General features: G+C 48.7%; 3 protein-coding genes across 5 annotated transcripts in view; all 3 read left to right on the top strand.

The window, feature by feature from the left end:
- Positions 1-5977: 5977 nt before the first annotated feature.
- On the top strand, positions 5978-25076 carry D2hgdh (D-2-hydroxyglutarate dehydrogenase). Of its 3 annotated transcripts, none has more exons than XM_052192822.1 (10): positions 5978-6066; positions 7398-7736; positions 10359-10416; positions 10984-11123; positions 12955-13148; positions 15665-15833; positions 18019-18162; positions 19046-19188; positions 22798-22963; positions 24237-25076. In XM_052192822.1, the coding sequence occupies exons 2-10, from the start codon at positions 7403-7405 to the stop codon at positions 24494-24496; spliced, it is 1608 nt and encodes a 535-aa protein (XP_052048782.1). In that variant the 5' UTR covers positions 5978-6066; positions 7398-7402; the 3' UTR covers positions 24497-25076. The 3 variants fall into 3 exon arrangements, with proteins under 3 accessions (XP_052048782.1, XP_052048781.1, XP_052048780.1); XM_052192821.1 differs by having other exon boundaries at positions 7393-7736; XM_052192820.1 differs by lacking the exon at positions 5978-6066 and adding an exon at positions 6102-6334 and having other exon boundaries at positions 7393-7736.
- An 8406-nt stretch (positions 25077-33482) lies between these two features.
- Gal3st2 (galactose-3-O-sulfotransferase 2) lies at positions 33483-46280 on the top strand. Its single transcript, XM_052193389.1, has 4 exons — positions 33483-33511; positions 43367-43453; positions 44726-44984; positions 45462-46280. Exons 1-4 carry the CDS (start codon positions 33483-33485, stop codon positions 46278-46280), a joined length of 1194 nt encoding a protein of 397 aa, XP_052049349.1.
- Positions 46281-57977: 11697 nt separating this feature from the next.
- The window catches only part of Neu4 (neuraminidase 4), a 3843-nt gene continuing 872 nt past the window's right edge, over positions 57978-60948 (top strand). The window contains 5 exon segments of the mRNA XM_052193195.1: positions 57978-58014; positions 58420-58433; positions 58436-58654; positions 58761-59016; positions 60781-60948. The exon segment at positions 60781-60948 is cut by the window's right edge and continues 872 nt beyond it. Coding sequence (XP_052049155.1) covers positions 57978-58014; positions 58420-58433; positions 58436-58654; positions 58761-59016; positions 60781-60948 — 694 coding nt within the window.

Genomic DNA, 60948 nt, shown 5'->3' with positions numbered 1-60948 from the left:
AGCATGAAGGTCATGGGTCTGTGTGTCTGTGAAGTGAGTCTGTCTACTGTGAGCCGATTATAGAACTCTGCTGTGTTGCACCCGGCCAGGCCAGCAGCTTGCATTCAAGGGGACTGTGATTATGTGACATGATCTGTGATTTTGTGTGCCAATAGCAGTTCTGGAATGAAGGTAGGAAACTAGAAGTACTCTTTGTTTGACCACTGTCCACAAAACCAGTGTTGAACTGTCTTGAAATAGTTGGGGGAATGTATACACAGGGCCTGTTGAGATGCAGCTGTGGTGGTTCCTTAAGTGTGACAAGGTCCTGAGAGTTACCATTGACTTAAAATTCCTCTGGCATGTTCTTCCGCAACTCAGGCTCTCTGAGAAGAATTAAGAGAGTCCAACTGGTTCCTGGCCTCACCTCAGAAAAAGACCTGCAAGACAGAACTGGGTTATTCAATTTCTGATGTAAGGAGAGGCCAGCTTTTTATATAATGGCAGGCACATTGTTTTCTTATGATGGCCACAAAGCAGAAGGGTGTTGTCTCTGACCCATCCCGTGTCATCATGGTCATGCTCTACTGGACAGGATGTCTTGCATAGCCTGTCCTAGTGAAAGAGGGAGACAGGAGTGGCTTGTGTTTGTGCTACTGAATAAGTTGGTCTGTGTTGACCCTTCCTGGGCAGTGGGTACCAGGCAGGTTTGCTGCAGTTGATAGGTAACTGCACAAGCCTGTGTCTAGGCTAGGGAGAGCTTTGGGAATGGGGCTGGCCTTCTTGGGGACCCCTCTCAGGGTCAGATTAGATAGATAAAACTTAGTCTTTAAAAGTTATGAGGGACCCCCCTTCCCCCTTTAAAGACTAGATCTCATGTATCCTAGGCAGGCATTGAACTCAAAGCAGCTGAGAGTAACGTCGATCTTTTGACCTTCCTTCCCCTCCCAGATGCTGAGGTCAGAGCTGTGCACCGATAGGTATGGGTTTGCAATGTTAGGGACCAAACCCAGAACTTTTTTCAGTTTGGTTTTTCAAGACAGGGTTTCTCTGTGTAGCCCTGTCTGTCCTGGACCACCACTCTGCATACCAGGCTGCCCTCCAACTGAGAGATTCTCCTGCCTTTGCCTTCCAGGAGCTGGGACTAGAGGCATGCCCCACTGCTGCCAGCTCCAACCTAGAGCCTGCATCGGGCAAGCCTTCTGCAGATCGAGTCACAGCCCAGCCTTCTCTTTATTATTTTACCATTTGTTCTCTTTCTTCAGTGCTAGGGGTCAGGCGTCATGCTTCCTTTTAATCTTAAATTTTAGATTATTTATTTATTTATTGGGAGGCAGGGCTTTATTATGTAAAAGACTAGCTTTAAACCTACAGCCATCCTGCTGGAGCCAGGCAATGCTGGGATTACAGATGTGTGCCATCATATCTAGACAGCTTTCTACAATTTCTTTAAGTACAGGAAGCTTTTAATCAGACCTTGCCTGGTGATGCCTTAGAAGCTGGGTTAATCCTTGAGACTCAGCCTGAGGCAGCTGAGGGCTTTGACGATCAGGAAGAAGTGTTTACTGGTGGAGGTGTTAGAAGCTCGCTGAGCTCCAGCTTCTGCCTTCCTGAGGTCATGCTGGCTCTTCCCCCTGAGTCCTCCTACCTGGGGCCATCCTACATACTGGCTTCTGGCTTTTATTTTGTAAGTTTCTATGATCATCTGCTTTTTCTTTTTGACCGTTACAATGTCATGAAACTAAGATGCATATAGCTTGGCAAAACCCGAAATCTATGAGTTTGGGGATTTACCTCAGTGGTGGACAAACTCTCCTAACACATGTGAAGCATTGGCCGTATGTAGGTAAACAAAGCTGCCTTCCAAAAGCTATGCTCTAGATTTTACCCCGGCAACAAATCGGGGGGAAGCAGAAAGGAAAGTCTTTGTGTCATTGTCAGTACTTTGGTGGAAGGCTCGTTCCCACTGTTACTATGTGTGAGCATGGAGGAAACTCAAGGAAAGGTGTCCTGCACCAGCTCTGCCTCAGGTGCAGGGAAGCCACGTGCACACTCAGCCCTGTTCCAGAAGCCCTAGTGTCCCCATCATTGGACCAGACGCTCTTGCACGCTTGCCTCTTCAGACCTGGCTCTCGATCTCTCCCTGCTTCGTAAACAAAGTGGGTAGGGTGACCCCCACAGGTCACTATGGCTGCTGCTTTGCCTGAGCCGAGGCTGGATCCTCCCTGTGTAGTTCCATGTAAGTACATGAGTGTTTTGCTGAGAGGAGAGGAGAGGAGTCGAGTCATCTTTCTTGTTTTCTGTGCACATTATCAATAGTTTCTTATAGAAGAAGCATGATGAATTAATAAAAACTGAGCCCCCAGATCTGTGAACATGTTAGTGGTGTGATGGTCCAAGCAGCACTGACCGGTCACCTATCCAGCAGGTGGGGTCAGTAGGAGGCAGGCCACCGGCCGAGTCTTCCACTCTGCAGTGAGCCCTGCGGTGTGAGGTTTGGTGGACGGCTAGGAAAGTGGGCGCCCATTTGCTCCTATGTATACAGCATCTTGCCTTCTCTCCTTCACCTGTCCTCAGAAGACCTGGGCAGGGACACTTCAGGCAATAACACCGTCCAGACAGCAGTTCCTCCGTGTCATCATGGTGCCAAGGTTGGCCCTGGAAGGGGGCTGCAAGGTTAGGTAGGTGTTCAGGGTTTGAAATCAAACAGTGAAGAACATTTGTTTCAAGCTTTGAAACCCTGTTTTCTATGAACCGAGGTTGATTGGTCCTCACTGCCTCTGCTGAGAGAAGCTTTAAAGTGGGGGAGGGGGTCTAAGACGTGTCTTTCCCTCAGAATGTGCTGTGGTCACTGCTCTTCACACACTCCATCCATCGGGATGATCCAGCTTTAACATGAATGTCACGTTTTATTTTCAAGGAATTATTACCTATGTCCCCTTTGTAAAGGAGAGATACTATTGTAAATCTTTTTATTAAATAATGTAAAGATGTATATCTGTATTTTTGGATCATGGATTATGGATATATTGTTTAATAAATAAAGTATTTTTGGGAAGAAACATTTGAAAGTAGGTCATTTTGAAAACAGGCATGTAGATCCCTGTGCGTGTCAGAGGTGAGCATGTCTCATGCTCATTTACTCAGAGTCAAGGGCGCCACTGAGGGACTCTACACACTGAGGACCCTGAATTTGGTCTTGGTCGGGTATTCAGGGAGGTCAGTGACCAGTGCTGGGTTCCAAGGCTCCCAAGGAGGATGTACGGAGAATGGGAGTGTCAGGGGCTGCTTTGTAGAGTAGTACTGAGGGGCTGGGGATGTGTGTCCGTGGTAGAACACGTGCCTGGCATGTGCAAGGCCCTGGGTTCATCCCCTGGGTCCCCTGGCATGGGGACCTAGACCTGGGGGATTCTTGAGAATCTTAGCATCCCTTTGAGAGCATCCTAGTCTGGTGGGGCAGTTTCCACACACAAAAATGCCCCAAACTGTGTGCTTAGCAAAATTATTTCCCACAGGTATTCAGAAGTTTTGAAATCAAGGTGCAAGCAAGATTGATGCCTGCTAAGGGCTGTATGTAGGCTGCTGCCTTCTCACTGTGCACTGATGGTACTGATGGAGCTTGGTAGGAAGGGAATTCTCTAGTAGTGATTTTATTTTGTAGCCATGGCTATCCTGGAATTCTCTCTGAAGACCAAACTGGCCTGAAATTCCAGTACCTGGGGGGGGGGGGGTCAGACAAGTTGATCTCTGAGCTTTAGGCAGCTTAGTCTACATAGCTAGTTGCAAGCCAGGCTGCTTGGTGTCTGCAGTGAGATACAGGATTTGAGCATTCTAGGCAAGTACTCTACTGACTGAGTTAGATCCCTGTCCCCAGAGTTTCTTTAAAACAGATCCCGAAGGTCCCAGCCACAAGTTCCTGCTTACCGTTAATTATAGACGTGTAGGCTCTGTCCCCAAACAGGTTAGGGGTTAAGGTTTCCACATGTGAGCCTGGGCACATACATTACTGAGTCATCTTAGACATCTCCTTGGACAGTGCTGAGTTAACACAGTCAGCATGAGACCCAGCTTTTTATCCATCATGGGAAACACTTTGTCAGCGGCTATGGTTTTAGGGGCAGGGTCCTGTGGCCACATATTGGCTCTAAGTGTCTGTGTCTATCAGAACACAGGGTATCAGAAGTCACTTCCCAGGGTGACTGTTAAGATTAAGGGAAAGTCCAGTTCTTTGGGTAAGTGGATAGGTGAGAGACAGCTGATCTTGATGGGCTCTAAGTTGGTACTAATTCCAAGGGTCCAAGATGCTGGTGGCTTTGGTGATCAAGTGCTGGGTGTATAAAAGGACCAAACACCTTCTGGGTGTCTTTCCTGAACCTGTAACTGACTGTCTCAGGGTTACTATTGCTGGGATGAAACACCATGACCAGAAGCACCTTGGAGACACTTCCATATAACTATTCATCATCAAAGGAAGTTAGGATAGAAAGTCAAATAGGGCAGGATCCTGGAGTCGTGAGCTGAGGCAGAGGCCATGGAGGGATGTTTCTTCCTGGCTTGCTTCCATGGCTTGACTCAGTCTGCATTCTTATAGAATCCAGGACCACCAGCCCAGAGATGGCCCCACCCACAACAGGCCCTCTCCTATCACTAAGAAAATGTCTTTTTTTTTGTTGTTTGTTTTGGGTTTTGGTTTTGGTTTGTTGGATTTTGGTTTTTTCCAGACAGGGTTTCTCTGTGTAGCCCTGGCTGTCCTGGAACTCACTCTGTGTAGACCAGGCTGGCCTCGAACTCAGAAATCTGCCGGCTTCTACCTCCCAAGTGCTGGGATTACAGGAGTGCACCATCACGCCCGACTTGGTCCTGAGTTCAAATCCCAGCAACCACATGATGCCTCACAACCATCCGTGATGACATCTGACACCTTCTTCTGGTGTATCTGAAGACAGTTACAGTGTACTCATATACATAAATAAATCCTTAAAAAATTAGAAAAAATAATGTACTTCCAGGCTTGTTCCTGGATGGGAAATGGAAGTGGGTATAAGATAGAAAAAGTGACAGTTTCTGGAGCTGCCCCTGGGAGATGAACGCTGTTTCAGATACCAGGTCTGAGCCAGGCGGTGGCAGCGCACACCTGTAATCCCAGCACTTGGGAGGCAGAGGCAGGCAGATTTTTGAGTTCGAGGCCAGCCTGGTCTACAGAGTGAGTTCCAGGTCAGCCAGGGCTAGACAGAGAAACCCTGTCTGGAAAATACCAAATCCAAAAAACAAACAAACAAACAAACAAAAACCGATACCAGGTCTGTCCAGCCAGCAACATGGAAACCTCTGGGGTTATTTATTGCAGAATACAGTCGGGGGAGCTGAAGTAGCAATCATTGCAAGGTACAGCAACTACCTGTCACCTAGGGCTGGGAGTTGGAGGGAGACAGCACCCAGACTCAGCCCAGGAAACTTCTGCCGGGCTGCAGCTCTGTGCCTTGGAGTTGCTATAAGGTACTGAGAGCTGAGACAGACCTGCCTGAGGATTGGGTGGCTGGGGCAGGCCCAGGAGGTCAGGGATGCTCTGTTGAGCTGGGCCTGCCTTTGTGGTCCCTACAGTTAAGTTCCTGGGAGATGAACGCTGGCTTTTGTCGTTTCTTTTGAGGGTTGGGCAGTGTCATGTCTGATGATGGACCAGTGACAGACTCTAGGTGAGACGGAAGCCCAGGGGAGACAAAAATGCCTGGAGAAGAGAGGAGCCTCTAAGGGTCGGATGACAGTGGCCCGTGCGGAAAGAGCCACTTATCTTTTGGGGCTAGTCGGGAGGACCACGATGGGGCTAGTTGGGAAAAGTGTGTGGATTTTAGTCAAAGTAGGATACTTTCCACTTTGCGACCTAGGGGCACTCAGGTTGAGCCAGCAAAACAAGGCGGAAGGACTGGGAAGGGAGGAGCACAACCCAGCAGGGTGGAGCTAGGTAGGAAGGACGCTGACACACATGCGCAGTCTCTCGCTCCACCCCTCTAATCCAGGCCTGCTGTGGTGCTGGGGTGGGAACCAGGGTGCGGGTGCGGACTCGGTTTTTGCACTCGGACAGAAGCTAGGGTGCGTAGTGGGCTGGCTGTAGTTCCTGGGTGGAGGGCGCTGGTGTCGGGGTCTGTGCCGTCCGGGCTGTGGCCTGTCAAGTGATTGCACAGGTCAGGTGCGAGCCGGGATTGCCGGCAAGGCGAGCCTCCTTGCAGCGCCTCTCACCTCCTACGTAGCTCCACTGGCAGTGTCGGCTGGAAATGCAAATAGTTGGTCCTTCTTGACGTCACAGCACGTGGCGCATGCGCTTGCTTTGCACAAGTAGTGTTGTGGTTTTCCATCTCAGGTAAGGCGGAAGCAGCCGCCCGAATAGAGCGAGCCTTCAGGTGGAAGGCGGCCTCTCCTGAATAGCTACTGGTGTGAGGTGTCTTACCCGGCCGGTTCCCTTCCTTCCCCTCCCCTCCTTTAAGCCATTTTTGATTACCCAAGTTTTAGAAAACGTGTGGCAGAGTATTATGTAAAATGTAAAATTCGCCTTTCAGTTGTGTTTGGGTGCACAATTCCGGGATACCTTCCCTTTCCGTGCCTTGATACCTAAGTTTTGTTTGGAAGGAGAAGGGTTTGGAAAAGCAGTTGTTGTTTGCAAAAGTTAAAATACAATGCTCGGGAGAGCCAGCACCGCCCACAGGAATACACTCAGTGGAATTTTAGGATGAGACATTAAGAACCGAATCCTCCTAAGAATCCACTCCTCTGCATCCTGCAGCCCCAAGCCACCCTGTTCCTCCAGGCCAGTGACTGATTCTCAACATTCCTTAACGCTGGGGACCCTTTAATATAGTTCCTCATGTTGCCGTGAACCCTAACCATAAAACGTTTCAATGCTACTTCATAACTAATTTTGTTGTTCTTACGACAACAAAAGGCAAGGTAAATATCTGATGTGCAGGATATCTGACATGCAACCACGAGGGGTCGCGACCCCTATAGCTGAGAACCACCGCTATAGGCGCCTGCGTATAGGTGACACCAGATGTGGAGAGGCTATTGTGGGACTTCCTCACTGCTTTATTGATGAATCGCAAATTCTTTTTCTTTTCTTGCTTTCCTTTTTCTTTTTCTTTTCTTTTCTTTTCTTTTCTTTTCTTTTCTTTTCTTTTCTTTTCTTTTCTTTTCTTTCTTTCTTTCTTTCTTTCTTTCTTTTTTTTTTTTTTTTTTGATTTTTTTCGAGACAGGATTTCTTTGTCCTGGCTGTCCTGGAACTCACTCTGTAGACCAGGCTGGCCTGGAATTCAGAAATCCACCTGCCTCTGCCTCCCAAATGCTGGGATTAAAGGCATGCGCCACCACCGCCCCGCTGATGAGTCGCAAATTCAATCCCCCCTCCCCCCCTTCTCTTTCAAGGACAGGAGTAATGATGCTCCATTTGGTGCCCAGATGGTCTGCAAGGCTCTTCTGGGCGTCTCCAGGATGGAGGAGGACCTACACCCAGGGAGCTTCTTCGAGGTTGAAGGGGCTGGGTTGCCCTCGGGGTCTGTCCAGCCCCTTGGCTTGCAGAGCATACTCCGCAGTCGCTGGCAGCCCCGAGGTGATGCTGACCCCTGAGCGATACCCGGTGGAACGGCTGCCGTTTTCTACCGTGTCTGAGGAGGACCTGGCTGCATTTGAATGCATCATCCCTGGCAGAGTGATCACAGATCCCGAGCAACTGCAGACTTGCAATGTGGACTGGCTGAAGACTGTCCGGGGTGAGTCAGGGCCTGGGCGGTGGAGTAAGAGATCAAAGTGCAGGAAAACAGCGCAGGCAGGCGACGGGGACAAGATTCCTTGTCCGTTTGCTTCGCTTGCCTTCGATGACGACACCACCAAGGTCTTCAGAGAATAAAGTCGGCAGATTAAAAAGCGAAGCACTCGGCTGAAGTGAGCGCTTGTGAACACGCAGCCTGCATCCGCTCAGCGTCTTAGCAGGCCCTCACCAAAGGCATCCCTCCCAGTTCTAGAAGCCTAGAGTCTGGAAGCAGGTGTGCTCTCTGCAGGCTCTAGGAGAGGGTCCTTCCTGCCACTATGAACTTCCGGTGACCCCAGGTGTTCCTGGTGACCTCCCTCCAGCTTCTGCTTCTGTCTTTATTGTTGCCTCCTCTTTTTTGTTTGTTTGTTGTTGTTTTTATTTTTATTTATTTATTTTTTTGAGACAGGGTTTCTCTCTGTACCCTTGGCTGTCCTGCGACTCTCTCTGTAGACCAGGCAGACCTCAAACTCACAGAGATCCACCTGCCTCTGCCTCCCGAGTGCTGGGATGAGTGTTTGCCACCACCACCAAAGGGCATCTTCTTGTGTCTTTTAAAAAAGGCTTTAGTTTGTGTGTGTGTGTGTGTGTGTGTGAGAGAGAGAGAGAGAGAGAGAGAGAGAGCGAGCATGAGAGCGTAAATGCTCTTGGAAGCCAGAAGAGGGTATTGGACCTCCTGGAGTTACGGTCACAGGTAGTTGTGAGTCATCTTATGTGGGTGCTGAGAATCAAACTGGGGTTCTCTGTAAAAGCAGCAAGTGCTCTTAATCCTTGAGCCATCTTTCCAGCTCCCTCTTCTGTCTTATAGAAAATCTCATCGGTGTATTTAGGCTCCACTTTAGGATGATCTTAATTTGAGTTTTATTTTAAAGGGATGTGTGTGCCTATGTGTGAACATGGATTTGTGCACTTGGCTGCAGTACACAGGGGAAGCCAGAAGGTGGCGTCGGATCCCCTGGAGCTTCCAAGCGTGGCTTCTGGGCTCAAGCTCTAGGCCCCAGCATTGCCCTTGCCATCTCCAGCCCTTATCTTGTCAAGAGCCTATCTCTGTGTTGGGCACAGAGGGGCAGGGCAGGGGGTCCTGCCCCTGTGGGCAGCCTTTCTCTGGCTTCTCTGGGGCCTTTCCAGCTAGGCTGTCCTCTTGGTTTGGCATTTCTCTGTACTGTCTTGGTGGTTTTTTGTTGTTGTTGTTGTTGTTTTGTTTGTTTTGTTTTTTGGATTTTAAAAAAATTATTTATTTATTTATTTATTTATTTATTTATTTATTTTTTAGAGACAGGGTTTCTCTGTGTAGCCTGGCTGTCCTGGAACTCACTCTGTTGACCAGGCTGGCCTCGAACTCAGAAATCCGCAAGCCTCTGCCTCCCAAGTGCTGGGATTACAGGTATGCACCACTACGCCCGGCCCCCTTGTTCCTTTTTTGTTGTTGTTGAGTTCATTAGCCACTAGCTCCTTGTTCTATCAGTCTCTCTTTGGAAGGGTTGACACCTATCGCAGGAGTGGACTCCGTGTGTTGTTACGCTGTCTGCTATGAGCGGGCCCTTTGCTGGGCGGCCGAGTGTCTGTGGGGAAACCCACTGCGGGCTTCATTTCCTGCTCACCTTCATCGGCAGTGCTCTGAGCTCATTCGTGCAGGGCAGCTGGACACCCTGAACACAGCCCACAGAGATTCCACCGGCGACCAGGGTCCCCGAAGTCAGGACAGCCAGCCTACTCAGAAAAGGTGTTCTTCTGATGAGAAGCAGGGTGTCTTTCAGAATCACAGAGATAACAGCTGTGTAGAGCTTGAGTCTTAGGGTGGCCTGGGGAGAGGACAGAGCTGCTTCAGAATGTTTCAGCGAAAGGAGATTCAGTTTGGGGGACAGGCGTCAGTGCGTAGAACACTGCAGGAAGGGAATCCTGTCTCTGCTGGGACCTAAGATAAGGTGGACAGGTAGATCTGTGAGTCAGTTTTCCAGCCACTGTACTAGTTGGTTAAAGAAGGAGAGTGTGGGGCTGGGCACTGGTGGCACACACCTTTCATCCCAACACTTGGGAGGCAGAGGCAGGTGGATTTCTGAGTTCAAGGCCAGCCTGGTCTACAAAGTGAGTTCCAGGACAGCCATGGCTACACAGAGAAACCCTGTCTCGGAAAAACAACAACAACAAAAAACCAACTAAAAAGGAGAGTTTGTGATAAAATCAACACATAGTTTGAGGGACACCAGGATGTTTCCAGGTCTCAAGGGTTTCTCGAGTCCACAGAGAAGCCCAACAGAGCTCATTGCCCGTTGATGCTGACCACCTTCTTTCCCACAAGGCCAGGTGGGGAGGGGCTATGGGCTTTACCAGTTACTGAAGTGATCCAGCCATTGCATATTTCCTAGGTAGGCCCAGGACCCTCTGACATCTCCCTCTTGTACTCCAGTGGCTGTGGGTCTGGTGACCATGCTGGCCCCCTCACTGAGGAAGAGCAGATGCCACAGAGGACTTTTTTTGGATAAGCTACAGAGGAGTGGAGGGTGGTCATGGGGAGAGGAAGGATTGTGACTGAGCCACTCCCCCCTCCCCCACATCAGCTGACAAGTCTGTTCTCTTGTCACAGGCTGTAGTAAGGTGTTGCTGAGACCCCAGACCTCAGAGGAAGTCTCCCAGATTCTTAGGTAAGAGGAGGCCTCCTACATTCTTAGGTAAGGAGATGTCTGCAGACAGGGCGCCTTACAACACCATGGGCTGAATTCACACCTACCCATTAGAAGTCAGCTGTCAAGGGCATCGCTTTCTCTGGATCCACATCTGTAAGAACACCAGCTGTAGGATGCTTCATGGGCATAGGCCAAGGGCTGGTGGGTTGGGCTCAGAACTCAGCATGTGGAGGGAGTGAGGGCGTGGAGGGAGTGGTGGAGGTATAGGTGGGGTGCTGACTCTTACACACACTAAGGAGGGCTCTGAAGGTTCTAGAATTAGGCCACATGCACCGCTTTCACAAGACCCCCAAGATGATGTCTGCCTCCCTTCCCCTGTGTACAGCTTTGGGATAGACTCTCTCTTAGACTTCCTCACGGGGTACTAGGGAAGAACCCCTGCCAAGGCTGTAGCAGAAAGGCCTAGAAAGGAGATCTGGCTTGGGAAACAAGTATCAGCTTAGTAGCTGATCTGGTTTGGGGATAGTTGTATGTATATGTATAGGAATGCTGGCTTGCTACCCCCCCACACTGTGTTTGCCCCAGGCACTGCTATAAGAGGAACTTGGCTGTGAACCCGCAGGGCGGGAACACGGGAATGGTGGGCGGAAGTGTCCCTGTCTTTGACGAAGTCATCCTGTCCACTGCCCTCATGAATCAGGTCATCAGCTTTCAGGATGTATCTGGTAAGCTTGTGTGTCTGTGTGCTCTGAACTCCTCTGTCCGTCCTACCTCCAGAGGAGATTGTCTTTTGTTGGTAACACAGAGACTGTGGTTAGGCTAGAAATGCATTCAGACATTTGTGTGTGCCCACGTGTGTGAGGTCCTGGCTGGGACGTGCCGCTGACCTTCCCGGCATCTATAGGGTTTCCAGGTCTGGAGGGCAGTGATAGGGGTGTTGGCGGTTATGGTGGCAGAAGCTGTGATTTCTGGGGCAAAAAAAGCTGACTTTTGGTAATATTACCTTTCTTAAATACTTGGTTATTCTGGGATCAGAAGCCAATGGCTTAGGCAATTAATACCTGCTGCTTAACAACAGGGAATTAGGTAAAGGGTTTATTGCTAGTGCTCCTTTCTCTGGCAAGGGAGCTCTTAACTCTGTTTGAACCAGGGAGAAAAAGGAAAGAAAAGATGTCCCTCACACAGACACATACACACCAGGTGAAATGGAAAATGGCCACACCCGTACATTTGGATAGATGGATGGATATGGATGGGTCAGAGTTCCCCAAGCCACCAACTTTATTTCTTTTCTCTGACCTTTTTATACCTTCTTAGACAAAAGTTCTTTAGAAAATTACCTCATAGATAAACTGTTACATAAAAGGGGAGTTACCAAAGGATGTGGATATTAAGTTTAAAGCAATGTTTTACTCTGTAAGCTCATTATAAGTTCAAGGCAACTGTTTTCACATGGCCTTGCTTATCCAGGTGCACACTGCAGCTTCATCCTTGGACCTGACCTAGAATGCGTGCTTTTCCTTGATCACAAATTTGTCCCAAGCCTGTTTCTCCTTTTAGTGTAATTATGAAAGCTCATTGTGTTCCTTATTACGCAGCCTTTACTTAACTATTACGAGGAGTGCACACATGCTATTCTTGATTACAACTTTATTACATCTTTCTAGCAGACAACTAAAACTATCTCTTGAAACTCTCTTCCTAAGATTATTTGAATCAAATCAGGAATTCTATAAATTCATGAATTCATTTAAACAGCATTAAGCTATGAGAGCTCATCTTTATGTTGATCTGCAGGAAGTGTCTGCTCAATAGGGTGGGCTAATGCCCAGGAGTCCTTAGGCTACGAAAGAGTGACAGGAAAGGCACATCAGCTGCAAGAAGCCATCCTGAGATGAAGCCATCCTAGATGATGCATCTTAGGCCATGCAAAAAGGGTGGGCCACCTCCTGGAAGGTCACCTCCCGACCTTAGGGTGGCTCCTGTCAGGGACAGGACTGACAGCTGTGTCAGGGACATCCTCGGTGTGCTGTATGTCACTAGGTGACTCACACGGTGGGCATATCACACAAGTCCCATCTGCGTGCAGTCCTTGCCATGACAGCTCTTCCTGGACATGTATGACCATACAGTGGAACCCGGGGAAGGGGTTTCAAAGCTTTTCTTCCGCACTGAGGCTGGATAGCTGTGTGGGGGACTGCTGTCTGCAGTTGTTAGCAACATTCACCACCCAAAAGTATCTAAACATTGTAACTCAGCAGCCCAGTGAGCCCCAAGCTAAGGCACTACTTTGTAACAGACCTTTCTTGTCTTCAGTCCTCTTAACTGTACAAGATGCTTCTCTTCTCCATTTTTGCCCTTCTCACTTTTCTTGTTTTAGAATGTAATTACAAAGGACTGAGTGTTTTTGTTTTGTCTAGACGGAAGAGATGGCCTCAGATGAGATCATTCCGTCTGGGAGGTTTTTAACTATGAGGGAGCTTGGGGGTTCTCAGCAGTGAGAGTTTTCACACCCTGAGAGCCAGAGGTTGGTGGTAACTCAGTTGCCCTTTGTAGGAATCCTGGTTTGCCAGGCGGGCTGTGTGCTGGAGGAGCTGAGCAGGTACTTGCAGGAGAGGGACTTCATCATGCCACTGGACTTGGGAGCGAAGGGCAGCTGCCACATCGGGGGCAATGTGGCGACAAATGCCGGTGGCCTGCGATTCCTGCGATACGGCTCTCTTCGAGGGACTGTCCTGGGCCTGGAAGTGGTGAGCTGGATTCTAAAGGGGTGCACAGCCTGCCCCGGGAACGTCCTAGCTCCGGTCTGAGGCTGCTGTCTTGGCAGTGGTATACAATGTGAGGTTATATTGTTGCGTGTATATCTATTCCAGATTAGGGACCCTATTGTAATGGTTTCTGGCTTTAGGAGCTTCAGGGATTCATGAAGTTCACATAGGAGCCACCAGGGGACACTTTTCTCACGCAGTGACACTCTACTTGTACCCGACTTTCAGTAATTGGAGAATGACGGAGGTTAGCTAATGCCAACTTGCTGTGGAGTTACACCCCTGCCAAGTCACCTCCAGGACCCTTGAGTCCCCATTCCTGAACCCTGTTTCTCATTGATGTGATAAAATGACTGACAGAAGTAGCTTGAGGGAAGTAGGATTTACTATGGTTCACTGAGAGGATACAGTCTGTCAAGTCTGCGGAAGGAGGTCCCAGGAGTGTGCGGGACCTGGTTACATTGTGTCAGGAAGCAGAAGAGATCAGTTCTGGCTCAGGTCGTTCTAGTCAAGCTGCCGCTTGTTGCTGTCCACGTTTAAGGTAGGGTTTTCCACTTCAGTTAACTATGTCTGGAAACACCCACCCAGACACCACAGGCCTAGGGCTTCCATGGTCCTCTCCCCAACCTCTCTCTCCCTTCCCCCTCCTCCTTTCCTCCCTCTCCTCCTGCGTGCGCATGGTGTGTGTGTATGTTCGCGTGCGAGTGTGGTGCTGAGTGTCTTTTATCTTTCATTCTTTACCTTGTTTTCTGAGATAAAGTCTGTTATGAACTTGTGCTCACTAATTGGCTAGCCTGGTTGGCTAGTGATCCTCCTCTCTCTGCCTCCCAAAGCTTGGATTATAGGCACAAGTAGATATGTCAGGCACACGCACACCCCTATTTGTTATTTGTTTAGTTACTGAGTCAGGGTTTCACTGTGTCACCCTGACTGCCCTGGAACTCTGATATGCCAAACTACCTGTGGCTATCAAACAATCCTAGTATTTCTGAGTTAACATCTTTCAAAATCTATATTTCATCTCCACTACCCCAGACCTAACTGGGGAGGCTTTGCTGGATCCTTACATGCCAGCGGGCCTTTAAGTTTTATCTTTCTGCTTCCCTGCCATGGCGATTCGATTCTCCTCCTCTTCCCTCTCCCTCAGTCCCTTGCTTGCACAGTCTAAAAGTGCTGCCCCATCTCCCCGCCCGCCATCATCGGCTGTACGGCAATTCTTTATTACCAATCGAAGCCAGCTGGGAGCAGGGACCCTCAGGTCTGGAAGTGTGGCTTTTGAGAGCCCAGAGAAGACAGAGCATTAGAACCAATTCCAAACGGAAATTCTCCTGCTTCAGTCTCCTGAGTGCTGGGATTGAAGACTTATGTCACATGCATTTATTTCATGTGTGTGCACATACCGAGGCACATATGTGAAGGTCAGAGGACAGATTGCGGGCATTGGTTCTGCCACGTGGATTGCAGGGATTGAACTGCTTTCCCAGGCTTGGTGGCAGGCGCCCTTACCCGTGCACGGAGCCATCTCACGAGCCCTAGCCCCGGCTTTTTACATGGGAGCTAGAAATTGGGACTCAAGTCCTCTGCTTGTGCAGCAGGTTTTACCCACTGAGCCATCGTCCCCGCCCCTGTTTTTCCATTGGTAAAGTCAATAATGAAGGCTAACTCACTTTATCACATCTACTGCTGGGTTCTAATGGCAGAGCCTCTGTCCTATTTACAGGTAATCAGGGCAAATATTAAAAAAAAAACATGCCTTATCCAACAGGTCCCAGTGGTTCTGTTTTCTTGTTGGTTATCTATTATTATTATTTTTAATTATTATATTTACTATCATGGAAATTCAGTACACCTCTGACTTGAAGTATTAGCCAACAAAGCCTCAGGTAGAATTGCAATATGGGAACCAGCAATGCCTTTATGACTGAGGGCCACAGAGGTGGGGGAACCTGAAGGCAGGGCTGATCTCTGCTATGCAGTCCTCCCAGCTGTGCTCCCCCCATCTCCAGCTGTGTTCCTTGTTCCCCTCTCGTGGGCTCCTGCCCCTAAGCTGAGTGTTAGCTACTCCCAGCTCTACAGATGCTTTGCTTCTCCCAGATCCGTTCCCAGCCCTTTGCAGCCGTGCTTATGGCTCTCCCGGTCTGTGCTCCCCGCTCTTCCCAGCGGTGCTCCTCACTTGTACCTGCTCCCTGCCCTCCGCAGGTGTGCACTCGGCCTTGAGTGGGGTTTCCGCCAGCCGCCAGACAGCGAACTTCTTGGCTTAAGATTCGGTCGGGGATGTTCTAGCTGGGGAGAAAAGTCAGAAACGTCCACTTTAATTAATCAGCTCCGGAGTCCATTCCTTCCCAGGCTTTATCCTGAATCAAATGGGGTGGGATGGGCAGGGTGGGTGAGCTTTATGGCTGGCTACTTTTGGGGGTGGATATTTGGAGTTGGGTCAGCATTTCCAGGGAAAGAAAGGGTGGCCAGTGAAGAAAGGTCCGACTCTTCGTTCTTGCCAGGTACTCGCTGACGGGACCATCCTGAACTGCCTGACCTCTCTGAGGAAGGACAACACAGGCTATGACCTGAAGCAGATGTTCATTGGCTCAGAGGGCACCCTGGGAGTCATCACGGCTGTGTCCATCGTGTGCCCACCCAGGCCCAAGGCTGTAAATGTGGCTTTCCTTGGTAGGCCTCAACTTGCTTCTGAGCCAGCTGGCAGAGAGTGGGCAGAGCTGCTCTGGACATGTTGGCGTGAGGGCGGGATGAGAGGAGCCCAGTGCTCCTCGCCTCTCTGCTTCCTCTCTGGAGGAGATCTGGGTCCTGGTGCTCCAGGTGTCCAGAGTGAAGCCTGAACCGGAAGTGACGATTGTTTCTGGTCAGAACACCCTTCGCTCTCACAAAATTGAGATTTTCTTCTCTGTCCCACCACACATGGGTTTTAAAAGTATGTCGTGTGATCCTGAGAGAGGCAGAGGCATAGTGGTAATTGCTCTAGGGTAGTGGGTCTCTCTCTTTCTCTGTCTCTGTCTCTATCTCTCTCTCTGTCTCCCTCTTCATGTTCCTCTCTTCCTCTCTCTCTCCCTCCCCCCACCCCCACCCCCCACCCCCCCCCCCGCCCCACAGTTGGCTGTGACCTCTCCACACACAGGGCCCTCACACCCTTCAGTCTTCCTTTTCTCTGCAGCTGACGTGGCGCCAGCTTCTGTCTATGGCCTGCCCATTCTGCCTGTGACTCGTCTTTTTCTCTTACCTTCTTTTGGATTGTTATCTGCCCTTCTGTCCGGAGCTGACCCACTCAGTTAAACGGAGTGAGTTCCGGAGGGAACTGGGCTTGACTCACCAAATCTCAGCTACAGGAGTCAGCTGTAGGTCTGACGCTCTCTTCCCAGTTACTGGTTCCTATTGTGTCCCTTTATTTATTTTAATTTGTGTGAATGTGTAGGTATACATTTATGTGTGTGCTTGTGACAGTCAGAGGCCAACCTTGGCTATTGTCCCACCTTGTTGTTTGAGACAGGGCTTTTTATTGTCCTGGTAATCATTGATTAGACTCATTTCCTCAGTGCACGAATTCAGGATGTGCACACCGAGCCTTTTATTTGTATGTAGTTTTACCTGTCTGTATGTCTGTACACCATGTGTATGCAGTGCCCGTGGGGCCTAGAGGGAGTCCGATTTCCTGGAACTATGGTTACAGGTCGTTGTGAGCCACCATGTGGATGCTGGGAAGGAACCCAGGAACAGCCAGTGTGTTTAACCTCTGAGCCATCCCTCCAGCCCCCACACTTGGCTTTTCAAGTGGGTGCTGAGGACCACACAGGTCCTTATGCTTGGACAGAAAGCACATTAAAAAGACATCCATTGGGGCTGGAGATAGGGCTCGGCGGTTAAGAGTACTGACTGTTCTTCCAGAGGCCCTGAGTTCAAATCCCAGCAACCACATGGTGGCTCATAACCATCTGTAATGAGATCTGATGCCCTCTTCTGAAGTGTCTGAAGACAGCTACAGTGCACTCATATAAATAACAAATAAATAAATCTTAAAAAAAAAAAAAGACATCCATTTCCTCAGCCCCAGGTACTCTGTCTTAAAAGTCTCCGTCACAGGATTATTTATGGGCCATTTCTTTACCTCTTCATCTGTCTGTACCAGACATGTCTCAGTCTCTGGATCCCTTATAAATGCAACCAGGAGCACTTCTTATAACCGAGGACCTGGTTTCTCATAGTGTCGTGTCTGAGTGTTCTGGGCTACCTTGGGTTGTACACAGAGCCTTATTTTGAATGATTTGTTTGGTTCCTAGAATCCTAGGGTAAGGGTGGTTTCCTCTTGGAGGTGGTTGTGTTGCTGTTGCTAGGTAGTCCTGGATCCTTTAAAGTCAGGAATGTCATTTCCTACCACAGGGTTTCTGGGATCCTACCTCTGGATCCATTCACTCGGTTTCTTTTCTGCCTCTGTACTTGAGGGGGCAGCTACCCCGAGTTCCCGAGCCCTGTAGCACCGTCGGGATCTCAGATGTCCATAGATGAGTGCTTGATGAATTTCTGAGATCAAGTTAGACCTTACTGCAGACGGGAGGAAGGCATGACCCATTTCTGACAGCTCTTGGTCTGCCCCCTACCATTGGTTCCTTTCGGCATTCTGAGGGCCCCGTAGCAGCTCTTAGGCACAGTTTCAGATCTAGAGACCTTGAGATGCACTTGTGGGCTGACCTGTGGAGTGTTCCCTGGAGCACCAAGCCATTCATCGTCACACCACTTGTCCGTGTGAGTTGGGTTGAGGTTGCTGCTGAGAAGAGGGGCTGGGGTGAGGCCCTGGGTTCCGATGTCCTTCACCCTGAGGTGCCTGATGCCCTGTGTCCCATTGCAGGCTGCCCTGGGTTTACTGAGGTTCTGCAGACATTCCGCACCTGCAAGGGAATGCTGGGCGAAATCCTGTCTGCGTTTGAGTTTATGGATGCCGAATGCATGCAGTTGGTTGGACAGCACGTTCGCCTGACCAACCCAGTACGAGGTACCTACCCCCGTGCAGCTCGGCTACGCTGCCTGGCTGCTTCACCACTTGGGACGTGTTGGTCGACTCCGAGGTTCAGGCAGTGGACTATCTCAGGAGGATGGGTGATCAGGGGGCACTGTGCCGCCGCGGGCCATTGTGTACAGGAAAGCTTTCACTTGTATTCAGCCTGTAGTAGGATGAATTTGTACCATTGTTCTGGAAGAAGCCTTAATGTTGTGTTAAGGGGTGGGACAGTGCCCCTCGGTAAGTTAGTAATGCACCTTTAACTTCCCCCCCCCCCCCCCCCAGACAGGGTTTCTCTGTGTAGCCCTGGCTGTCCTGGAACTTACTCTGTAGACCAGGCTGACCTTGAACTCAGAAATCCACCTGCCTCTGCCTCCCAGAGTGATGGGATTACAGGCGTGTGCCACCACTGCCTGGCGCACCTTTAACTTTTTTGAATATTTAAACAGTTAAGTTCTTGTGATAGAAAGTGCAGCCTTTAGCATGTAGTAGCCATGTCTGAGATGATCAGAACCCGGGGGTTCTGGCTTCTGTAAGAAGAGACAAGCCAGCTCTTGGAGCCCACAGGTGCCTTGCTGTGCTAGCCTTTCCCGCATCAGGCTGTTGGGAGGTATGGAACTGGACCCAGCCGTGAAGCAAAGTGAGCAGGGTGGGGCTTCCTGCAGAGGGGTCACCTTTGGTCTAGTTCTCTGTCAGCAGACAACTTGTATTTAACCCATGTGAGGTTTCGCGTGCCTGAATGCTTCCTGTTCTGTAGGTCACCCCGAGCACTCGGCAAGAGCTGTCTTTGCCGTGTGACCGGGAAGGAAAGTGGTTCTAACTCTGGACGATGGCAGGTGGGTCTGGGGCTCACGCTGCATCTCCTGCTCCCTTTCAGAGAGTCCGTTCTATGTCCTGGTTGAGACCTCAGGCTCCAGTGCAGGACATGATGCCGAGAAGCTGACCAGTGTCCTGGAGCAGGTGCTGAACTCTGGCCTGGTGACAGATGGCACTATGGCCACTGACCAGAGGAAAGTCCAGGTGATGTAACCCCGCCTTCCTCTTCCTTCCCTCCTGTCCTCATAGCTGCCCTGCAGCGATGGGGTGTCTGGCCAATACCTCTCTGGCTCCATTGTACAGATAGAAAACCTCTTTGGAATGAAAAATGTATTCTTGGTATCTAGATAGTTTTCACTAACACAGAGAAAATTACCCCCACACATCTGCCCTCCCCCAGGCTGCCTGGTGAATAGATCTGTGTGGCTGATTATGTGCTGGCTATGAGTTGGCTGCAGCTCTCCACAGACTTGTCCAGGGGACAAGTCCAGGGGAAGAGGGTGTCTGAGGAACAGTCTTGACTGTGTTGCAGAGAAGCCATCTGGGTTCCTGTGGGACAAGGGAACAGGAGGCATTTCTGTTTGGGAGCTGTTTTTCACCTCAAGTGGGAGTTTTATTTTCTTGGTGTGTGGCCCTGATCCGGCTGTCTGCAGTATGATAAGCTGCCAGCAGAGGGCAGAGAGACTGCAGGGAGCTGCCAAGGTTGGTCCTTGGAGAGAAAAAAAAAAAAAGGAAGGAGCCTGTGGAGTGTGAAAAACATTGATTCCTTGAGCTATGATCTCCGAAGTCAACCTGTCATATGTTCTGTTCAGTTTATTAAATCATTTTAGGGTTGTTTTGTTAATTGGTTGTCTTTTAGGGTTTGTTGTTCTTGTTGTTTTTGTTTGGTCAATTGGGTTGTTTTGTTTTTGTTTTTTCCAAGACAAGGTTTCTCTGTGTAGTCCTAGCTGTCCTGGAACTCACTGTGTAGACCATGCTGGCTCAAACTTGGAGATCCGCCTGCCTCTGTTGAGTGCTGGGGTTAAAGGTGTACCTCTCCCATCCCTCAAGCCCCCAGCCTGGCCAGATTTTTTTCTGAGATACGTTCATATCTAGCCTCAGCTGGCCTTGAACTTACTGTATAGTTCAGGGTGTCCTTGAACTTCTGATCTCCATCCTGTACTCCATGTGTGCTTAGATGTGCTCACATGCCTGGCTCATGTGGTGCTGGTGATCCTAAGTGACAACTCTGCCAACTGAGCTCCGTGACAGCCCCACAGTGTATGCCCACTGAAGTGTTACCTGTAACTATTGCAACCATTACTTCATGCTGAAGTTGCTCAGGGGAATGTGGCAGCCCTTGTAGCCGGTTGATTCTTTGTTTTTTTCCTCCAAAGCCCTGAGTTTTCACTTTCTTTTAAATGTGTGTGTGTGTGTGTGTGTGTGTGTGTGTGTGTTTGTGGTGTTTGGGGGTTTATGCTGCAGTTTGGGGGTTTATGTGTTGAGGCCAGGACAACTTTGAGAGTTGGTTCTCTTCTTTCACTCTAGACATTGAGTAGGGTTGGTCAGGTTTGCCACAGCACAGCTTTAACTGAACTGGCCCAGCCATGGTTTGTCTGGCGTGTCTTAGGAAGTTATGCCTTGTGCGGATCTAAAGACATCCTGAGCGTCTTGCGTTTGAGGAGGTTATTATACATGACTTTCCCAGGAAGATGTAAAGACGTGTTTACTCCAGATGAGGAGAAAAAGACCAAAGAAAGAGTCAAGTCTGGCTTGGCAAGATAATTCATTAGGATTACTTATAGGAACATTCTGACTCTCAGGGAAGCAAACGCCTCAGAAGGTCCGAACCTCTTGCCTATTAATCATCTATCTATGCAAATGAAGCAGCTATCTATGCAAATGAGTTTGAAGTACAATTTAGTGTTAAGGCATTGAGTGGTCCTTAGCTAAGACAAAATTAGAAACAAACAAGAGTCTGGGAACATTAAGTTTTTTTTTTTTTGATTTATTCATTTTTATTTTACATGTGATCTATGTATATATGTGTGTGTATATACACACACACACACACATATATATATATATATATACACACATATACATACATACAGATGCATGCATGCATGCATACATACATTATACATTGTAGGTGTATGCACTGCATCACACCCTGTGCCCGTAGAGGCCAAACAGAAGAGGCTGCTGGATGCCCTGGAACCTACAGGGCCACAGTGCGGTTGGACAGAGCCTGGGCTCTGCAAGAGCAGTAGTTTCTCTTAACCACTGAATCATCTCTCTAGCCTTGAGTTTGCTTTCCTGAAAGATTCTGTCGTTCCTCATTGTGACACTGTTAGACATAGATATTGTATCTTACTTATATCTGCCTCCCCACTACAACCTTCAGTCCTCCCTCCCTCCCTCTTTCCCTCTGTCTCTCTTTCCCTTCCTCTTTCCCTTCATCCCTCCCTCCCTTCTCTTTCCCTCCCTCCCTCTTTCCCTTTTTCCCTCCCTCCTTCCCTCCCTCCCTCTCTCCCTCCCTCTTTCCCTTTTTCCCTCTTTCCCTTTTTCCCTCCCTCTTTACCTTTTTCCCTCTCTCCCTCCCTCGTTCCCTTTTCCCCTCCTTCCTTCCCTCCCTCCTTCCCTCCCTCCTTCCCTCTTTCCCTTTTTCCCTCCTTCCCTCCCTCCCTCCCTTCCTCCTTCCCTCCCTCCTTCTCTCCCTCCTCCCGCTTTCCCTTTCCCCTCCTTCCCTCCCTCCCTCCCTCTTTCCCTTTTCCCTCCCTCCCTCTCTCCCTCCTTCCTTCCCTCCTTCCCTTTTTCCCTCCTTCCCTCCCTCCCTCCCTCCCTCCTTCACTCCCCCCTTCCCTCCTTCCCTCCTTCCTTCCCTCCTTCCCTTTTTCCCTCCTTCCCTCCCTCCCTCCCTCCCTCCCTCCCTTCCTCCTTCCCTCTCTCCCTCCCTTCCTTCTCTTTCCCTCCCTCCTTCTCTCCCTCTTCCCTCTTTCCCTCTTTCCCTCCCTCCCTCCCTCTCTCCCTCCCTCCCTCCCTCTTTCCCTCCTTCCCTCCCTCCCTCCCTCTTTCTCTCCTTCCCTCCTCCCTCCTTCCCTCCCTCCTTCCCTCCTTCCCTCCCTCCTTCCCTCCCTCTTCCCCTCCCTCCTTCCCTCCCTTCCTCCTTCCCTCCCTCCCTCTTTCCCTCCTTCCCTCCCTCCCTCCTTCCCTCCTTCCCTCCCTCCTTCCCTCCTTCCCTCCTTCCCTCCTTCCCTCCCTCCTTCCCTCCTTCCCTCCCTCCTTCCCTCCTTCCCTCCCTTCCTCCCTCCTTCCCTCCCTTCCTCCCTCCTTCCCTCCCTCCCTTCCTCCCTCCCTCCCTTCTTCCCATGGGTCCCTTCCTTGACCCAGAACGGTCCCCTTCTGCGTTCATGCCACATGTATATATGTATACACACAGTTAAATATAGACTCTACCTTCGAGAGAAAATGGGATCCTTTTTTGCTTGTTTTTTTGAGACAGGGTTTCTTTGTGTATCCCTTACTATCCTGGAACTCCCTCTGTAAACCAGGCTGGCCTTGAACTCAGAGAGATCTGCCTGCCTCTGCCTCCCGAGTGCTGGGATTGAAGGGGTGCATTACCACCAGCCACCACTGTCCGGCAGTGGTTTGTCTTCTCAGAGTCTCTGTCCCAGCATTGTCAAATTGTCCCTCCGACAGCCCGGTTGGCCTTTGTACTTCCAGACCCTTGCCCACCTCTGTGGAGACCTAGAGTAAGGCAGCACTGTTTCAGTGACCCCGGCCCAGGAACCCTATTGTGCTGTGCTCTGACCGTGTGCGTCACTATCACAGATGCTGTGGGCCTTGAGGGAGAGGATCACAGAGGCGCTCAGTCGTGACGGCTACGTGTTCAAGTATGACTTATCCCTCCCTGTGGAGCGGCTCTACGACCTCGTGACGGACCTCCGCACCCGCCTTGGCTCTCGTGCCAAGCACGTGGTGGGATATGGGCACTTGGGTGAGCACGCACGTCAGCCTGCCCCTGTTGAGCGGCACTGCTCCGCTGTCGTGAACCGAATTAATTGAAACACATGAAAGATAGCCTCAGAGGCATTAAAACACATTGGCGTCACATTAGAGAGAGAAAGCTTAACTTGCCCTTGAATTAATTCAACCAAGGACAAGCTAAAGTTGGAATTCTTGTGTCTGTTTTATGTCTGTCTATGTCTTCCTGGTATCTTTGATTTTGCTATTTAGCTGTCTGTCCCTAACAAAGAACTTTAATTTATATTTATATTTACTGGACAGCCCAGGAGAGGCCACATGAGGAAGGAATGAGGGATAATTTACAGAAATCTTTAACAGAATTTCACAAGCGATTGGATTATTTACACCAGCTTACCCCGGCTGGCCCCAACCCACTTCGTTCATAGGCAGATGGAACTGTAAATATCCACTTCCAAGTTATGTCGATTCCAGCATTTATAGCAGACATTTGTTGTTCAGGGTCGTCTTTCAACCTGTTTGCTGTCTTTAGCAAATGATTACCGACATGCACACACAGACACGTATTGCCCTCTGGGTCAGGGGCATGGAAGAGTAACAAGATCGTACCTATGCATTAACTTAGGCTGTAAAAGCTGATTACACGGGGAAAGTCTAAGACAAGGAAGGTTGGTTGTTTTCTTAAAGATGGGTTGAACAATTAGACGAGTACAATAGCAGGATATCAGGTCGGTTATTTCATCTTAGCTTAGCTGTGAGGTCCAGCAAAAGGTTTTTTTTTTTTGTATTTTCTTAAAACTGTGTCTCTATAGTGACCTCCGTTGCTGAGCTCGCCAGTTGAGTTCTGTGGCTGAGACAGAGTCATTGGACTCTAGTCCTGGCTGGTCTGGAATCCACTCTGTAGACCAGACTGGCCTCAGACTCATGGAGATCCTCCTGCCTCTGCCTCCTGAGTGCTGGGATTAACAACACGCAGCGCTGCACTCTACCTTTTCAAGTATTGTTTGAAAAGTCTTGCTGTGCAGGGTCGGGTCTCCCAAGCCTGTGTCTTTAGACCTTAGGGTTCCAAGGGGAGTCCCCAGTCACTTTGAGGAGGATTGAAAAGTGGCTCATGTGCCCAAATCACTGTAAGGTGGGGCCCAGCGGCTGCCATCTGTAGACTTAGAGGGTTGAAGGAATGGCGGGGTGCAGTCACCTGGTTGGGGGTTGGGGAGTGACATCTGAGGAGGACTGTTTGGGCAGATTTCTGGGTGTGTGCTCAGCCTAACTGTTCCCTTGTTCCCCAGGGGATGGCAACCTTCACCTGAACGTGACAGCAGAGGCCTTTAGCCAGGAGTTGCTTGGTGCTTTGGAGCCTTATGTGTATGCCTGGACGGCAGAGCAGCAGGGCAGTGTCAGTGCTGAGCACGGCCTGGGCTTCAAGAAGAAGAATGTACTCGGCTATAGCAAGCCACCTGTGGCTGTGAAGCTTATGCAACAGCTCAAGGCCATGCTGGACCCCAAAGGCATCCTGAACCCCTATAAGACTCTACCTGCTCAGGCCTAACTGGAGCTTTTTCAGCTTGATGCTAGGACCTTGGGCATGCAGGGTTGGTGGGCCTGGAGGCCTCCCTCCCTGCTGATGGCGACCGCAGCAGACCAGGTCACTGACGTGCACTGGCTAGCCAGCTCTGAGCACCCTCTGGGCAAGGCTGCCTTTCTGTGGGGGGTGAACCGAGCAGATAGAGCTGCCTGGTCTCCTACCAGCTCATTGAGGACAGAGTAAGTGGGCGGGCAATTGCCCCGTTCCCAAACAGGCCAGATCTCCCTGGCGCTGTGGTGGCCCGTGGAGACCTGCTTTGTTGCATCTCTGTAGTGTGTAATTGTAAAAACACGCTACTTGCCTGGTGCTGCATGCGGCCACCACCCCGCTCACTCAGCTCCTCCTACAGCCAGCTGGCCATTTCTCCCAGGAGCTCCCCCGCCCCTCACAGCTGGCTTTACCTAGCGGCTGCAAACCACCACCCCAGCAGACAGAAATCACTAGACAGTTTTATTATTTTAAAACCAGACAGATAACTTAATGGCCAGGTGGAGAATTTCCTGCCCTAATCTTATCAATTCTGATAAGAATTCTGATAAGAATTTTTCTTTCTTTGTGTCCCTTCTCTTCCTCCTGGGACCTGAAACTTACATCTTTTTTCCTTCACCCAACATTAGCTTCCACCTCCTTTATTGACACAATCAAGAACCAGTTAGGGAATCGTTACCTCTTCCTACACGTCTCTGGGAAGAGTGTCATGTGGTCTCTTGGGTGGATCTTACTGGATGGTGTACCATGTGGCGCGTACCCAGGGACAGCTGCACCTGAGGTGCCCAGCCCCAGATGAGTTGCCACAATGGCCCAGAATGCCAGCTCATTCCCAGGGGGCTGAGTGGAATTTGCTGTCATATCTATCAGGCTTTGGATCGGTAACTGTGGTCCCACCCGTCCAGGCTATTCCCTTGGTTTGAGACAGGGTCTCTCTACATAGCCCTGGCTGTTCTGGAACTTACGGTGTAGACCAGATTGACCTTTAACTCGCAGATGGTGATGCCGCCGTGCCTCTGCCTCCTCTTCTGCCCCCCCCCCCCAGCGATGGGATTAAAGGCACGTGCTACTGCACCCAGCTTACCTTGTTCCTGAAGATCTGTCTGGTTGGTAAGCAGGTGTGGAAGGCTGTGATTGCCTGCAGAGCCTGACCGTTCTGGATACGGGACAGTCCCCCAACTGAATCGATAGGGACAACTTTCAGTCATGTGGTCTACACACTGTTCCCTAGGACTTGGTCCATCTCATGACCTGGGGCCCCTGCAGTCTGGAAGGTTGAATACACTTACTGCACTTTTTTTTTTTTTTTTTTTTTTTTTTTTTTTTGCTATCAGTTTCCCGAAAAAACTTGAACTACAACCTGCTGCTGCTAGAAACTTATTCACATAAAGTTAATCATAAAGTTGTGGCTCGTTACATCTCTCCACACATGTAGTGCGCTCTGGATTCCTAATGTGACTTCACACGTGGATTAGGGAGTTTGTGTTAGAAATGTGAGCAAGTGAGGACAGAGGCGGTAGCCACCCTGCCCTGTAGTGTGGGGAATCCCAACACAGGTGTGTGCCTAGCCCTTCCTGCCAGGGCCAGCCTTACCCTTGCTCCTGCTGGGCAGCCCTCTCTAGAGCTCACGGGGTGGGTGGTAGGCTATAGATTTCTCTTGGCTAGCTATGCGAAGCCCTACTTGATTCACCCATCCCTGGGGAATGGTCGAGTCTTAGGTCCACGCTAGCTTCCCTTTTGTGTCTTGAAGAGAGTGCATTTTGAAGTTAGAGCCAATGAAATACAGCACAGCTGGTGGAGCAGTGTGTAACAAGCCACCCAACATTGTTAGCCCTGACCCATGCTCCCTAAATCAAGGGGGCGGTGAGTTCCACCCATCCAGAAAACCTAGTTAGAAACAGATGGGAAAATGGACTTGCTTCTGAGCCTGCTCACTGACCAGTGAAATTCCTCTGGAATTCTCAGGCCTCTGATACAGCCACCCCCTTAATGCCTGTAGTCTCACACCTCAACACAGAGGAGTAAACCTGTAATCAGAAGATGTCTCTCCCCGTGGGAGTGAGCTGGGTGTGGTGGTGCTTGCTTGTAATCTAGCATTCGGGAGGCAGAGGCAGGCAGATTTAAGACTCCAGGCCAGTCAGGACTTCATAGTGGAGCCTGTCTTAAAAAGCTAGAACAAATGACCAGAAGGACTCTCTACTCCCATCCCATACAGGAAGTTTCCGGTGTGCAAACTGGGAGAGGCTATTGTGTTTGGATTAGAAGTTTAAGATTCCACTGCCAGATATCTAAACCTTTGCAATCTGAGACTAGTTACCTAACCAGGATGGTGGGAGGAGTATATCTAGGATCAACGGCTTCTCTGTGACTTGGGCAAGCATGTCCTAGAGTCTCAGCCCTAGGGAAGGTGGCTTGGGCATGGGCAGGCCCTGCCCGGGACTACAAGGGGCTCTGTGGTCTTCCAGTGCAGCATACCTCACAGAAGTAGAAGGACAGATATCATGGGAAGATGATCAGGAGCCAGTGCTTTATATGGTTGCAGACATGGAGACCTTACTGGTCCAGGTTGTGCTCTCTGGGTCCAGCACACTACCCAGTGGTGGCCACTGTGAACCAGCTCTTGCCCCCTGGATATGTGTGATGTGAGAGGAGACTGCTCTTAGCCTGGGTACCTTGGTTGCAACTCCCCGTTGCTGACCATCTGGAATCTCAAAGCCTGGATTGGTAGGTGAGCCATAGGCATTAGAAGAGGACCCCCTTGCCCTAGAGGATCAGCAGGAGCAGAGAGCAAGCACGGCTGGAGTGGACCTACTGTTTTGAAGTCACTAACCCGCACCCTAGCGGGTTCCTTCATGGTGGGATATCCAAGCTCTGAGATTGGTGTCACTTTTTCCCTTAAAAATGTACAAGTGGCTAAGGTAACTATTTTTTCCTTATCACTGGTTAGGGCCTGGTCTGCCCCTGAAAAGTCCTTGAGATTTCCTGGCCCAGATCTGAGGACAGATTGGGACATGTCCTGCATAGACTCACAGCTGAAGAGGGTATGGAATAGTTATGGCCATTATCTTTCATGGATATCTTCCTGTTTGTAGAACACTCACAGAAGCATGTGTCTGAGTGTGTGTGTGTGCGCGCGCATGCATACACACACACACACACACCAACACAGCTTGGTACACACACACACACACACACACACACCCCAACACAGCTACCAGAAGATACAGCTATTCTTTTGTGGTTTGGTGGGAAGCAGGATGGGCTGTTCTCAGCACCTGGGTATATTGTTTCTGCAGGTGCACTGGAACTGCCCGTCCCGGGGCTATGTCTTTATGGGTAGGGGGTAATGCCCAGTAAAACCGGTCTCTCTTTCTCTTGACAGGAGGCATGTTCAACACTAGTGTGAGATTAGCTGTAAGGTTTCTAGAACAGCATTTGTCAGGGCGGTAGATAAGGGGCTCTGAGTTTCTGACAGTGTTTAGGAGAGGCCAGGATGTGGCTTGTGCTGGGTGGTCTGGCCTGCCTGGGTGCATATAGGCCAGCCCATGATGTTCTTCTCTACAGGACTGCCGTAGTATTTCCCTGTTGGCAATCATCCAGCTGGGATTTAAGCAGTGCCTTGGGACAGTGGCCCTGGGAGTTGGACTCCTCTTTATTTATAGAATGTGTGGCTGCTAGACACTGCCTTGGTGTACAGGCAGTGTAGTTGTGAGAGTTACATTTTTTGGTTGTGTGGCCCATGGGTCTTTGGGACAGTGGGAGTGAGTACAGTGTGGATTTTTAGGATACATTCCAGGTGACTCATGGGATATATAGTATCCATTCCCATTGGATGGGAGTATTTGCCTCCAACTCTGGAAAATGGAAACCCCCGTGGGCAGCCAGCTAGGTCCCTGGGCTGATAAAGGGTGCATAAGAGGGATCCCCTGGACTGGGGCCTTCCTACTGCAGGTCTTACCGCCTAGACCCTGGCTGCCCTGGCCTTCTGTTTTACCCTTGGCCTGAGTTCTGAAACCCAGAAATCAAAATTGATCCTTTGTTCTCTGGTCATGTCTGTCTGGGCTCTATGGCAGCTGGCCAGGCACCAATTGATGCCGGCTAGCCAGGCAGCACCAACTGGAGAAGCAAGCTAGGGGATTTGATCAGCCTTGGGCAGCACACTTTTCCTGCTAAGCTGTGGGTCTGGCTGGGAGGGGCCACATTCTACAGCACATTAGCAAGACTGGTCTGAGAACAAGGCCAGTCGGAGACTCTGTGTCTTCTGGGCAGGATCACGCTCCGTGAGAGACTAGCTTTTGGTGCTCTAAGCTGCCGTCTTGTATCCCCAAGTCTTTGAAACCTTAGGGAGGTTTCAAACTCTTTGTCTCTGGTAGCCTTTAGGTAGAGCCCCCTGGTCACAGCAGACTGACCCTTCTGCTTGGCTGGCCACCTCTTCCAGATCCTCATTCTAGAGGAGCCTGTGGCTAGGGGCCACTGCTCAACACCATGCCACACTGTTCTGTCTGTTCCCAGTGGCATGAAAGTAGGTTGCCTCTTCTTCCTGTTTAGGAAGTCATCGAGAATCCAGGAGATCACAGCCTGGAAGAAGGGTGATGGTTTGGGGACCTGACTACATGTGTCCCGGGCAATCTGCTGCCGTCTGGGCCACTGTCTGTCACTGTGGAGCAGCTAAAGTATCATCAGATGTTTTGGTGGGCCACACAAGATCCACTCTGATCTGTCCACTCTGATCTGTTGTGTCTCTGAACCCGTGGAGCCCGGGCAGGAGGATCTGTGAGAGCCTCATACAGAGGAGCAGCCCTCACCATTTTCTGAGTGGAATGTGGGAAGGCGAGGGGCAGGGTGGAGAACAGCCTGGTACTGCTTATCCATCAACTGACCGACTCAGCTTGGAGAGCTGCAAGAGTCAGACCCCGTGCACGTTGTCTAAGTTCTGGGATATGCGCTGGCTTTAGAGACTTAGGCCTAGCACCTGACCCCAGTGGAGAAAGTTGTTGAATTGAGGTGAGGTCTGCCCTACCTTCCTCCCTTTCCCTCTCTCTTTCCCTCTCCCTTTCCCTCTTCCTCTCCCTCTCTTTCTCTACCAGGAACTACCTAACTTTTTTATTTTTAAGATTTATTTATTATTATTACCAGAAGAGGGTGTCAGATCTCATTACGGATGGTTGTGAGCCACCCTGTGGTTGCTGGGATTTGAACTGAGGACCTTCAGAAGAGCAGTTAGTGCTCTTAACCACTGAACCATCTCTCCAGCCCCTAGGAACTACCTAACTTTTAATGTTTAATAATTAGGAGACAATTTACCAGGATGCAAAGACTCTAAAACTCATGTGAAACACCAGGAGGCAAAGGGGATCACTTAATAAACTTAGCAATGTAACCTATGGTAAGAACGCATGCTTTATAAAAGCTAAGTACTTTCAAGTCCCTGTTCCAGGACCACTGCTGCGGGGCAGTGGAGATGCACACCTTCAATTCCAGTGTTTTGGAGGCAGTGGTAAGTGGATCTCTGAGTTTAAGGCCAGCCTGGTCTACAGAACAAGTTCCAGGATAGTCAGGGCTGTCACAGAAACCCTGTCTTGGGGAAGGGGGGGGGGGAACGAACAAGCAAAACACCCAATAAATAAATAAGTAAATAAATAAATCCTGTGTACACATAGTAGTTAGGTGAATGAAGCAGCTGGGCTTTCTCCTGGCTTGGGAAAGTGGCATTCTGGATTTCAGTGTAAGTCATTAGCTGCTTTTACCCCTGTTTCTGCCTTCAAGTTCCATCCCAGAGTGGGCCTGAGGTCAGTGCTGTGTTTTCTCCAGTGTTAATGTGGCTACTCATTTGGTATCCATTCTAGTTGGGAAATGGTTGAAAGTCGTCTTGCATCTGCTGTAAGTGTGTCTCCACCACCAAGGTGGTTTTCCATATGGTCTTGGGATCCATCTTAGCCAGCTCACTTGTTGCCCTGATTGGTGGTGACCTCTCTGTGCACCTCTTTTGTCTTGGTCAGGGTTCTATTGCTATGAAGAGATGCCATGACCACAGCAATCTTATAAAGGAAAACATCAACAGGGTCTGGCTTACAGTTTCAAAGGTTTAGTCTGTTCTCGCCATGGCGGGAAGCACAGTGGCAGGCAGACATGGTGCTGGAGAGGGACCTGAGAGTTCAACTGCAGCAGGCAGCAGGAAGAGAGAGAGCCATTAGGCCTGGCTTGAGCATTCGAAACCCCAAAGCCTATCCCCAGCGACACACTTTCTCCAACAAGCCTGCACATCCTAAGGGCTATCACGTAGCTCTGCTCCCTAGTGACCAAGCATTCAAATATATGACCCCATGGGGGCCATTCCTATTCAAACCACTACACCTATACTTCAGTTTCTCAGCCAACAAGCCCCAGCCACTGCTTCTTGAGACACAATTTGGGGGGCTTTCAGTTCTTATTAGCTGGACATCCTGGTGAGTTGAACAGGAGTTGCTATGCTGAGGGCAAGACCCTCAGTGGATGGGGCTGACAGCTACCTCACTCAGAATCTCTGCTATCTCTGAATCTACTCAAGCATATGTGGTAGTCTGAATGAGAACGGCTTCCACAGACTCATATATTTGAATGCCTGGTCCTCAGTTGGTAGAACTGTGTGGTAAAGATTAGGAGGTGTGGCCTTATTGGAGGAGTCACTGGGCTGGACTTTGAGGTTCAAAAGCCCATCCCGGCCCCTCTCTGTTTCTGTGTGTGTGTGTGTGTGTGTGTGTGTCTGTCTGTTTGGCTTGTCTGTCTGTCTATCTCTCCTTCTCACTACCTCCATCTTGTGGATCAGATGTAAGCCCGCAGCTACTGCTCCAGCACAGTGCTTGCCTGCCTGTGGCCATGCACCCCACCATGATGATCATGGACTAACCCTCTGAACTGTAAGCAAGCCCCTAGCTAAATGCTATCTCTGTCTGTCTGTCTGTCTGTCTGTCTGTCTGTCTGTCCCCATCCATCTGCCTATCTATCTATCTATCTATCTATCTATCTATCTATCTATCTATCATCCACCCCACCTACCCATCCATCCATCCATCTATCTATCTATCTATCTATCTATCTATCTATCTATCTATCATCCATACATCCACTCACCTACCCACCTGTCTGTCTGTCTGTCTGTTTTTCTGCCTATCTATCTATCTATCTATCTATCTATCTTTGTTGTTGTTTGTTTTTGAGATAGGGTTTATGTATGAAACAGTCCTGGCTGTCCTTTAACTTGATTTGTAGACCAGGCTGGCCTCAAACTCAGAGAGACCCACCTGCCTCTGCCTCCAGAGTGCTGGGATTAAAAGTGTGCACCACCCTGCTTAAATGCTTTCTTTTATATGTTGTTATACATTGCCTTCATCATGGTGTCTCTTCACAGCAATAGAATGGTAACTAAGACAGCGTCTCCAGAGCCTGTGCCGTCCTTGCCATCTGGGTGGTGAGAGATGCCAGGGTGCTGTTCTCTAAGCATGCAGCTGACCCTGGCATAAAGCCACCTTTCATACCACTGGCCAGAGCAAGGAGGCAAGGATCTCAGTGTTCTGATGTCTAAAGCCACACAGGAAGGGCAGTGTTCAAGGCTTTCTCATAAGTTAGGAACCATGAGGGACAGGATTGGGGGGGCGGCTGTGGTTTTGTGGGTCAGCTGCCAACTTGTCAATCTGAGCATGCATGTGTTCTTTTTTTTTTTAATTTATTTTATGTATATGAGTACACTGTAGCTGTCTTCAGACACACCAGAAGAGGGCATCGGAACCCATTACAGATGGTTGTGAGCCGCTATGTGGTTGCTGGGACTTGAACTCAGGACCTCTGGAAGAGCAGTCAGTGCTCTTAACCACTGAGCCATCTCTCCAGCCCCATCTTGGTAATCTGTATTGTAATCTGTGTGGAACCTGCCCAGATGGACTTACCTCTCAAGGTAAGCTATCATCAGCATTTTTCAGAATTTTAAATTAATGAAGTTAGTAAGGGAGGAATTTTGAGGTAGGTTCTTACTGTGTATGACTCAGCTGACCTGGCTAACCTGGCTGACTGACCTCCCCCCTTTTGTTTTTTTATGAGACAGGTGTGCCTTAGCCTTGAACTTACGTAGATTGCCCTGTCTCTGCCTCCAGAGTATTTGGATTAAAAGCCCTTTATTTTATTTCCTTAGAAAAGAAATTTTTCATGCAACAAAATCTACAATTTTTTTTTATTCTTTGTTTACATTCCAAATGACTTCCCCTTTCCTGGTTCCTGCCTCCCTTCATTTTTTGTTGTTGTTGTTGTTGTTGTTGTTGTTTATTTCCTACATCACTGTCTTCTTTCAAAGGTCTCTTTTTTATCCCAAGATTGTAAAGAAAATTTTTTTTCCTCTTAGTATAAAGAAAGCTTTGAAGAAGGAAATATTCCTGGCATTTAGTTACACATCTACAGAACGATTGGCCCTTTCCCAAATCGCTATTAGTCACAGAAATTGGGGAATCTGTAGATTCCTCATAGGTCCATCTGGAGCGGCTCCCTCCAAGGTCACTCTGGGAGGGCTAACATGGAAGGTGAGAAAGAGAAAGTCTGACCTGACCAAGGAAATCCTCCTGGGTCAGACGTCCCAGCTGCCAGGGCCCCGCCTTGTGATACAGGAAGGGGAGGTGAGAGGAGAGCCAGTTTTCCCTCTGAGCCTCAGCCTCAGGAGGAGGTCTTGTTTCTCATTAGGATTCAGCAGTTAAACTAGGTCACTGGTATGTGTTGTGTGTGTATGTGTGTGTTGGGGGGGGGGTGGAGGGTGGTAGAGGGTGGGGCATTGGGCACCACACCTGAGCCTGTAGGTGAGTTTTCTTAGGGATTTAAGTTCAGTTTTCATTGAACCTATGCCCCACCCGGCATGCTGAGAGCTGCCAGTCCTGTACTCAAGGCAGTGGGAGGTCTTGACCGGCACTTCCCTGTCCATCTGTGCCGGAGGCTGTGAGGCAGGATGCTGTCCATCCTGAGAGGCACTCAGAGGTAAGGTGGCTCTGGGTGGCCAGCCTAGGGGGGCACTTGCCTTCCTTCTAGAAGAGTTCAAGAACCTGGCAAAACATGTTGACGGCATTTGTCTTTGAAAGGAAGTTGGCTTGGATTTGCGGGATTAGTGCTAAGGTTTCTTTGAAATCAATCTTTTTAGATTTCACTTCAACCTTTTAATGTTTGTGAAGCTGAGGATTAAAGCCAGGGGTTTGCCCTTAGGTTTGTGGCTGAAGTGAGCACTGAAGTGAGTGCTCGACCATAGAATCACACCTCAGGCCCAATTTCACTTGGGACAGGAGAACACTTTGGAGTTTGGGAAGCCCTCGAGAAAGCTGTACCCCAGCACAGAGGTATCAGAATTATCTGGATTATTTGCGCTGAAGTTTTTGGATGGGAGGCACTGGAATCAGGGACTTTCTGGCTTGGTTCGGTGACTTTGGTCCTGCCCCATGGCTGGGTCCCTGTTTTTTATAAGAATGTCGGGACTCTGAGGCCCTGACAGTTGCCCTTGTTCACAGCCATAGAGAGAAAGTTGGCCTCTGCCCTGAATTATCTACCCTTCCCTTCTCATGGGTATTGTTCGAATATTGTAAAGAATAGGCTCGGAGTTTTCCTGATTAGTGACAGTTCAGGCATAAATGTCTGTAAACTTCAGGGCCACCCTTAGCTTAGGGGCATTCCGTGCCAGCCAGGTTCCTGTTGTCTCTTGGGATCCTAGTCTGATGATGGAAAGCCTGCTGAAAACCTGTGCTTCTGGAGTGTTGAGCCCAAGGGAAGTCTCCCTCAGGGACAGAGCTGCCCGTGAGGGCCTGTGTGACCTTGTGAGTGGTTTCCATGGGAGGTCAGTGTGGGTATGGATTCTGTGTGTCCCCGTGGTCAGCTGTCACTTACTGCCAGCTCTTGGATCCCAGTCTGAGGCTGGCTTTGCAGAGGAATGGGTAAAGGAAGGAAGCTTAGGTACAGTTTGCTGCTGTCCTCCACGGTGGCCACATGTGGGAGAGATGAGAACTGAGGCTGGAGTGTGGTGGCATATGTCTGTTGTGTGACAACCTTTCCCTGGGGAGATGAAACTTACATTATCCACTCGCCCCAGATAGGGAACCCAAGAGAAACCAAAGCACAGATACCACTGAAGTCCAGTTTGAACAGTGAGTGTTCTTGGGGCTGCTTACAGGCTGTGGATGAGAGGTGAGTTAAAGGAGCAGAATGACTAAAAGGTAGCTCAGTCATCCAAGCCCACCCCAGCATGGGCGACAGCTCACAGAGCCTGGAGCACACTGTACAACCTGCGGGCAGCTCAACAGGTTGGAGACGGACCTTTCCAGGTGCCTCAGTTGGTCTAAACCTCCTCCAGGTTCTTGTTCTGGTCTCCAGACCGAGGGAGACTCTCATCTTTTATTGCTTACTCTGGGGTGGTGTCTATTGAATCTGTTCAATTTCAGGGACTTCGGAAGGTATTTTGAGTTGCTTGCCTTCCAGCAGAAGGAACTTCCTACAAGATGGTCCATTTCATTCGCTGAGGAAGCCTTTACAGGACGATGCCTTTAATCAAGCAGGAAGATCTCTTGTAAATTCAAAGCTAGCAACAGTTATTAGTGAGATCCGTTTTCAATAATTAAACAACCAAGCAAATAACTAAAGGAAAGCATCAGCTGAGTGTGGTCGTGTATACCTTTAATCTCAGCTCTCAGGAGGCAGAAGTAGGCAGATCTCTCTGATTTTTGAAACCAGCCTGGACTACGTAGCAACTGTAACCCAACTTTTGGCTACTTTGTGGGTTCTTTCTTCCATCCTTCTCTGCCCTTATTCCACCTTTTCAATCCCCTGATGCTAGATAGGAGAGAAAAAGGGGTGGAGGGGAAAGGAGGCAGCATTATCATTAGACTACTTCCTGTAACAGCTGATCAGGGCTGTTGAGATCCTTGGCAAAAGTTTGATATTCGAGATCAGGATCTCTAAATTTCTTCTTGTTACTTCCTTATGCATGACTACTTAACAGACTATAAATAACTGCTCATGGGGCCCTAGCATGCATAAAACCTCTGAAAAGTCTCCAGAATTCCAAATGTCACACAGTTGCTGAAACTACCTGCAGCTGGCAAAACCATGCCTCTTCCAGAGCATGAGGAGAATGACCGTCAGCTGCTGTGGACAAACTGAAGATATCCCATACCCCACACCTATGATTAAAATGAAAACACTCTTATAATATTTCTATGTCTTTTAAAAGAAACCAAAATTCTTACCACAAACAATTTTCAGGATAGCCAGAGCTACAGAGAAACTGTCTCATAAACAAACAAAAACAGACAAACATGAAGGACGGAAGGAAATACGAAGGCCAGCTTTCTGCCCATGGGGGAACTCCATTGTTGACTGATATCTCTTATCTTTTATGGGGTATATTGGCTGGACACTGTCTGGGAAGGGCTCGCTCTGTCAGTAATCCTAAAAAAATAAAAGCCCTCCTTGTGCTTCAAACAGGCCCTGGAGTCTAACGGCCCGTTCCCAATGAGATGGTATACTGTTTTGTTTGTGGAGGTCACCCCGACATATTGCAGAGCTGTGTTCACAGAAGCTGGTTGGCTGAGAGCTAGGTGACCCCTCCACCGGGGTGTTGCTTGCAGAATAGGAGGGAACATGGAAGAGAGGTGGTATGGAACCCACTGTGTCAGGAGTGGCAATCTGTGGAGTTTCTGTGTCATTTGTGGACCAACCACCTGTTGCAAGAAACTGAATCTTTTGAATCACTGGCTAGTGATATGTGTTCTAGGTTTCAGGGTGGTTCCTAGGTTGGACTCACCTCCTAGATGAGTAGGTATAGGTCAAGTTACCCATAAACTAGCGTGGCAGGAGGCTCTGGGGCTGAATGAAGGTTTGTCCCCCTAGGACTGTACCCGATAGGTGGAGGGTGGAGGAGAGGTACCACAGATGGGGAGATTAGAGGTCTGGGCACCTGGGAAGGAGTATAGTGCATGCTTTCTTATGAGTAACTTTGCTTCTCACCCCCTTTCTGGGTATCTCAGGCTGGGTAAGGTTTACTACCAGAGTTTCTAGGTGGGCCAGATTGGAAGAACTTTATACAAATTCTGATATTTCCAGGACCAGGACCATGATCTGTTTGCTGCTACCAGGAATAATCTTCATTGCACGGGGCTTGGCCATCAGCAGGGGCTAGCTCACCCCTGTTCTTGGGACTTTCCAGTCATAGTGACTACTCTAAATTATTGATAATTTTTCTCTAAATTATGTTGGGATCTGTGAGGGTTGTGGCCCCAGCTTTTCACAGCTTCTGTAGTAAAGGCTAGGTGGGGTGAACAGGTAGGACTGGGTGCTTGGGTGAAAAGACTTGACAATTAGGCCTGGGGCCATTCACCAGAAAGTGTGGTTTTTCCTGGTAGCTCACCAGAGCTTGACAGCTACGCTGGGGAAGGGACCTGGAACATTCTGGGGACTGCTTTCACCAGGAAGCAACCACTCCACCTGCCTCTGTCTTCTGTTCCAGATAACATGTTTATTAAATGACCTAAGCTTGACTTGAGCTTAGCAGCGGATAGGGTGGTATCTCCAATGTCCAGATGGGCTCTGTACCCTTCTCTGTGGTTGATAACTGGATCACAAGATCCCTTGATACTGGCCCCTGTGGCCATTTCTAGTAGAGGAGGGGTGGGTTTCGTGGTTCCCATTCCTGTGTCCCCTTCATTGTGGAAGCCTCTTGATTCTAGGACCTGTGTGAACCACTTAGCTGTGGAAGAAGTGGAGTTGGAGGGCTTGAGGCAAAGACCTTAGGTTATGGCCGCCATCTAAGACTAGAAGAGACAAAAGCCTGGGTCTGCCTGGGCGTGGAAGGTGGTCTCCATGTACAGGATGCTTAGGAACCATGGGAAATGTGCCCATTTACACCCATATTCTTGACATGCACAGTCCTTGGTCCTTAGACTAGAAGACTCGACAGTACCATTGTCTGACCCGAGGTCATCTGAGATGCAGTTGGTGACTGAGGCTGCCGCCCTCGCAAGTTAACTGGCTTCTTCTATAGAAAAATTAGGGCCAGCAAAATAGCTCAGCAGGTGAACATGCTTGCTGGCAAGGCTAACAACCTGAGTTTAGTTCCTAGAACCCTTGAGATGGAAGGAGAGAGCTGACCCCTGCAAATTGTGCCCTGACCGTTCACATGCATGTCATAACATGCATGTTATAGCATGCATGCACGCACATACACATATGAGCGAACACATGTACGTAAAACAAACAAACAAACAAAAAACAAATAAACATATTGAAACTTTTAAAGGAAAAATAAATGTCCCCCCCTCCTTTTTTTGCAGTTCAAAGCTGGCTTGTGATTTGGAGCCAAGAGTCAGATGGTCTTACGCTGTAGATATATTTAAGGAGATATACTGATATCATAGTGCTGGTTTGAGAAGCTGGCAGAAGGCTTATGAAGGTTTTTAAAAATGTTTACATACATCTTGAGAGGATGGCAATGCGATTTAGAGTGGGAAGGGTTTTTTGTTGTTCTTTCTTTCTTTCTTTCTTTCTTTCTCTCTCTCTCTCTCTCCCTCCCTCCCTCCCTCCCTCCCTCCCTCCCTCCCTTCCTTCCTTCCTCTCTTTCTTTCTTCCTTCCTTTCTTTCTTTCATATATATATATATATATATATATATATAATTTTATTATTTTTTTTTTTTTTGAAGTGGGGTTTCTCCGTGTAGCCTTGCATGTCCTGGAGTTCGGGCTGGCTTCAAACTCCCAGACCGGCCTGCCTCTGCCTCCCCAGCACTGGCCTTCCCAGTGTGCACCTCTATTTGCCTGCCTCACAGTGGAAAGGTTTTGAGTCAATGCCGTGAGAAAGAAGGGAAGATTTCTTTCTCTTTCTGTACATAAGAATCAGGATTCATTTTTTAAAATTCTAGTTTCTGTTTGTCCTCATGTAGAGAACTGGGCTGGGTGCAGGCAGGCTCTTAGACGTTGGCTGCCCTGGTCCCCCTGTGCAGGCTGGGAGGATGTGTGAAGGGCTGTGGGCTGGGCTGAATAAGGGGCAGGTGGCAGGCCTGGAGTTCTTTTCAGCCTGGGATTTGGGAGCCCTGGACCCTGACTTGTTATCAGGACCGTCCCTGTGAAGGCTCATTCCTGGCAAACCATATGACAGATGGTTAGTGTGTGCTACAATTTTATGAATCTGAGAGAAGACCTGTAAAAGTCAGCGTATTTAAGGAAGGATATTTTTTAATGTGGAAGAACAAAAGCATGTGTGGGGAAGAGGAGAAGGTGAGCTGTCCTTTGGTCATCTTCTGCACTGTTCTTATCTGGGGGGGGATCTTACTCTAACTACGGAAGGCTGTAAACTCTCCAGCCCCTTGCACTCCCCAGGGAGTGCTCACCACAGTGACCCGGGGCGTTGCCTCGGGGAAGACTCGTGCCCTCTAAGTCAATGACGTGTCTTCAATAGAGACTCTACAACCTCGTTTTCATCTTCTGTTTTCCACCCTCCTCTGTGTCAACACTGTTCATCCAGGAGAGAGATCACCCGGAAACCGAGTGTATCTGGCCCATTTTAGACCACTGCAGATGTGATTCCTGCTTAGTTCCTTCATTTCTGTCTTTCTTTCTTTCTTTCTTTCTTTCTTTCTTTCTTTCTTTCTTTCTTTCTTTCTTTCTTTCCTTCTTTCTTTGTTTTCCTTTCTTTCCTTCTTTCTTTGTTTTCCTTTCTTTCCTTCTTTCTTTGTTTTCCTTTCTTTCTTTCTTTCTTTCTTTTTTTTTTTTTTTGGTAAAGATTTATTTATTTATTTATTGTACGTGAGTACACTGTAGCTGTCTTCAGACACCCCAGAAGAGGGCATCAGATCTTATTATGGATGGTTGTGAGTCACCATGTGGTTGCTGGGAATTGAACTTAGGACCTTCGGGAGAGCAGTCGGTGCTCTTAACCACTGAGCCATCTCTCCAGCCCCATTTCCTTTATTTCATAGGGGCTGTGATACAGATTTAATTCCTCCATTTCACAGAGAGACCAGGGCACTCCTCTGGGTTGGGGGGGTGCTCTTGACCTTTGTCTATACAGACTTTCAGGGAGTGCGTTGGGGGCATGTCCCACCCTAGCTAGGGTAGAACTTTGAATGGCACTGTGGGGTAGGAGAGGGTAGTGGTGCTACATTGGGGTATGTCTTAGTTAGGGTTTTACTGCTGTGAACCGTAACCAAGGCAACTCTTATAAGGACAACATTTAATTGGGACTGGCTTACAGGTTCAGAGGTTCAGTCCAGTATCATCGAGCATGGCGATGGCCAGGCAGGAGGAACTGAGCATTCTACATCTGAAATTTCATCTGAAGGCTGCTAGGAGAAATCTGGCTCCCACATGGGTCTGAGGAGGGTCTCATTGCCCACCCGCACAATGATGACACAGTTCCTACAACAAGGCCACACCTTCTCCAACAAGGCCACACCTCCTGATAGTGCCACTCCCTGGGCCAAGCCTATTCCAACCACCATAGGGTACTGAGGGGTTTTGTGCTGTGTGTCACTATGGGATGCCCACATGTACCATGGCTTGTGCCCTTGGGATCTACACTACGAGTGGGGAAGACGGGAGACAAATATGTCTGGAAGAAGCTCAGCTTGTAGCTGTATTTTCTGAGTCATACGTGTGGGTGTAGCCTCAAGAGGATTTCTGTCATATGTGGAGGCCCATCTTTGGCTGTGCATAAGACCTGGAGGGCCTAGCCTTCTTGAGGCAGCAAGAATCCATAGTCCCCTGACTAGGGTGCCTAATGACTATTTCCTACCAGAGGGCCCCAGCACTCCTTAGAGCCATGGATGACTCTAGGCCTGGGCCAGGAAAGTTGAAGATGAGCTTGGGACCAAAGGACCAAAGGACCAAAGACCAGGGAAAGGTAGCCAGTGGCGGGCAGGACTCATGCATTGACCAAAGCCTTGTAGCTGCAACCAAGAGTGTTTTGCATGGTGAGGGATGCTAGGATCTGGTTGGACTCACTTGGTTGAGAGACGGAGTTTTAGGGCATGGAGTTTAAAGGGTGAAGAACAACTCATGATTCCCACAGTACAGGAGCTTCCCAACGGCCTTAACACACCCACTTTGAGCTTTGGCCACTGCCACCCATCCGCCTGGCACATGGGCAGCAGATGTCACTGTTATAAACAGCCCAGAAAAGGTACTCAGCCTAGAGCCTTGAGTCCGAGCCAGACAGGATGTGTGTCATTGTTCCTATGGCTACCGTCCTAAATGCCCTGGTCGGAAAAGAGCAGAGACCAGCCAGCACCCAGGACAGCTTTAGCAATGAGCATTTGGAAGGGATAAGTGTTTTGTCTACAATGGTAACAAAAGCTAGTAAATCTAAATAAATACCAGGGAATGTCATGTTGTCGTAATGTCATGTTGACAATATGGCTAGAGGAACTGTGTCCTGTGGGATGAGGTCCACCACGTACCTTCCTGGGTGGATAGGCAGCAGATTAGTAAAAGCTCTGCTTCTTCATATCCATGCCAACAATCCCATTCTGGCCTGTAGAATGTTCTGCCTTAGTAGTTCCTGCTTTGTGTGCAAGCTCAGCCTGGGATGGTTTGGGCCTCATCTCCTCCTTCATCCCCTTCTGTTCTAGGCCAGAAGATCATTTTTTTTTTTCAGTGAGATCTCCAAGAGGGATGGCTAGGAATGAGAAAATTCAACAACAACAACAACAACAACAACAACAAAAATGACAGGAAAAGATGTTCCTCAATGGAGGAATGGATACAGAAAATGTGGTATATTTACACTATGGAATACTACTCAGCTATCAAAAACAATGAAGTTATGAAATTCTTAGCCAAGTAGGAGAATGTCATCCTGAGTGAGGCGACCCAATCACAAAAGAACACACATGCTATGCACTCACTGATAAGCAGATATTAGCCCAGAAGCTTGGAATACCCAAGACACAATTCACATATCAAATGAGGCCCAAGAAGAAGGAAGGAGAGGCCCCTGGTCCTGGAGAGGCTCAATGCAGCAGTGTAGGGGATACCAAGACAGGGAAGCAATTGGGGAACAGGGGGAGGGAAGAAGGCTTATGGGACTTTCAGGGAGGGGGGATCCAGGAAAGGGGAAATAATTTGAAATGTAAATAGAGAATATATATAATAAAAAATAAATAAAATTCAGGAAAAAATGGCAGGAAAGTTGGGAGTAAGGGGTCTTGCATAAACGCATGGGTTAAAACAAGCAAGTTTATCAAGAAGTACAGCATTTTCCCCTTCCCTTTATCGCTCCACCCATAAGTTTTTTTTGTTTTATTTGTTTCTCATTTCAGATGGTTGTGAGCCACCATGTGCTGCTGGGATCTGAACTCATGACTTCAGGAAGAGCAGTCAGTGCTCTTAACCGCTGAGCCATCTCACCAGTCCGAAGTACAGTGCCTTATATACTGTTTGCAGGGAGGTAGTTGGACAGAGTCAGCAAAAGGCTCTTATATAATGGAATGAAGTCAGCAAGAAATAATCAATCCATGCTATTCAAACAGGAGCATAGCACATCTCAGGCGCACCAGGTGCCACAGGCCAGCACTCTGGGTCACTGAGACTGATTATCATAGCCCTCAAGGAGGGGGGAAAATTGATCCCAGCATCTGGCCTCGGGCCACCAGAGGCCTTGCCAAGCATGCTCTGGCTTTAGATAAGGGACTAAGTCTCTTCATTAACCAGCCTGGCCCTCAACATTTTCCACCTTCTCCAAACAGAAGTTTGGGTCCACAACTGGGCCACAAGCTAAAGCTATTAGTGAGTTTTGCTGTATAGGGAATAGGTAAGTGGTGTTACTGAGTCCCTCTCTGCTGGCCACCAGGGCTCTGCTCTGAATGAATGCATTGGTGGAGAGGGGTGGAGAGGTAGCCAGGCTGTATGTAGGAACTGTGGCCAAGCACACCTTAGAGTCTCTCAGGTTGGTCATCCAAGACTCACATAAGTCTTCAGCAAAGCCAAAGGAGGGTACCCAGGCCCAGTCAGGAGCTGGACAGAGCTCTCAGAGAACTATAATCCTAATTTAGCCAGTTGTCTACTTTTTTTTAAAAAGACAACTGAGAAGGGTGTGTGTGTGTGTGTGTGTGTGTGTATGTATGTGTGTGAATGTGTTATGTCTGTGTGTAAGTACGTGAGGTGTGTTGTGTGAGTGTGTGTGTGTGTGTGTATGTAAGTGTCTGTGTGTGAATGTGTTGTGTCAGCATGTGGGAGTGAGGTATGTTGCGTGAGTGTGTGTGTGTATGTAAGCGTCTGTGTGTGAATGTGTTATGTCAGTATGTGAGAGTGAGGTATGTTGTGTGAGTGTGTGTGAGTGCATATGTAAGTGTCCCTGTGTGAATGTGTTGTGTCAGTACATGAGAGTGAGGTGTGTTGTGTGAATATGTATGAGCATGTGTGTGTAATGTGTGTGTGTGTGTGTGTGTGTGTGTGCACGCACACACGAGCGTTCCGGGGGCTGGATCTCTCCTGGGCTTGGAGACAGCACCTCTCTTTGTCCTCACAGGGTGGGGTTGGGTATGGAGAGGAAGCAAGCTTGATGCTTGTTTCTCCCCAGTGTTGCGTTAATCAGACACTATCACATTCCACGGCCCACTTCAAACTTTTTCTATTGGGGGCTGGGCCTCACCACGGGCTCAGCACATGCATTACTCTTCAGTCTTTCCTCTGCAGCTCAGAGGCTCGGGAGGGCTTGTAAGGCCCCAGCCCTAGGAGCTCCAGGTTCTGGGACAAGCAGGCCTGGAGCTCCCTGCTCTGGGCTCACCAGTTATCACAGGGCTCTTTGCTGAGCAGCTGTGGGGCTGTGTTTCCAAGTGGCACTAAGCAGGTACTGCCCACAGGTCCTTCCAGGTGGTTCTCTTGTTCCTGGTGTTGGCTGTGTTCCTGTTGGTCGTTTTCCTGCATGTGGACCTCAGACTCCTTACGCCGTAAGTCCTGTGCAGACACCTTATGCTCTGGGAGGCCGTGCTCTACCCCCCTCACCCCCCCCCAGCCCTCCCCCCCCCCCCCCCGCAGCCCCAAGAGCAGTGCCAGGACCCTGTCCTGCCTGCTTTAAGAGCACTAGCACTCACTCACTTCCTGAGATTCAGTTTTAGTGTCTGGGAGAGAGTGGAGAGCTATGTGTGTCCTGGCTTGCCTCCTGTGGTGACAAGCCCACTGCGAAGGCTTCTTAAGGGACTCTGGGGAGCAGGCCTGGCCTGGCCAGACTGGACTGGGAAGGGAACCGAGAAGAGTGGGGTCTACAGTAGGAGCCTTGGGAAGGCCTACAAAGATGGCCTGGCTTCTAGGATGGCTTCCAGGTGGTGAGGGCATGACTGTGTTCCTTTGTCACCAGACCCCAGAACCTGCCTGCCAACCCCTGCCTGCCAAGACTACATCATCCAGGGAGTGGCCATCTATGCACAACCAATTGCCTCCAAAGCCAGGGTTTCCTCCGGGATTCTGAAAGGGTCTTAGTTTCTTCTCCTTCATGGCTTCTCTGGTAGGATTTGTATAAGGAGGGGTAAGCTGTCCTCTGGGAAAATGCAGTGTCCCAAGGTCGACTGGATCCTGCCCTCACTGTCCTTGCTAATTTTACTAGCTTACACTGAGACAGGAACATGCCTGGTAATCTGGGTCATCTGAGTACATCCCAACATTTCTTAGGCTGGCCAACCTTGGCTGAGATCACAGAGCCACTGCCACACAGGGTTCCCTGGGAGACAGACAGCAGAGTTTGGAGCTTAAGGTCTGCACCTGTTTAGAGAAGAAGTAGGTGGGACTAAAGACGCTGAGAGTCTCGCGATGGATGGACTGCGCAGCTCCCCACGAAGCCCCACCTCCCACCTGTCCCACCTCCCTCTCCCCCGACACCCCCAAAAGAGCTGGAGCCTCATTCCTACACCAAAGGAGCAAGTGACAAGGTTGAGGGGCAACAAAAGTGTGGTATGCTTGGGGTCTGAGATATCCCATGGCTGGCACAGGAACAGTGAGATATCCCATGACTGGCACAGGAACAGCCTGTTGAGAACATCTTGCTATGAGGGGAAATCGTATCTGTCACACAGAATCTCCCTGGATGGAAAGATTACAGAGTGGCTGGGCTGGGCTAGGGATCCAGCGCTGGGAGATGGAGTGAGGAAATGGTATAGGGACCCCATGTTGAGGGATACTCCTTGAGGGGTTCTGTTGAAGGCACTGATGACGCGCTCTCTCTACAGGGACAAGGCCCAGGAATCACCGGTCACTAACATCATGTTCCTCAAGACTCACAAGACAGCCAGCAGTACAATACTCAACATCCTCTACCGCTTTTCAGAGTCTCACCACCTCTCCATAGCGCTGCCCGAGGGCTCTAGGGTCCATCTGGGTTACCCCTGGCTTTTTGTGACACAGTATGTGGAAGGCCTGAAGCAGGACAGCCGCCTGCAGCATCACTTCAACATCATGTGCAACCACCTTCGGTTCAACTTTCCCGAGGTGCGAAATGGGGAGGTGGGGAAAGGGGGTGGGGCTAGAGCTGCCTCGCTTGGAACTGTGGGTATAACTGTGGTGTTCCCACAGGGGTGGGATTGGCGTGGGGTGTAGAGTCTAGTAGTTTGAAGTTGGAGAGGTGCCCCTGTAGACCCTGCCAGACCACCCTCTTTAGGCTGCCAGTGGTCTGTGTCATGACACACAGAGCCCGAGGCCCCGAGGCTGTCTTCCTGATGGCACCCCAACCCTCTCTCACATCCCTGAATTTCTGGTTCTGGAAGAACATACCGCACTTTTGTTGCCCCTCAACCTTGTCACTTGCTCCTTTGGTGTAGGAATGAGGCTCCAGCTCTTTTGGGGGTGGTGGTGTTGGGAGAGGGAGCTGGGACAGGTGGGAGGTGGGGCTTCGTGGGCAGCTGCGCAGTCCATCCGTCGCGCGCGACTCTCAGCGTCTTTAGTCCCACCTACTTCCTCTCTAAACAGGTGCAGAAAGTCATGCCCAGCGACACTTTCTACTTCTCCATCCTCCGGAACCCGGTTTTCCAGCTGGAGTCTTCCTTCATCTACTATAAGAACTACGCACCTGCCTTCCAGAAAGTCAAGAGCCTGGACGAATTCCTGGCAGATCCGTCGAGGTACTACAACGCCAATGTGAGCCTCAATAATATCTATGCAAAAAACAACATGTGGTTTGATTTTGGCTTTGACAACAACGCCCCAGCCGACGAGGACTATGTTCGCAAGTGCCTTGCGGAGGTGGAGCAGCGATTCCATCTGGTGCTCATCGCAGACTACTTTGATGAGTCCATGGTGCTGCTGCGCAGACGGCTGCGCTGGCAGCTGGATGACGTCGTGTCCTTCAAGCTGAACGTGCGCAGCCAGAGTACGGTCTCGCACCTGACGCCCGAGAGCCAGGAGCGTGTCCAGCGCTGGTGCGCGCTGGACTGGCAGCTCTACCAGCATTTCAACCGCACGTTTTGGGCGCAGCTGCAAGAGGAGCTAAGCCCAGGCCAGCTCACAGAGGAGCTGGAGCAGCTGCGGGCGAGGCAGCGTGAGCTCACTGCCCTGTGTCTTCAGGATCCCGAGCCCAAGAACAGTACACACATAGATGACCGCAATCTGCGCCCTTACCAGAGCGGAGAGGCTAAAATTCTGGGCTACAACCTTAGGCCTGGTCTGGACACCACCACCCTGGGTTTCTGTCGGAGGATGGCGATGCCGGAGCTCCAGCACATGGCCCATCTGTACTCGCTGCAGTTTCCCGACAAGACTCCCAAGGACATCCCAATCCAGAAAAAGTAGGGGTTTGGCTAAGTGACCCTTTCTCCCCAGTCTACCTTTCCAAAGTGAAGAACAGTGGAACTGTGAAGAGACTCACCCACCTCCAGCTCTGGGGAGAGGACCTTACACCTAAGACAACAGGCTGTTCCATAGCTGAATCCACCCATTGTAGAGACAGGCGAGAATGCTAGTACCCTTACATTATCTGTTCACAGAGACAGTCTAAGCAGTCCATCAGGTGAACACCAGCCCAGGCGAGCACTGGAGCCTAGGCAGTGGGCCTGTGGATTCAGAAGAGACCCAGAATAGTTCCCTGGGATTTTCTAGCCACATGGATTCAGCACTGGTGACAATGCCAGGCCTGTGTAGGAGAGCATAGAGGCAGTAGCTCAGAGGTGGGCTTGGGGGAGACCGGGTGGACAGGCAGCCTTCCATTTTATGAAGAACACTGCAGACTGAGAGTTGTGAACGTGGTTAGTTAGCCTGAGCACAGGCACGGTCCACATTTTAGCTCCCTGCTGAACAATCCTGAAGGAGAAAGTAAGTGCCTGACTTGCCAAAGGTGCTCTGAGGGGCTCAGGTACCTTTGGTTGCCTTGGAAACCATGTTGTATATAACCTTAGGGATCTTATTCATTCACAGAGAGATGCTAAGTACCTAGCACCAAGCTCTCAGGATGAGATCCCTGGTTACCTGGGCTACCTAAAGCCAGGTGCCTGAGGTGTTGGGAAAGAAGACACTGTCACATACTCAGCCTAGAGTTTCTGCCTGAGCCTTACTTGTTGAGTTTTGGTGGAGGGTTTTCTTCTGTGTCAGAGGCCCCAGCTCTGGGCAAGACAGCCCATGCTTCTCTCGATATCAATTTAATAGGGCACTTTAAGAAAAGTAATTGTCAAAAAAAAAAAAAGTAATTGTTGATGAGTTTAGAGATGGTACAATGAGTTTGTCAATCCAAAAGGACATTGTAAATTGAAAATTGACGCCCAAACTAAACAGAGATAGTCAAGAATGCCAGGCATTATGCTGGCTCAAACCTTTAATCCTAGCATTGGGGAGGCAGAGGCAAACAGGTCTCTGAGTTCAAGGCCAGCCTGGATACATAGTGAGTTCTAGGACAACCAGGCTACAAAGCAAGACCCTGTCTCAAAACAAAACAAAACCACAAACAAACAAACAAACAAAAAACTGACTAAAAACCCAATCAAACAAAAATCCAGACCACTAAATTTAGACAATATTACTCAATAAACTTGGGTTCCCTGGAAGAGAAGTAAAAGAAAAAGACCCCAAAGACCAATTTCTCAGCTTGAAGGAGATTTATTTGCCCCAGAGGGACAGAGGATATGGATAATGAACAATGACAAGAGGGTTACGGGCATTTGTCCCAGAGTGGGACAAAGGACTGCCTCTGGACAGAGGGAAGACAGATGTGGCCCAGAGGAAAATGGAAATTTACAAAGGTAAAGGGGAAACCCTGTGTTAGGATGAGGTGTTTAATTTTAATTGGGCATGTTAATTATGAGAGACAACGGGGGCTTTTGATAGCTGGGCCTTGGAGTCAGCCTCTGGAGCAGGAAGTGGCCAAATGACCTTGGAGGCAAACTTTAGGAATGTACTCTAAAGGTTGTCAGCCGGCAGAGAAGGTGCAGAAGAGCGGTCTCTCTGGAGCTGGCCAGAGTCCCTTCACGAAGGAAGTTTTCTTAGCCTCTGAGCCTGCAGTTCCTTAGTTGGAACTTTTCATTCTTAGTGTCCTAGCTCTTTTTCCTTTTTCTTTTTGTCAGTTCTGGGTTTGTACCCAGGACCTCAAGCGTGCTAGGTGAGCAATCTAACACTGAGCCGAGTCCCCAACCCTGAAACCTTAATTTCTAGGAAAGACTCAAGAACAAAGAAACATTCAGTTGTCACACACACACACACACACACACACACACACACACACACACACACACCAATTAAATTGTCTCTCTCTCTGACACACTTAAATTATTTCTCTCACACACATATATGTGAGACAACTGAATATTCTCTCTCTCTCTCTCTCTCTCTCTCTCTGTGTGTGTGTGTGTGTGTGTGAGAGAGAGAGAGAGAGAGAGAGAGAGAGAGCAATTCTTGAAAATATTTTGTTTCTTTTACACATGCTTTTTCTCAGGAAAACTTTGGGCAGAAGAAGCTGAGTACTTGAATTACACTCAGCAACTGATTTGTTTTTCTTTTTAAAGATGTATTTATTTTTCTTTAATGGGTACACTGTCGCTGATTTCAGACACACGGGAAGGGGGAACTGGATCCCATTATGGATGGTTGTGAGAACTGTGGTTGCTGGGAATTGAACTCAGGACCTCTGGAAGAGCCTCTGAGCCATCTCTTCAGCTCCAGAGCTCCGTTTTTTGTTTGTTTGTTTGTTTTTAAAGGGGCTGGCCACTGAGTTTGACCATGCTGTCATGGGTGGGAGGGTATGCCTTGAGGAATGGAGATGGAGTGTAGCAGGGTGCACTCTGGGAAATTCCCAAATAATTAGTAAAAATATTATATTGGGAAAAAAAACCTAGACTGATTACATGTTTCTCCCCATATTTACAATTATTTATACCCCACAAACAATTTATACGTAGAGTACTAAAAAACATTAACTTCATTGGAGTTGCTACTTCTAATTCTTTCTCTTTTCTTTTTTAGTGGGGAAGGCACTGTGTATCCCTGGCTGGTCAGAACTCACTGTGTTGATCAGACTGGCCTCTGACTCACACAGATCCACATGAATCTGCCTTCCAGGTGCTGGGATCAAAGGCATGTGCCACCGCACCTGGCTTAAATTCTTAAGAAAGATTGATCTTTAGTATATAAATCATTGTAATTCTTATTTGTGGATACTGGCTTGGTAAGATTTTTACTTTAAGCGTTAGTATTGTACAAGGTTATAGCATCCTTTAATTTTTTTTTTAAAAAACAAGATTGTCTTTTCCTATACGCCTTTGTTTTTATTAAGAACAGTGATGGAAAAGGAGGCCAGGCAGTGGTGGTGCATGCCTTTAATCCTAGCATTCTGGGAGGCAGAGGCAGGCTGGATTTCGAGGCCAGCCTGGTCTACAGAGTGAGTTCCAGGACAGCTAGGGCTACACAGAGAAACCCTGTCTCGAAAAAAAAACAAAAACAAAAACAAAAACAAAAACAAAAACAAAAACAAAACAAACAAAAAGAAACAAAAGAGAGAGAGAGAGAGAGAGAGAGAGAGAGAGAGAGAGAGAGAGAGAGAAATACCCAAATGATTCAGTCATTCATCTATGAAAATAAATGTCAAACCATCAACTCATGTGAGCAGAGCTCCCGGAAAGAGCCCATTGTTTGGTAATCCACAAGACTAATATATACTGCAATCAGATAAAATCTCAATCACAAAGCTTTCTTGTTGCTTCTCAGAACACTTTCCTGATGTCTCTGGTGGTTGGAAGGAAAATAGGTTTAACAAGTGGTTGTGGGTTGCCTTTGCAAGAGAGGATTGGACAAGGAAGAGGAGGAGGGAACCAGGAAGGGAGATCACTTTTCATATGACAGTCTCCTGGAGTGTTTGAACTTTGAAATTAAAATTGTATGTTTTAATTCAAACATAACTTTTGGTTGATAAACCAAAAGAAAAGAAAATCATTTCTAAGAGTTGATCTCACAGCAGGTAAAATATTACTTCAAGACAATTTTCTTTAGCTGGATGAACCTAGCCATCAGAGGGACAAACTAGGGCAAAGGCTCTCTGCCCAGCAAAAAAGAGTCCGTGCCAGACATTCTTTTTTGCTTTGCCTAAATCCTTTGAATTCCCAGGCAGGGCTTGTGGGGATTCCTTTAGTTTTGGGAGACAGACAAAATTCTAAAGCCTGAAAAGATGGTTCCCCATTCCCAGGGCTTCTGTTGGATGTGTTATGGTCTTTTTTGTTAATGATGGTACAGCAGGAGACATAGCCCTCAGCTTCCTCTAGTGACATCTGGAGTTCTCCGACTCTAGGGGGATCCACTCATGAAAAAAAAGCAGAATTGTTGATGTCCCTGCAGAAAGGCATTTCCGAGGAGGAGTCAGTCTGAAGGAGATCTGAAGTTTATAAGAAAGAGAGTTTAGCATAGTGTGAATGGAAGTTCCACAAGAAAGAAGCCACACCCTCCCTTTGCTGAACCTTCCTAGCTGGCGAGTGCGGTGCTAATGAGAAGACAGGATTGGTGACAGAGGAGGGGCTGGGATGTGGCCTTTTAGAGCTTCCCCACAATCCATCCTGGCCCTTCTTTAGCTTCTGTATTGCCCGGCTCTACCAGATCTAAGCCTGATTAACAGATAAGGCCTTTGGAATGTTTTAGCAGAGCCTCAGTTTTCACCAGCCCCAAGGCTCTGAGTGTCCTCAGACAGCATGGGGGGGGGGGGCGGCGGCTGGAGAAGAGATCTCCCCACTTTGCTCTAACTTGCCTACCTCGTGTTTCTATGGATGTATTTGAGAAGTGCCTTAATTTATGACCGTTCTTTGGTACTGTCACTTTAAAAAATGTATCAAACTATTATCACGTTTTTTTTTTTTTTTTGTTTTGTTGTTTTTTGTTTTTTTGGATTTGTTTTTTTCGAGACAGGTATCACGTTGTAAAACTTATTTTTTGGTAATCTAAATCTGGGTGTGTCAGGCAGGATCACTCATGTTTGCCTCCAGAATAAACTATGTCTTTTTAAAACGTTTTATTTTATGTGTATAAGTGTTTGCTTGTTTTGTATGTCTGTACATCCCTGCATCCCTGGCATCTGAGGAGGTCAGAAGACTTCCCCTTGAATGGGAGTTAGAGGTCTGTGAGCTGCCATGAGGATGCCCCCCGCCCCCCCCCCCCCCATGCCCTTTGGAAGAGCAGCCATTGCTCTTAACTGCTGATCCGAACTTTGTCAATTTTGGGCTGGAAATTGTGAGTTTTGTATTGACAATCATGGGACCTGAACTTGGGGCCCTGAGAATTATCCATGTTTCCTAAATGAGAATTATCCTAAAGGATAATTCCTGGATGAGGGCAATGTGGACTTTTCAGGTGCATTATGGTCAGTTCTTCCCTGAACCCTGACCTCTCTTGGTCCGTTTGTTGTGCATTCTGAGATGGTTGTTTAGGACCCTATTTGGTAAATACTTTTTTTTCTTTTAGAATGTTTGGTTTACATACTCTGAGATGGGCTGAACCAGAATGGCTTGTATACATGAATGTTTGGTTGCCAGCATTTCTTAGTAGACTTACTTTATGTGCTTAAAGAAACAGAAATTCTAGAAGTCCTGGGCAATAAAAAGAATCAGAAGCAGGTAGCTTATTTGAACTAAAGTTTATTTTGTTTTTTGTTTTTTTGGGCTTTTTTTTTTTTTTTTTGGCTTTGACTTTTTAGAGACAGGGTTTCTCTGTATAGCCCTGGCTGTCCTGGAACTCACTCTGTAGACCAGGCTGGTCTCGAACTCAGAAATCCGCCTGCCTCTGCCTCCCAAGAACTGGGATTACAGGCGCGCGCGCCACCACCGCCTGGCTTGGAGGGATGTTTCTTATTGGCTTGTTTCCCCTGGCTTGCTCAGCCTGCTCTCTTATAGAACCCAAGAGCACCAGCCCAAAGGTGGTACCACCCACAAGGGGCCCTCCCCCCTTAATCACTAATTGAGAAAATGCCCCACAGCTGGATCTCATGGAGGCACTTCCCCAACTAAAGCTCCTTTCTCTGTGATAACTCCAGCCTGTGTCAAGTTGACACACAAAACCAGCCAGTACAGTCACCATGACCTAGCCAGTCCTTCATTGCTGGTCTCAGAATCACCTTTGGTTAGAGAGGCCAACCCAGCTACCTACCTGCTGGGCTGAATTGTAACAGGAAGGGAAAAACCCCAAACTTCCAAGGACCTGATTCTTTGTTTCTTCTTCTTCTTCTTCTTCTTCTTCTTCTTCTTCTTCTTCTTCTTCTTCTTCTTCTTCTTCTTCTTCTTCTTCTTCTTCTTCTTCTTTTTTTTTGTTTCCTTGATGGTGCAAGGTAATGCAACCTTAGGAGCATTCTAAGTCCTTCTCTATTTGACCTTCTTTCTTTCTTTCTTTCTTTCTTTCTTTCTTTCTTTCTTTCTTTCTTTCTTTCTTTCTTTCTTTCTTTCTTTCTTCCTTCCTTCCTTCCTTCCTTCCTTCCTTCCTTCCTTCCTTCCTTTTTTCCTTCCTCTCCCTCTTGCTCTCCCTCTCCCTCTACCCCACCTCTCTTTCAGATTTATTTATTTTATGTATATGAGTACACTGTCACTCTCTTCAGACACACCAGAAGAGGGCATCAGATCCCATGAGCTACCATGTGGGGGCTGGGAATTGAACTCAGGACCTCTGGAAGAGCAGTCAGTGTTCTTAATCATGGCCAACTCTTTACTCACCCCCCACCTTCCTTTGGCTTTTTGAGACAAGGTCTCTCTACATAGCCCTGACTGTCCTGGAACTCACTTTGAAGATCAGGTTGCCCTCGATCGCGCAGAGATCTGCCTGCCTCTGCTTCCAAGTGCTAGAATCAAAGACAAGCACCACTGCACCTAGCTCTGTGACTTACTTCTGATTTTCTTTGTGGTATAAATCATTATAATTTCAAACGAGGAAGAAGAGACCTTGAAGACAAGAAAGCAAAACACCACCAACAAAGTCATATTCTGAGAATTCCAGTGACTATTTTTTTGTGCATCTGTCTAGCTGTCATATATAGCTGGTTAGTAGGAAATGATGAAAAAGGCCAAGCACAAACGCTTTCTCCTTTTTTGTATATGAATTTACTGTTTATTAATTTATTGGTCTCTTTGATGTGTGTAAAACAATCTCCAAGAATAAATAAACTGTAGATTTTCTTTCCCTTTAAAAGTATTTGTTTATTTTTATTTTATATGTGTGACTATATCTGTGTGTGTGCACTGTGTGGATACCTGGTGACCACAGAGGCTTGAAGGGGGCACTGAATGCCCTAGATATGGAATTATAGGTGGTTGTGAGCTGACACGTGGGTGCTGGGAACTGAACTTGGATCCTCTCCAAGAGCAGTAAGTGAATCTAACCACTGAGATATCTCTCCAGATTCAATGAACCAGATTTTTATTTTAGTGGGAAAAAACTCCCACTGTACTGGCTGGTTTTGTGTGTCAACTTGACACAAGCTGGAGTCATCACAGAGAAAGGAGCCTCTCTTGAGGAAATGCCTCCATGAGATCCAACTGTAAGGCATTTTCTCAATTGGTGATCAAGGTGAGAGGGCCCGTTGTGGGTGGTACCATCCCTGGGCTGGTGGTCTGGGTTCTATAAGAGAGCAGGCTGAGCAAGGCAGGAAAAGCAAGCCAGTAAGTAACATCCCTCCGTGGCCTCTGCATCAGCTCCTGCTTCCTGACCTGCTTGAGTTCCAGTTCTAACTTCCTGTGATAATGAACAGCAATGTGGAAGTGTAAGCTGAATAAACCCTTTCCTCCCCAACTTGCTTCTTGGTCATGATGATTGTGCAGGAATAGAAACCCTGACTAAGACATCCACCAAAATAATAAAATTGGTAACTTACAAGAGTTAATAGAAGCTCTCAAAATTACAGGTAATTTAAGAGACATTAAAAATAAATAAAAAGCTAATAAAGTATTAGAAAATATCTAGATCAGATATTTTCTTATGTTCATCAGAACATAAGATTACTCCTGAGAACTGGCTCCTTCTCCCGAGAACCATCTCCTTCTCTCGAGAACCGTCTCTTCCCGAGAACCGGTTCCTTCTCTCGAGAACCATCTCCTCCCGAGAACCGGCTCCTTCTCCCGAGAACCGGCTCCTATGCTCCTCTTTCTTTAGCTTTGCTCCTCCCCTCTAATTCTTTAAGAGAGAGTTTCTCTATATAAAATTTATTAGTTTTTTTTAATATAAACACTAAAGAGAAAAATTTATATTATATCAAAAACTCTCATTTGCCCCCTGCACATGTGTAGCAGTCAGCTCCGCCTTCATGCAGGTTCCCTGACAACCAGAGAGGGCGCTGTTCCTGAATCTGTTGCCTGTCTGTGGATCCTGTTCCCCTAACTGGGCAACCTCATTTGGCCTAGTTGGGAGAGGATGCTCCTAATCCTGCAGTGACTTGATGTGCCAATGTGGGATCATATGGGGGGGGGCATATGAGGGACTGGAAGGAGAGGAGGGCTTCGATTGGGATGTGGAGTGAATGAATGAATAAATTAATGAAGATGAAAACCAAACTTCCTCTCATTTGTAAAACCACTTTATTTTGGGAACTGTATTCCTGCCTATTTTCTTTTTTTTTCTTTTTTAAAGATTTATTTATTTATTATATGTAAAGTACACTGTAGCTGTCTTCAGACACACCAGAAGAGGGCATCAGATCTCCTTGTGGATGGTTGTGAGCCACCATGTGGTTTCTGGGATTTGAACTCAGGACCTTCAGAAGAGCAGTCAGTGCTCTTAACCACTGAGCCATCTTTCCAGCCCCCTGCCTATTTTCATCTTGAGTGACTTTCCTTCTCTTAACCCTGGTGCCTAAGTCCATACTAAAAATATCTTCATTATACCAGGTAACCCCAAAATGCCTGTCAGTGTTAAAACCCCCAAATCCCCATTTGGCCCATGAGGTGGGGTCCCTAAAAGTGTAGGAGAACACTTCAGGTGGCTAAGGATAACAATATATAGCTATGCCTCAGATCCCTTGCTGGTAATGTTTGGGTGTCAGCCCTACCAAGCACAGCTTGAGTGTCACACTTGTACTGTGTCTTCAAACCTAGACAACTCACCATAATCAATCTGAGATTTTAACTGTTTAGTACTATCGTAGGAAAACAACATCAGACCAACAGTCTAACTTAAAATTGACAATGGGGCGGGGAGAGATAGCTCGGCCATTAACTGCATACTGTTCTTGCAGAGGATCAGAGTTAGGTTCCAGAAGCCATATAAGGTGGCTCGCGACGGCTGTAACTGCAGCACCAGGTGATCCAATGCTCTCTTCTTTTATAGGCAGCCACAGGAACATGTGTGCAATAGTTCTCTCTCTCTCTCTCTCTCTCTCTCTCTCTCTCTTTCCCCCCCCACTCTCTCTCACACACAAATAGAAATAAATCTCTAAAAAATCTGACAAATTATAAATATAAGTGAAAGATTTATATATGATTATGTATGTATTGTCTCATGTGTATATATCCACACATAGACATACTCACATACACAATTAAAATAAATCTTAAAAAATTAACCTCTGTTGGAAATAATTTACCTCCAGCTATTCTCAATAATGCTTTTATTCTTGGCTGGTTTTGTTATTTTTTTTTCCCTGAAATGAAAGGTGGTCCTGATTCTAGATCCAATTTCCCAGTGAGCTCAAGCAATGCATCACAATTTGCCGATATAATGTACATCAAAAGGAGCATCCTTAGGGTCTCTTCATTATTGTCACATTACTGGAAAAATTGGGATGCCTTCATTGACCTCTTAGTTTCATTAAAAAGAATTTATAAAAGTCTTTCACATCAATTCATTAGTTAGATTAATTTAATTTAAGTTAATTAAAAATTCATGGGGCTAGAGAGACGGCTCAGTGGTTAAGAGCATCGGCTACTCTTTCAGAGGTCCTGAGTTCAATTCCCAGCAACCACATGGTGGCTCACAACCATCTGCAGTGGGATCTGATGCCCTCTTCTGGTGAGTCTGAAGACAGCGAGAGTGCACTCACATAAAATAAAGAAATCTTAAATAAAAATTCAAAAAATAACTTAGCAATGGACTCAGAGGGAGTCTCTAAGACAATTTTTTTTTTTAGAGTTTAAGAGAAAAACCCCTGTCTTCTGATGGTTTCTAATTGGCCAAGGACCCCAAGAAGGGAATCTGCCTTCCCTGGTATGAAGCTGATAAGTTCAATCACGAGGTGGCCTGTGAGAGTGTGAGGCAAAGACCTGGGCTGGCTTTGGTGCTCTAGGGCAGCAGTTTGCCCAGGTCAAGCTGTACCATCTCTGCCAGAGCGGAGAGGCTTCAATTTCCTCTCTGTGACCTTTTACCCAAGGAGGCCTTCACTTGGTATGGTATGAGTCTGTGCTGAAACACTGTATTCCTGGCCAATCCCTGTCCCTGGAACTTACTGAATGGGTCATTTGGGCAGCAGTATGGGGGAGGTCCTGCTCTTTGACTGAGGTCTCTATGGAAACCCAGAGCTGTCTCAGAAAAGGATGCCTCTAATGCGTGACACATAATGGTGTATGGGAGTATGTCTCCTTCACAGATCTCAGTTTACCCTATGTACAATGGGGGTGACTTGATGGTATCTGGAGCCTCTGTGGGTCCTGCTCTGTTTTCAGGCTGAGTAGTGGGATCAGGCTTCCCGGCAGGCTGAATTCACAGTTCTTGTGGTCCTAGACTTTGGGAAACCATCCAAAGATACAGAGAATGTCTCTCTTGTGCCTGTTCAGTCTGAGGGGACACGTGGCTCCTCGCACCTGCTTCTACTGGGGTACAATTGCCCTTTGAGTGCAGGGCTGGGGTCTTCCAGGAGACAGGAAACTGTTCAGAAGCCCCAGAGCTAGCAGTGGGTGAGCAGTGTTCATCACGGAGCTTGTGGCCCCGACTGTGGTTGGTAGACCCGGAAGACCTAAGGCTTGGAGCTAGTGGTGGTCAGCACAGCCGTCTGTGGTCTGCAGAGCCTGGTATTTACGTGAGTGACTGTCTTCTACTTCTCTTATCCTGTGGTCCAGTCTGTGAGGCCACACTAGGTTCCTACTGAGGCTTGATCTTCCTTCAGGCACTCTGCTAGAATGCCTCCTCTTGGTATTCTGAACTAGTTTCTTCTATATGGTTCATGGTAGGCTGGTCAGGAGTGGCTGGTGTGGGCTGTGTGTCCGGCTGGGTTCTGGCCTGGGGTGCCTGGCCGTGAGCTGTCTGGCCTAGATGGCTGTGGGCTCTGACTGTTCCTGCAGGTAAAACAATCCCTGCCCTGTTTTCCCATCAATCCCACATCAGCTATATACACTCACCTTCTGGTCTGCCGTAATGCAAATCAGACAGCGGTCACTGGTAGATTCAGCTCACGTCCCCAGTATATCCCCTAATAGGTCCTCCTGTGTGGGAGGCTAAATGGGAAGAAAACATGCTCTGGGACTGCCTGGCCACCCTCCTGTGGAGTCAGTTCCATGTGGAAGTATTTTCTAGCTGTCTCTCGGTCCAGGGCCCCTCAGATGGGGATGCATGGGGAAGGGGAGTGGCGGTATGGACAAGAAGGGGTCAGGTGATCCTAATAAGCAGGGCTCTGATAGCACAGAGACTGATACCTACTTGATCCTTGGTTTGCGGGCGAGTGAGGTCTGGAAGTGGCTGCTGGGACAGGGTATAGAGTGGGAGGCAGGACGGTAGATGACCACCAGGAGAGGTTTTTGTCCTTCCATATTTACTACATCCTCCTGGTTCCGGAAGTCTCCACATTCAATCCACAGCCCCCTCCGCCTTCTCAGCCTCACACTGACCCTACTCTGACAGAGATGAATCCATTTAGGGTTAAGCCAGGGGTTCTCTGCTCTTCTTGGCTTTTCTTTTTCTGCCTTTTGATCAACCCGCCCCCTGGCACTCTCTCTGGTGTGTTTGACAGACACTTGGGGGTTTGTATGCTGCAGGTCGGGGCTGTTCTGTTGTTCTTCTCCAAACCCCCTAGGCAGCCTAGGGGTTCCGTGGGTGCATTTCCCGTGTCTGAAGCTATGCGCCATGGAGTCTTCTCGAGCTCCCTTCTGCTTCCATGTGGGTAGGGCACCAGGGTTCATCTGCCCCTGCGGTGTGACGTGCCTTCCCTGGTCTCACATACCATAGTTGTGGACACTGAGCGCCTCTCCCCCATCTTTTTGGGGTCGCATTTTGTCCACTTGCCTGTACTCTTGCTGGGTGAGTTCTGTGAAGAGTGTCCAGGACACACCTGCCGGCAGGATATCGTTTCTCTGCCCAGCTCCCTAGCGCTAGCTAGCCTGGCAAGGGAGCTTGGAAAGATGGGAGGGGCCAGTTCCATAGACATTTGGGGTACGGTGGCTGTGAGGAGGTCGGAGATGGGTTGTGAGAAATCTGGGCTTAGGCAGATAGAAAGTCCATTAAGATGATCAGGTGGGCTTGGGGCATGTCTGTGGTCATGTAAATGTGTGGTGCCTCTCCCCAGCAGCCTCCCTGGTGCCTTTTGCTCCTACCGGAAGGGCATGGGGCCTGCGCCTGTTCCCAGGAGAACCGTGCTCTTCCAGCGGGAAAGGACTGGCCTGACCTACCGCGTGCCAGCGCTGCTCTGTGTGCCTCCCAGGCCTACCCTGCTGGCCTTCGCGGAACAGCGACTTAGCCCTGATGACTCCCATGCCCACCGCCTGGTGCTCCGGAGGGGCACGCTGACCAGGGGCTCAGTGCGGGTGAGTGTTAGGTGCAGAGGAAACTGAGCCCAGCTCTATCGATATCCCTGGAGACTGAGCAGGGTCAGGCTCCGGATGTCTTGACCAGGTGCTTCTCTTCCCTCAGTGGGGCGCTCTGAGTGTACTGGAGACTGCAGTACTGGAGGAGCACAGGTCTATGAATCCTTGTCCTGTGCTGGATGAGCACTCCGGTACCATTTTCCTCTTCTTCATTGCTGTGTTGGGACATACACCGGAGGCTGTGCAAATCGCCACTGGCAAGAACGCTGCTCGCCTCTGCTGTGTGACCAGCTGTGACGCGGGCCTTACCTGGGGCAGTGTGCGGGATCTCACTGAGGAAGCCATTGGCGCTGCATTGCAGGGTAGGTGGCAGCTGATGTGTGGGATGGGCTGCTGGGGTGGGGTGGAGCGGGAGAGTGGGTAGGGACCGGACAAGGAAAGATGGGTGTGGACTCTGGTGGACTTAGGCTTGTCCATTGCAGAAGTCAATCAAACCACTTGGTGGACCATTCTGCCTCTGTTATCCCCAGCTTCCTGCCCCACCTCCCGTGCGAACAATGACCTCCTATTACCCCGGGCAGGATTGTCCGGTATTTCCCAAGCACCTTTAGTGCCAGGCCAATAGGTGTTGGCTGCCTTCTTCACACTGCCTGCTGGCAGGGCTGGCCACTTAAGCCTGCCAGAGGCTCTCCTTGTCTTGGTCGGTGACAAGTGCTGAATCCTTTATTTTCAAACCCATCTTTTTAACTCTTCCTTTTGCTTTTTTGCTTCCTTCTCATCCAGCTCTGGTCACTGGGACTCAGTTTCTTTTTTCACCTCTGCAGTCCCTACTCCCCAGGGACTGACCGCTACTGCTCTTCCCTACCACCCTGAGTTCTGCTGGTTGGCAGTGCCCTACAGCACTGGGCACCTGTTACATAGAGGGATGTGGCAGGTTCTGGGAGGAGGTTGAGGAAACAGTGCTGTCTTAGTTAGGGTTTCCATTACTATGACCAAAAAGTAAGTTGGGGAGGAAAAGGTTTATTTGGCTTACAGTTCCAGATCATAATCCCTCATTGGAGGATGTCGGGACAGGGACTCAAGCAGGGCTGGAACCCGGAAGCAGGAGCTGATGCAGAGGCTATGGACAGGAGCTGCTTATTGGCTTGGCTTCCATGGTTTCCTCTGCCTGTTTTCTTATAGAACCCAGGATTACCAGCCCAGGGATGGCACTACCCATGGGCGGGGCCCTCCCCCATTGACCATTAGTTGAGAAAATGCCTTATAGCTGGGTCTCTTGGAGGCATTTTCTCAACGGAGGCTCCTTCCTCTCTGATGACTCTAGCTTGTATCGACTTGACACATCAGACCAGCCAGCACAAGGGCTCATCCAAAAGCCTCATCCAGGGCCTCCTCCCTCCACTGCTCTTTTGTGGCAGCTGCTTCAGGGCTTGATGTCTGCTGGTGGTCACCAAGCCCCTGGTGGCCAATGGCTGGGGAGTGGCTCAGTGGTAGATGGCTTGTTTGGCTTGCCTTTGAGGCTTAGCATACCAAGACTAACAAAGCAAAACATTTGCCCAAGGGACTGGAAAGATGCCTCAGAGGTTAAGAGCTTGTATGATTTCATAGCTCTTGTAGAGAACTGGAGTTCAGTCTTCTACCCCTTGGACTGGGTGGCTCACAATTACCTATAATTCCGGCTCCGGGACATCTGTCATCTCTAGCGTCTATGGGCACCTGCACTCATGTGTGTGCCTTCCATATGCCCATAGTTAAAAGTCTTTTTAAAAGTTAAGAAAACACTTGACTAGCCGGGCGGTCGTGGCGCATGCCTGTAATCCCAGCACTCTGGGAGGCAGAGGCAGGCGGATGTCTGAGTTCAAGGCCAGCCTGGTCTACAGAGTGAGCTCCAGGACAGCCAGGGCTATAGAGAGAAACCCTGTCTCGAAAAAAAAAAACAAATCAAATCAAAAAAAAAAAAAAAAAAAAAAGAAAAAGAAAAAAAAAAAGAAAACACTTGACCAAGCAGACCTCTAGGATTCTGAAGACAGCCTTGACAGGTTCCTCCAGTCTGGGTGCATTCAGGATTCGGTATAGGGAGGCAGTCAACTCTCCTAACCCAAGGGTTTGGCTCCTTCTCTCTGTAGACTGGGCCACCTTTGCTGTGGGTCCAGGCCACGGAGTTCAGCTGCGCTCTGGTCGCCTGCTTGTTCCCGCTTACACCTATCATGTGGACCGGCGCGAGTGTTTTGGCCGGATCTGCTGGACCAGTCCCCACTCTTTAGCTTTCTACAGTGATGACCATGGAATCTCCT

The sequence above is a fragment of the Apodemus sylvaticus genome, chromosome 9 (assembly GCF_947179515.1).
Source record: "Apodemus sylvaticus chromosome 9, mApoSyl1.1, whole genome shotgun sequence".
Taxonomy (NCBI): domain Eukaryota; kingdom Metazoa; phylum Chordata; class Mammalia; order Rodentia; family Muridae; genus Apodemus; species Apodemus sylvaticus.
This window is presented reverse-complemented; position numbering and strand designations above follow the sequence as displayed.

What these genes read in the sequence shown, in the direction of transcription:
- D2hgdh (XM_052192820.1), top strand. Translation starts at nt 6,291, where the DNA reads ATGCGCTTGCTTTGCACAAGTAGTGTTGTGGTTTTCCATCTCAG. An exon ending in CTGGCTGAAGACTGTCCGGG is followed by an intron (nt 7,737 to 10,358) that starts GTGAGTCAGGGC and finishes CTCTTGTCACAG; the next exon opens with GCTGTAGTAAGGTGTTGCTG. An exon ending in CTGACCAGAGGAAAGTCCAG is followed by an intron (nt 19,189 to 22,797) that starts GTGATGTAACCC and finishes TCACTATCACAG; the next exon opens with ATGCTGTGGGCCTTGAGGGA.
- Gal3st2 (XM_052193389.1), top strand. Translation starts at nt 33,483, where the DNA reads ATGCTGTCCATCCTGAGAGGCACTCAGAG. An exon ending in ATCCTGAGAGGCACTCAGAG is followed by an intron (nt 33,512 to 43,366) that starts GTAAGGTGGCTC and finishes TACTGCCCACAG; the next exon opens with GTCCTTCCAGGTGGTTCTCT. An exon ending in TTCGGTTCAACTTTCCCGAG is followed by an intron (nt 44,985 to 45,461) that starts GTGCGAAATGGG and finishes CTCTCTAAACAG; the next exon opens with GTGCAGAAAGTCATGCCCAG.